The 60,784-nt window shown below is 38.8% G+C and overlaps 4 protein-coding genes across 16 annotated transcripts in view; 2 read left to right on the forward strand and 2 right to left on the reverse strand.

The window, feature by feature from the left end:
- Window positions 1-3,312, forward strand: part of LOC112169752 (polyadenylate-binding protein RBP47) — a 5,355-nt gene extending 2,043 nt beyond the window's left edge. Inside the window, exons 2-6 of one of the 2 annotated variants that reach the window (XM_024306805.2) lie at window positions 1-326; window positions 2,015-2,082; window positions 2,156-2,286; window positions 2,530-2,626; window positions 2,864-3,312. The exon at window positions 1-326 is cut by the window's left edge and continues 155 nt beyond it. In XM_024306805.2, the coding sequence (XP_024162573.1) occupies window positions 1-326; window positions 2,015-2,082; window positions 2,156-2,286; window positions 2,530-2,626; window positions 2,864-3,001 (760 nt within the window). In that variant the 3' untranslated portion in view covers window positions 3,002-3,312. Of the gene's footprint in view, window positions 327-1,996; window positions 2,083-2,155; window positions 2,287-2,529; window positions 2,627-2,863 lie in introns of both variants that reach the window. The other variant, XM_024306804.2, reaches the window with a different exon arrangement.
- A 6,954-nt stretch (window positions 3,313-10,266) lies between these two features.
- On the forward strand, window positions 10,267-11,938 carry LOC112172539 (probable membrane-associated kinase regulator 3). Its single transcript, XM_024309930.2, has one exon. It carries the CDS (start codon window positions 10,431-10,433, stop codon window positions 11,649-11,651), a length of 1,221 nt encoding a protein of 406 aa, XP_024165698.1. The 5' UTR covers window positions 10,267-10,430; the 3' UTR covers window positions 11,652-11,938.
- A 13,034-nt stretch (window positions 11,939-24,972) lies between these two features.
- LOC112173777 (zinc finger protein ZOP1) lies at window positions 24,973-30,578 on the reverse strand. 7 transcript variants are annotated; one of them, XR_002925712.2, is made up of 9 exons: window positions 30,425-30,578; window positions 29,653-29,853; window positions 29,166-29,262; window positions 27,844-27,939; window positions 27,340-27,743; window positions 25,719-25,847; window positions 25,569-25,631; window positions 25,412-25,482; window positions 24,973-25,190 (listed from the first exon to the last, which is right to left on the reverse strand). XR_002925712.2 is itself a non-coding variant. In XM_024311456.2 (6 exons), the coding sequence occupies exons 1-5, from the start codon at window positions 30,431-30,433 to the stop codon at window positions 27,379-27,381; spliced, it is 768 nt and encodes a 255-aa protein (XP_024167224.1). In that variant the 5' UTR covers window positions 30,434-30,578; the 3' UTR covers window positions 25,215-25,847; window positions 27,340-27,378. The 7 variants fall into 7 exon arrangements, 1 of the variants encoding a protein (XP_024167224.1); XR_002925711.2 differs by having other exon boundaries at window positions 25,569-25,645; XR_002925708.2 differs by having other exon boundaries at window positions 25,569-25,847.
- Window positions 30,579-33,545: 2,967 nt separating this feature from the next.
- Window positions 33,546-39,445, reverse strand: LOC112174504. 6 transcript variants are annotated; one of them, XR_005801018.1, is made up of 7 exons: window positions 39,279-39,444; window positions 38,944-39,034; window positions 38,547-38,631; window positions 36,566-37,712; window positions 36,321-36,474; window positions 34,398-35,875; window positions 33,548-33,919 (listed from the first exon to the last, which is right to left on the reverse strand). XR_005801018.1 is itself a non-coding variant. In XM_040507577.1 (5 exons), the coding sequence occupies exons 3-4, from the start codon at window positions 37,679-37,681 to the stop codon at window positions 36,322-36,324; spliced, it is 1,269 nt and encodes a 422-aa protein (XP_040363511.1). In that variant the 5' UTR covers window positions 37,682-37,712; window positions 38,547-38,631; window positions 39,279-39,444; the 3' UTR covers window positions 33,934-35,875; window position 36,321. The 6 variants fall into 6 exon arrangements, 1 of the variants encoding a protein (XP_040363511.1); XR_005801017.1 differs by lacking the exon at window positions 38,944-39,034 and having other exon boundaries at window positions 33,546-33,919; window positions 34,398-35,869; window positions 39,279-39,445; XR_005801016.1 differs by lacking the exon at window positions 38,944-39,034 and having other exon boundaries at window positions 33,549-33,919; window positions 34,521-35,875.
- Between the last annotated feature and the right edge of the window lie 21,339 nt (window positions 39,446-60,784).

The following is a 60,784-nucleotide window of genomic DNA, read 5'->3' on the forward strand; positions in this document are numbered from 1 at the left end:
GGCAACCTTTAGTGCGGGTGACAGACGAGCAGATACTAGTTCTGATCTATCTATCTTTGTAGGAGATTTAGCTACAGATGTGACTGACACTATGTTGCAAGAAACCTTTGCTAGTAGATATACATCTGTTAAGGGGGCAAAAGTTGTTCAAGATGCAAATACCGGTCGTTCAAAGGGTTATGGTTTTGTTAGGTTTGGGGATGAAAATGAGAGGACAAAGGCCATTGTGGAAATGAATGGTGCGTATTGTTCGAGCAGGCCCATGCGTATAGGTGTTGCAACGCCCAAAAAATCATCTGGATATCAACAACAGTACTCTTCACAAGGTATGATTGAATGCTGAGGTTTTTATTACGTGATATGAGTTGCGAGTTTAGTCCTTAAATTATTCACATCTGTAACAAGTTCCCCGTTTTTTTATCAACATGCTGGATTCATCTATGCACATTATCTTCTCTTTTCTTATGTTATGAACATGCTGTTGATGTAATTTTAAGTCTGGCTGCTTACAAAGCTGAAAGTGTAAAGTAACAAACTTGTATTATTTGGCCAACCCACATCTTGCACGTTTTCCTTTTCCTATTTTGTAATTTCCTTCCCTCCTGCTTTCTACATAAGTTGCGTGCTTTGCTTATCTTTTAACCTTTACATTTACTCAAGCTTAGGATATTCAGTATTGCTTGCTTTTCCATCATCAGGCCTTTCTACTTTCTTAGCTCTATCATTTATTAAAGAGCTTCTTGTACAATGGTAATTGGTAATAGTAAATCATCATCATGTCATAACTGACTTGGTGGCATTGCAGTTCGTTTGGCGCTCTAGTTTAACAGGCATGTTTGATTGTAATAGGCACCTTGCTGATGGCATCATCTTCTTTTCTTGGTTCTGTTTTTTTTCTTCATTCAGAGCTCTAGCTGTCAGTGAACTCATTCACAATGTTTTTCCTCTTTTATTTTTTTTCCCGAGTGCTGGAGAACGTCCCTTGGATTAAGTCCCGTTAAATTCTAAATACATCCTCAAAATAACACATCTATAATGAGTTGGCTATTCCTGGTAGTGATTTTTAAAACATATTGTTTCCTTTGCAATTAGACATAGCAAGAATGGGTTTAGTCATAAAACTGTTATCACTAATTGAAAATTTACTGGAATTGAATATTTTCATATATTGAAATATTAAACAAGTCAACTACTATAGAAAACTGTCCATAGTCACCAATTTACCATCTTCTGAGCTACATATTTGAACAGTATTGAAGCTTTAGTCATTAATTTGAAAAGGGTGTCAAGTTTGTGTGGGATTAGTCATTCTTTACATCCAATTTCTTTTCACCATCCTTGACTTTGATTATGCATATTAACCTATTCATATTCTTGTAACCTAGAACTTAATTCAGGCACCACAAGGATGTTAGTGTTATGTTCTTCAGTTTATTTTTTTAGTGCTTCCATAAAAGCAGCTGGTTTATGAGCTGGCATGGGCATGTTTAGAGTGGGGTGGTGTTATGGGAACAACAATCCCCATTGCCATGTTGAAAAAGTTGAAGTGTTGATTTACTAAGTTGCTCAACTTTTCAAATATTTGTAAATCTTTACTTTTCAAATATTTGTAAATCTATTTTTTTTCTTGGTTTAGGCAATCCCCTATGAGTTTAAATCAGTTTTTCCCCTACTGAAAGTTTAATATAGAATTTTGACATAAATTGTGGACATCTAGAATTGATTGATAAGACTCATAAGTGACAACTATGCTTCTCAGTGTGTCACTGTATTTTCCTTCATTTTAAAATGAGTAGTTCTACACCAAGCCACTTGGACTTTGGATCAACTTGTAAATGATGATGATGACGCAATTGAATTATGTTTTCGGTCCAGTCCAGGAACCTATGATATTTAACTGTGGACATTATTGTTAGAAAATGCAGTTTTCTGTTTCAATATGGATAGGATTTTAAGCTGCATTTTGTAGTAAATATACTTTTCCTCCTTTAATTAGCATTGGTATTGGCTGGAGGTGGTGGACATGCAAATGGTGCCATTGCCCAAGGTTCTCAGTCTGATGGCGAGCCCAATAACACAACTGTGAGTCCCACTCTTCTCTTTCTGCTTCTAATATCTTTAACTCGATATTGCTTCTTACTCTGACCCATTGTAGATATTTGTTGGAGGGCTTGATTCTGATGTCAATGAGGAAGACCTCAGGCAGCCATTTTCTCAATTTGGTGAAGTTGTCTCTGTGAAAATACCGGTTGGAAAAGCATGCGGTTTTGTTCAGTTCGCTAATAGGTAGTCTTGCCATGTTCTGTATATCCTTATTATAGAAATAAGGCTATAATTAGGAATCAGGAATTTTACTGGTTTGATTATTTTTTTCAATTTCAATGTTATAATAATTTATTGAACTTAAAACTCGGTAAAAAGTACAGTCAAAATTGGAATTATAATGAAAGTATCAAAGCCTGAAGAAGGGAGATATTCTATGTTCCCATGTAATGTAATGAACTATAACCACATTGTTTTGATTTATAGGAAGGATGCTGAGAATGCAATGAATATGCTGAATGCAACTGTTATTGGAAAGCAAACAGTTCGTCTGTCTTGGGGTCGCAGTCAAGGCAACAAGCAGGTAGTACTGGGTCGGCCATGTCATGTTAAATTTCCTTTGCCTAAGATTTAGAATTTTCACTCCCTTAAATTTCTTTTAATTATAACATTAGAGAGGAAAGTGTGAGACCAACCCTCTCCTCCCTATTGCAGTTCAATAAATACCGTTGCAATTCAAAATTGTCCTCTCTCTCTTAATCACAATTTTTTTTTCCTTGAATTTTTCTCTTTTGATTGTTAATATCATGTTATTTTGCAGTGGAGATCGGACTCAAGTAACCAGTGGAACAATGGAGGACATTATGGAGGGCAGGGGTATGGTGGGTACGCAAATGCTGCGCCACAGAATCCAGATCTGAGTATGCATGCTGCAGCTGCGATTAATGGGTCTTCTTAACAGGGACATTGCAGTTGCCAGCCACATGTAAACTGAACTTTTGTGAGTGGATTTTTAGATATAGTTGTCAGTGTCGTTAATTTCTGTAGGATTGATTTAGCTGCTTATTTAGCTAAATCTGTAATATGTGGAATTTTGTGGCCGGATTGAATCATCTTGAAGTCGATGTGTGAGATTAATACTTTATTCAGAGTACTGGGTCTGCCTGAATTTTTAAATGGACAGGAATTTTTTTGATCCCAGAAAATGTACACATGTTTGGGAAGTTACGCGGAACAGAATATGGAAACAAGCATTTCGAGTTTCTATTGGCTCTAGGCTCTTAGCCCAAAATCTGGCTATATAGATAAAGAGGCCCTACTATTGTTATTGCATGATGTTTTGATTTTTCATTTCTTAGTTATTCTTCTATCCATGCATGTAATTCTAGCAGCTTAAATGAGGCAGTCCTTGTGGAAAGGGCTCTTGTCCAATCCATTTTAGGATTGTTATGTGTGATCATACTTACCAGTTACCACAATATGGTAAGAGAATATTACCCCTATGTAATTCCTTGAGATTGTAATATCTCGAGTCCCACATCGGTACTGCAATGGAAGACTACAACTTCCGCTAGCACTTCTGGATGAGGCCTTGTTACAACAAGTGTGGTTTCTACTATACCGTCGTAATGTACCGTGTGGCATTCTCAGCTCTTAATGTTGGAGATGGTGGGGGTTCTCTGTGGCTCTATGGTTCACTGTCCTCTCAGTGGTCTTTCCCTGGTTGTCTCCGTTTGAAAATAGTTATTTGTCTTTATCTGTAGATAGAGTGCCGTGGTGGGATGTATCTCAGTATTTTGACGTCAAGATGTGATTTGAATTTGTGCAGCAGTTTTGTCAAACCTTCTTCAGACAGCCATGATCGGTCTATGTCTTGTCCTCTGTTGTTTGGCTCTCCATCCTTGAGGTATTTGATATCAATGGTTCTAGAATTCGGCCATCTACATGCGTTTTCTCGTTTTGTCTTTGAGTTTGCTATAGGTGGAATCACGTCCCCACGAGGGCCTTGTTTTTCGGAATCAATTTTGGCTGAGGCTCGTGTCTAACTAGAGTGCGTAAATGACACGTCTAACTTTGGCATTCTGACTGGAGTGCGTAACTTACTTGAGGTTCAAGGCAGTTGCGGAGTGGTTTTCAGTGTCCCGAGCGTAGCTATCATTTTGTTTGTGATAATTTATAGTCCTAGTTGTTGGTCGTAGGGTTTGTGCCAGCTTTTGGGGATGGAGATGTTTTGATGGCGGTGGTTTAAGCCTTCTAGGGGTGAGCTGCATGGTCTAGTAGCACTAGGGTTCTCCCTGGTGTGTCGGGCATGGTCGCTATTGACCTGGTAGAGCTATGCTGCAGGTATTTTGTGCTAAGCAGTCTAGTCTATGCTTTCCTTTGATATGCTATATTTTGGTTATTTCAGCTATGAGAATCCAAGGTTCCATACCTTCCAAGTGGCCTTTTGCTGTCGGTACTCAACTACAACATACGCTGGGTGATATGGTAATCGGAATCCTCTGCCAACTAGGCATATATTTTTGTGAATTTTTCTCGCGGTGGTAATTATACAATAGGAAAAAACCCGACAACGAGTCTAGGGCCCCAAGGGCGAGGTTTATTTAGAGAATCAGTGACTGAAAGTCTGTGAACTCCGAGTAGAACTGTTGATCAATTTAATTTTGTCAATATTCTAATTCTATTTTAATTGTGGTATATGACTAATATGTAATATTCTGTTCTTACTATCACATCTTTGAGGAATAATATCATTATGTTTAATTTCATTCGCTATATATGAATTTACTCTGTGTTTCATCCTTCTAAGTAAACTCGTGCGGCATGCCATCTGTTGGTGAATGGTTAGCTCACATTCTCCACATACCCATTCAGAGTTGTTTATTCTTTCTTGTTGTTTAAGCAAACTCCTACAAATTTTATACAAACAAGAAGCTAAAATAAGCCGGTTTTGAGTTCTAACGGTTTCATTTATATATAGGATCTAAACATTTGGCCAAAGGGGTTTGAGACTTTGAGTATCCGAGTATCAAACTCAAAAGTTCAATCATTGACGACTACATGTTGTTGTCACAACGATTTAATATTATAAATGGAGGTGCATGCAAATGGACATTTCCCTCTTGTAGCATTGACATTAACGTTTCTAGAGAAATAGCGGTAATAATATATCCAGCCAATATAGATATCCCATGTTTTCAATGGGTTTTGTTTCGTTTATAATTTTGCTTCCTTGGTCAAATTAGAGGACTTTTGGTATGTAAATGAACATGTGTTTGTTATATTTTGTTATATTTATTCGCGAATCATCATGATCAAATAGTAGACTTTATATCCTTGGAAGAGTATAGTAGAAAATCCAGTTGCATCATGCAAAGCCGGAAAAATGAGAGACGATTGGTGATAATGTATTAAAATGGTTGCGAGAAAAACATATAAGATAGATGTTTAGTTGCATAAAACATCAATCCAGAGTTTTTTTTTTTTTTTTTTGAAGTAATCAGTCCAGAGTTTAATTACAAGTGATGTTCGGTAAAAATAGAAAAGTGAATACTACTCGATCTCTCGGTCTCTCCTAGAGTTTGGTCTAGGATTTTGTTAGGGTTTACGATTTTTATTTCTTTGTTTGGTTACTTTTTTTTCTTTGGCATCTACTAAATTGAGGTTGTGCGTCACTTTGCTAATAGTTTGTTTATTGATGATGTGTGGTTAAATGAGACTACTGCTATCATTTAGGATGTTTTCTACGAATTGTAGCTTAGGGTTCATGCCTTATGTCCCCCTCCCAATGCAAATTACTACCAATATAATAAATGAAACCGGGCGTTGGACTGAGCCTCCTAGGCTGGGTTCCAAATCTCATTTCAAAAAAAAAAAAAAAATTGAGGTTGTGCGTATATGGTTAATTAGTTCTTACTTCTTACCAAGATTAAAAGAAAAATTATTAATTAAATTAATTAATATTCAAAAACTCAGATTGAACCAAATCTTTCCATTCAAAGATCTTACCATTTTTTATATGATCTAAATCTTAATATAATTATTATATAGCCGATATATAGTAGTTAGTAGCAAATTTAGACTTGACACCACAAATTCGAATACTACTTTGTGTAATTAGTCTTTCAAAAAGAATGTTAATTTCACTCTGTATGCTTTCCAAGCCCATCAGAAACCGTCTTAATCTAATGGAAGCACTACTGGGACTAATTTGGCTGATCCTAACAAGACAAGGAGTGGTTAGCTAAGGGACTAAATGACTGTTGCCCCAATATACATATATGTCATTGACAGCGATTTACAAAAATCAAACAAAGAGGCTGTGGCAATTTCTTTGATTAGCTATTGCCAATTTTTGCAGGAAGAAAAGAAAATGGACTCGTGCAATTTTCCAGCCAAAGAAAATAAATGTAACATGGATCTTGATGTCTAGAAGCTGTGATGTAATTAGCTAACCATCGTAGGTTATTTGATAATTTTCTATAGGAGGTTGTTAAAACATGCATGCGTCAACTGAAAATTCTTTAATTTTTTGGTTCCTGCAAAATTATTAATGCAAAAAAATTTGTCCTAACAAAACAAAGTGTGTTTTGGAAGCCTGCAACTAATTTTTGTTTATAACTTTTGTTAATGTTTATACACTAATTCAAGCAAAAAAAAATTATTAAAAAGAATGTTCTCAGCCGCCTGATGTACGTTTATATATTTATTTGGTTTTTTTTTTTTATACTAATTAATTTATAATTTCACCAAATGCAGGTCAAAATGCTCTAAATTCTTAATGCGAGTGTGATACCATCCCACAATGGAGTATACCAACTGGCACTAGAGAAATGTGTAGGGAAGTTTAAGAGATCTATGCTTTTGCGGCAATTAGACCTATTAAAGTATTAGTTTATCGGATAAAAAAATTTTCATAAGTGATGACTGTATTAAGATGACAATGTAGATAATAAACATGATGCTGTTCTAATAAATAGAAAAATAATTTATATTTGGTGTTCTATACCCGTATACATAGACGTATGCGAGATGCAACGAGAGACTGAGTGTCACACAGAAGAATGATCGAACATTATAACAAATTTCTTAGTGATTTTTGTCAAACGACTAACGTAATAAACCATTAATAAATTGTTTATTATTTTATATATTTAATTATTAATATTTAAATATATAACAGCAATTTCAATTCAAAATTACCCTTCGGATTATCCCAAGTGTTGAGAAGGGGACAGGTTGAAAATTGGAATATGATTAAACTAGATCCCGTTTTATTTCCCCTCTAATGTAAAAAAAAAAAAAAAAAAAACAACTTCGGTTCAAAGTGGGGAATGTCATGATTGTCCTACTAACACTGCAAATTTCAACGGTAATGATTTTTATTCAAATAAGATTATCCGCTCATCAAATCAAGTAAATAAGAAACATTCTATAGGTTGAGGCTCAATGTCTCCTCATTGTATTCGACAGTTTCATTAATCAAGTTTGAGGACAGCCGCACCAACTCTTTACTAAAAAAAAAATTAAAAAAAGAAGCATTCTACAGGTTGTTTTCCAAATCTTCGAGATTAAAGCTGAGAATGAAAAGTACATTTGTAAACTCAAAAGTTAATAAATCATTTATGGTTGTGGCAAACAGGCAGGAAAAGGAATGAGAATAATTCAATCCATTCCCCGACAAAGACCTTTAGGTCGCAAAGTCAAACTCTTTGTTACCACTTACCAGTAGGGAAATCATGTTGCTAAAAAGCTAGATCATCTGGTTTATATCCAAGCTGGGTGCACCCCAAATCCACAAACAAACAATGAAAGGTGCATTGAGTAGTAACCACAACAAAAACATAGAAACCTCCACAATGGGAAAATCAGGTTCCTTAATCTAAATATCCACCATTCTGAAACCTAAAACCTGATTTCCAACTGTTAAAATGTCATTTACAAAAGGGGAGTAAGCATTTAGATAACTGCATTTTGTCAACAACTAATAGGGGACGGAGGGAATTAGGATGTATTAAGAGTTTAGGACTTAAAATTAAAGCAACAGAATTGAACTTAAGTTACTATAACTTACCGATCTAGTAATGAGGTCTTAAGTTCAACTTTCGTCTTCTTAGTCGAACTTACATCATTATACGTACATGGGACTTGCTATATTCTCAGCGACCCTATCCTTCACTTGAGTTGGAGCTTACGGTCAAGTTCAGATGCATGGTAATGTGATCTTGACATGTCTAATTATCATAATTTCTTTATGGTAGATAAACCCTCTCTTTTTTTTTTTTTTTTTTTTTGGTTCTTGTCATAATGGAATAGAAAACTTACGCTAATTAAAGAGGGAAAAACAAACACGCACCCTCGCACCCTAGCTAGTTACTAAATTCTGACAACTGTATGTTACTGGTTACTGACATTTTCTTAAATTTGACAAGATAGTTCTGCTGCGTCTTTTCACATCTGTATCAGTGTATTGGGTCATTTCATGTTTTGGTCAGAGGGTTAGCTTAACTGCTTGAGGTGTTTGCTCATGTTGATAATGAATGGATCGATCAAGCTCCAGTAATCAACTTTCACCAAGTTGAATTCCCCAAATTTTGAGCTTTCATTTTGTTTTTAGCTAAAAATGAGCAGAAAAAAGACCTTCCCATAATAAATCTTGCTTGCTACTAAGTTTCGAGATAAACTATGGTACTGTGATGTTTATCATATATACATCAATTTTACATTTATTTGAACAAAAGTTATAATTATCTGAATTAAAATTACAACATTGATAACAAAGTTACCATATTCATTTACACTATTTACATATAATTAAACAAAAATTACAACATTGACAATAAATTTGTTCAAAAACTTGTAACAAGGTCGTAGGTGGTGTAATTAACTAAGATTACACAAAATAAGACTCAACATTACTACTCTGACAACAAATTTGTTGTCACATTTATAAATGTATGTATGAGATACAGGTATGTATTATAGAATTTTCCCTAAGTTCCAGCCCAACATTCTACTCCATCTGGATTGATCTGTTAATTCCAGTGCCCCAAGCAACGTTCATAGATAGACTATATGTGATCGAAGCTGAGAGCAATGGATGCACTCTATGTATTAGCTGACCTACATAGAACTCACTATCATCTCTGTATTAGAAAACTAGCATGACTTTTTAAATTGATTTGATGAAAAGAAAATGAAGAGGATCGGAACAAGAATAAGAGGGTAAACAAATAGCGAAAAATACAAGCTGCCAAGTAATTGGCCGACCTTGCTAGCTTGTACGTGCCTCCTATTTTAAAAAAAAAAATCTCAACTATATGCAGGATAATGAAAGTTGACAATTTAGTGTTCTCAACCTCTGGCTTGCTGGCACATAGATTTTAGATTTATTAGGTTACTTCACTTACTTGTTTTATACCGACAAATACATCAATATATAAACTTTCTTTTTGTATAAGGCATCAATAGACATACTTAATTTAATGATAGTTTTCTCCAAAATATTAGATGAGATCCTAATTATTGAGTACTCTCTTAAGCTAAAAACACATTGATACAAATAACTATAAAAATAAATGTAGGAACTAACAACTCAAGGCATACAAATCTGTCATACTGATATAGTCGTACGCATTTTAATGTAGAGCGGATTTGATCACGAACTAACATTGTTTGCAGTGAGTAATTTGATTTGATCACTGGATTTTGGATGTCAAAGTCGCGATATAACTGCTAAAACCGATGTCTTCACTGTTTTTAAAATTTATCTTTATTAATTGTTGATTTGAGGTAGGAACCGGCATGATTTTGTAGTCGGCTACCCAATCTTTAACATTTGAATATATTTTTATTCATGTAATATATCAATATCGCTTGCGGTGTGAAAATTTGAAAATCAAAGTGGTAGGTTTGAGCATTGGTTATCAAGTAACACCAATTGTATATACAGTACAAAATGGGAAAATTTTCAAATATACGTCATAATATTAGTTTACAATAACGTAATTAGTTGTATAAATAAGTTGATTAAGGAATATACTAACATGCTACCAAATGGCAACAAAGAAAAAGAAAACAGTGTACCAAACGAATGGTACAAGTACTGTAACAAACAAAGCAAAACCCGATCGGCACGGTGTAGAGTGTAGACTAAAGAAAATACAATAAATATCGTCACAGATAGCACGTAGAAATTCATATATAAAGACGGCGTCTATGACCATTCTTCATTTTTAGTCAAGCTTCTCCCACTAATCCTATCCTTCCTCCCTCTTTCCTCATTTCCCCTCTCAAATTTCTATATATCCCAATCCCTCACTATTCCGTAACCTTGATTTCTTAAGCCTCTCATCACCAAGACAAGCCTAGCTAGCTAGCTACTAGTTATGGAGATGAAAGTAGCACTTCCGGCGCCTCCGGTGGACTTCAACTTCGACAGCGCCTGCTCCTCCCCGTACTTGACCGCCCCGTCGAGCCCCACCCGGTTCGGCAACTACTACTTCAGCGCACCCACCAGCCCCAATCGGTCTTCCTCCTTCTACCGCCAGTTCAATGACTTCGACTACAATCTTAGCTCTACTAGTACTAAATACTCCCCTTCCTCTATCCCTTTCAAGTGGGAAGAAAAGCCCGGGATTCCGAAATCCCGGGCTACAATCAACGGCGACGATCTTGTGGATTTCGAGTTCAATTTCAGTGGCCAACTGGAGAAAGCTTCTTTGCCCGCAGATGAGCTCTTTGACGGCGGGAAGATCAAGCCTCTGAAGCCTCCTCCTCGGCTACACGTCAGCACTAATAGAAAGCAGGATCCGGGATCCTCCTCCGGTTTATCTCCACGGTCGCCGTCGCCGAGATCATCGAGAGTACTATGCCAAGGGAAGAGAATGGTCCAAGACGTGTTGTCTCCACGCCATCTTCACAGAAAGGTCGATTCCGATCCTTTCACGGCGGCCATGGAGGAGACTCGGAGAGATTGTTACAGAGATGAATATGACTACGCAGAAGAAGAGTTTCAGAGTCGACGTGGCAGGGAAAGAATGTCGAGAATGCCTTCGAGACACGTCAACGCTTCAATCCGAAAAGGAACCAGGTCTTTGTCTCCGTTGAGGATTCCGGACATCATGTTCGATGACGTTGCATCACCTGCTCCGACGGCGAGTACCTCTAACAGCTCAATCAAGCCAGCCACTCCTTCTTCTATTTCTTCGGCTTACTCTTCGATATTATCAGCGATTTCGTTCTCGAAAGTGAACAAGAAGTGGAAGCTGAAGGATCTCTTGTTGTTTCGGAGCGCATCGGAAGGTAGAGCCACGACGGGGAAGGATCCTCTAAGGAAGTATTCGCTTTTGTCGACAAAGAAAAGTATGTCGGAAGATGTGAAGAATTCGAGTTTCCGGTCGACGGACAGCGTTGGCTCGGTTAGCTCGAGGCGGAGAGGACCGGTTTCGCCGCACGAACTGCATTACACTGTGAACCGGGCGGTGACGGAGGAGATGAGGAGGAAGACCGTGTTGCCCTACAAACATGGGCTGTTGGGTTGCTTGGGGTTTAACCATGGGTTGCATGAAATTTCCAGGGGTGCTTTTGGGTCCTTGGCACGTAGCTGATGGGATTGCTTGATCGATCTCGGCCGTAAATAACTTTTTGTTCAGTTTTACTGTCGAATCTCTTTGATCGGATATAAATATATGCTTGAATTTTCAGTCATATACATATTGGTTTATTTATCTTGGATTTTTTTGAATGTTCATCCATGGTGGTGTCTCAATCACTAGAATGGACTCGGATTTATGAGACATGTATCAGAGATTAATTACAAGCAACGACTTGTGTTTGGTTGGAGACATGTAGAACAAAAGGTGATCATTACGGATACCAATTGATATTTTGGACTTGTCTCATGACTCTCATCATATTTATTTTAGGACAAACTTCAGTTTAGTACCCTGAGGTTTAGGGGTAACATCATATCAGTCTCTGTCCTTTTAATTTGATCAGCAACACCCATGTGCTTTCAATTTCAATCAGCCGTGCCCAATTTTTTTCTGAGACATCCAATTTGGACGTTAAATGCAGACGTGGCAGCGACAAACTTAGCTAGTGGGCCCAGAGAAAGGGGTAAATTCGACATTTCACTTAATTTTCACAATAAATAAAAAAATAAAAAAATCTTATTCTTCTCTTCCTCTGATCCTCCTCTCCCCGCAACTATCTCGAAAAGAGAAGGATTAAGCATACCAATTCTGACCCACTGGTGAATATAATTCCAACAGCAGCAGAAGCAAAATTCAATCCATGAAGCATATCTTCCACTCTTCCAGTCTGCCCAAGAAAATTGGGTACAAAAGGAAGCCCAAGCCGCAATGCTAATCCAAAATTCCACAAAAAAATTAAAAAAACCCTCATAAGCTTTACCCATTTTCATCAAAAAATTTCTAGCAAGAAAACACATTCAGAACCATTTAATTCCTTCAAGAAACTGACATACTATTATGTATACCAACACACAGAACCTGTTCAGCGAAAGTCCTTGAGTTTCAAATTCTGGACATTTGGGGTTTCAAGAACCCAGATGACAAAAAGACCATAGATTTGATTCTAATCAAGAAAAGGGTATTCTAAAGAAGCGAAATTACCAATATAATCGACTGGGATTCTGCCATTGCAGAACTGCCCAGTGGGCTCGTGCGTGTCGAAATCGCGGCCGTAGGGGAGGCTGTTGGCGCGTGCCAATGTCCCGAGGAAATTGTTGGTGCCATAGGATTCTCCGATGACGAAGAGGGCAGGGACGAGAGGAGTCTTGGGTGGGATTGAAGCCAGTGGTGGGGTTGGGGAGATTGAAGGAGGAGAGATGGGGGTGTCGGCGTCGATGGGTTCTTGAGAGTACGGCGGAGCACTGGTTGGTTGTGAAAGGGTGGTGGTGGTGAAAATGCAGAGAAAAGAGAGAAGAAGATTGATCATTGCCATGGGTTTAGTGTTTTGGACAGAGGAGGAAGAGGGAGGGTTTTGGCGGCTTGGGCCTCGTCATGCACTCCACCACATGCAAGTCAAACAGTGGCCGGAGTCACCGAAAAATGCAGAAAGATCAGAGATTGACAATCCCAAGCCAAACAGAGAACCAGAACCAGACGATGTCGTCTCTGGAGATCGACAATCCCAAGCTGATGTCGTCTATGGAGATCGATAATCCCAAGCCAAACACCTCCAATCAGTTTGGTCGTTCTTCGATCCATTCCCAGAAGACGAAGATGAAGATGATGATGCCGGAAGAGTATGATCCAGCCAGGCCGAATGACTACGCGGAGTACAGGAGGGAGAGAAAGAAGAAGGCGATGGAGGGTGAGGTGAGAAGAGAGCTCGATTGGAGAAGACATGAGGAGGAGAGGACAAAGAGGGAGGAGAGAAAAAGAGAGAGAGAAACCAGCGGATCTGAGAGAGGAGGATCAGAGGAAGAGAAGAATAAGATTATTTTTTTTTTTATGTGGAAATTAAGTGAAATGTCGAATTTACCCCTTTCTCTGGGCCCTCTAGCTGAGTTTGTCGCTGTCACGTCAACATTTAACGTCCAAATTGGATGTCTCAGAAAAAATCTGCACGGCTGATTGAAATTGAAAGCACAGGGGTGTTGCTGATCAAATTAAAAGGGCAGGGACTGATATGATGTTACCCCCAAGCCTCAGGGTACTAAACTGAAATTTGTCCTATATATAAAATACAGAAATGGCTCAATCACAAAAGATAAATGTATTTTAATTTCACTATTAGATGAGGTGCGCTGATTTTAAGTTCTGTGACCACCCTACATTAGTCGTCTTTTAGTTTTATCTAGAATGGTACGTTACCATTTTTATTGGTGAAGCTTTCCCTTAGGAATTTCTATTTCAAAAACAAATGTGCAAAGTACTCTTTAGTTCATATTTATCTGTTCCAATTTGGTTGTATAAGAAACAAGTCAAGCTCTAACTTTAGTACTTTTACCAATCTAGTAATAAGCTCAGAGCCGCTCGTGATTTATCCTATTGTCAAGCACTTCCAGTTACCAGTCCTTATCTCTTGAGGTAGATTACTCGTTATGATCAAGAAACCGTAGTTACTATGCTAAGCTTGAAAGAACTTTCAAGTCAAGCTAGCTAACCTAGCTTGATTAGCTAGCTTGAATACCACTAGATAAGCTTAGTCTAAATCAAGTAAAGTTTGAGCAAATTGATGCTTAACTTGATTAGACTATTTACATCCCTAAAACTCAAACTTCTTTAACGATATGTAATTCCTCTAACATCTTTGAGACATTTTATTATTATGACAACACCAATCATATAATTTAATAAAAACTTGTTTAAATAGACGGTAGAAAATAATAATTTGATGCATCCTTCACCTACATGCATGGTAACTTTGGCGAATGATAGCAGGCAGTGGCCAAATCTCTCAAAAACCTTATCAAATAAGAAATTCACCGACTAAAATCTTGAAGGCCGGATATATGCAGCACACATATGGGACCAAGAAAAAGACTTTTATGCCATAATCATTATAGCAGTGATGTTTTACACTGTAAAGTTGACAAAAATGGGATTGTTTGCCACCAATAATCAAGCGAAAGGTGAAGAATCATTTATATTCATTTAAATGGAAAATATTTGCAGCCATAAATTGCCCATCACACCACGAACACAAGCTGCAATGATGAAAATAGTGGGTTCTAGCTTATTCAAAATTATAGGTCCATTGCATGTGCTTTGTCTAAACAATGCAACAAAAGTAATTTGGCGCACAATTACAAATAGCAATGGTGTACTTAAAGTTTCAAACAATGAGAAAAATATAACATGAACATCATGACTAATCAACCACAATATTGTGCGAGAAATTTCAGTAATGAGAAACTTCCTTCATGTATGTCAATTATGGGGGGAGACCCACCTTACATCCTACAAATATGAATTATGGTGGAAAAGCGACGAGGCGAAAGATATGAACACTTGAAGCAATTATGGAAATTAGGCAAGATGCTTCATCACCATATACATTACACACTAATCTCCCTAAATACCAATTGAAAATAAGATGAAAAGATTGTCTCATTTATATATGATGATGATGATTATGATGATGATAAGATGTTAATGAAGCAACAATGAATATATATATATATATATATATATATATATATATATATCCTATCTAGAGTGAAACTCCGCTTTGAAATTAACGTGTGAAGTTCGAGTTTTCGGTTACTTTTTAGTCGCATATCCACATCTCGACCGTTCAGTTTTTAGGCACTACTGTATAGATCATCTCTGTAAATTTTCAGCCAAATTGATGATCGTTAAGGTATCTATCTCGCTTAAACCAATGGACGGACTGAATCTGTCAACCTAAACCGTACTAGCTTTAAAGCGGTTTTCAATGCCTTAACGATCATCAATTTGGATGAAAATTTGCAGAGATGATCTATAGAGTAATACCTAAAACCTGAACGGTCAAGATGTAGATATGCGACCGAAAAGTGACTGAAAACTCGAACTTCACACGTTAATTTCAAAGCGGAGCTCCACTCTGGATAGGATCTGTATATATATATATATATATATATATATATATTATATCTTCTCAATACTCAACATCCATATTATCCTCAAGTATATCACTTGACCACTAGCTATTCATGTGGGAATTGATTGTCTATGCGACCTATGAGTTGAGTACTTGAGTGAATTGAGGAATGGAGATTCACATATCAGGAAAATATATAACAAAAGAAAATACAACATATAAGTGAGTAGTTTACTAATAATACACTTCGACCTTTTCAATAAGTTGGACAATAGCAACCATAATCCAATCTAAAGCTTAATCGATTCCCATACTCAAATTAAAAATCTCTCTCGTAGGTCTTGTTACTGCTAGATTTCATTAATATGGGAAGTAACACAATGTTCTAACTCTGGAATACATGCTTGAAGGTAAGCTGAGTCATCTGCAAACGAGTAAACGGAGGTCAGAGGAAGCCGAATGCATGCCTAAAACCCTCTAACGCTCAAGTCAGTTTTTGAGGTCAGTTTATCATAATTTGATGTCAAGAAGTTGAACGTACCTCTTTGGTAAAACTTTGGTATCTATAGATAGTTTCAAGTTGGGCTTTTCAAATAGGGAAGTCCTAGGATAAAGACATGTCTTCTTCTTCTAGAAGATTACAATCTGGGAGAATATTTCTGACAGTCTGTCCTTTATTAAGTTCGGGATCCTGATTGGATTAGTATGTCATAATGTGTTCAATATAACTTGATTTGGCCTTGATGGTCCGGGTTACTAATTGTCTAGAAGATTAACGTTGTTTAGTATATATCAAGAGTTTTAGTAATGACCTCCGGCAGTTTTCTAAAAATCTCTTTGAGCGGCTGCCTAGGCGCTTGACAGCAGAAAGCCACCTCAATTAGTTTGAGTGGTAACTAAGTGGACCGAGTTTTAAAATGTGTCAAAATATTTATTTTATTTTGTCAAAATATTTGAAAATGACTCTTTATATGTGCTTATATGCTTAACTATTTACTATGTTTAATCGATTTAACTACTAAATATAGTTTTTGTTTTAAGTTGTAATGTAATAGAATTGAATTACAATCAACATCTGTCTAGGCACAGCCTAAGTCCCTCCCCACCGCCCGCCTAGTAATTTCTAGAGAATTGTCCCTCAGTGGGGAGTATACCGAAGTGTATTTTTGTGAGGGTCCTTGATTCTGTAAGAGCATCATTGGATATGTGTGGGCTACCGACTCGCTAGATGCGGTAGTAACAGGTTTCAACCAGCAACCCTCGTAAAACAGAATCCCACCATATGTAGTAAGAAGACCAGTGTCAATGGAACCGAACATTAGAAAGCAAGCTAAAATGCTAAATCAAGCAAGTGAAAGCGCTCTGACCATCAACAACAAGATGACAACGAAGACCCAAAAAATCCAATGATATTTAGACCGGAGGCAACGCTCTGGTTCAGCAACATTATTATATTTTAGCAGAAACTCTCTCCATTACTTCATGACCAAAAATTTGTTGTCACTCACTTTTAGATTTAATAGAAAGAGTTGTGATTAAATACATGTTGTTTATGTATTATTGATCGATATTAAGTTCAAGGATAGATGACAAGGTAATACTACGTACCCGATCAAGGTTTTGATTCAATACTCAACAACCATAAATGCCTATGTGGCTAGGGGTTTCGGTTCTCTCTTACTAAGGATTTTTTTTTTTTTTGAAAGAAGGTAAGTACGGCCGCCCTTAACCCTTGATCATGAGGGGGACATGAAACCTGAACCCCACATTACAATAAGCATAGAGATAACATCTCGAGATAATAACGAGAGTCTCAATAAAAACTATGTATTCAAACATGCACCAATTAGCGAAAAGTGCACAACTGGCTACTCTATTCGCTTTACAAATGTGATGACATACCGAAAAGTAAATGCTTACTCGAAGTCATAATTTACCAATAAGATCAGCTTTCCTACTATGTTGCCATCGGAAAACGCATCCAGTGACATTAATCAGCTCCATCCTGCCACTAGGAAGTTGTGACCATTTGGCAAAGTAAGGAATTCGCCACCATCCTAGGGCAGACAAAGCACATAAGGTGTGCAATCCAGGACAGAGCCCACGTCGCCCTACCGTGATAGGGCAGGGACTTATTATCGGCATAAAACCACGTCTAATTAACATAACAAAACAATCTAAATAGAAGTTATAAAACATATTACTTAAATAAAATAGATAAACAGCCCACCAAATTAGGCCCAGCAGCCTAAGGCAGGCCCCAGAAACCAAGCAAGAGCGCGCGGGTCGGGTTTGGCCCGCCTGTGTTACCGGACCAGCACCTCAGCTTCCAATGAATCACGTCGCTGCACCGAATTGTAGAGAAGAGTGCACAACTGGCTACTCTATTCGCTTTACAAAGGTGGTGACATACCAAAAAATAAATGCTTATTCAAAGTCATAATTTACCAATAAGATCATTATTCCCACTACGTTGCCACGGAAAAATGCATCCATTGACACTTAACTTCATCCTGCCACTATGAGGTTGCGACCATTTGACAAAATAAGGAACTCGCCACCGTCCTAGGGCAGACAAGGCACACAAGATGTACAATCCAGGACAGAGCCCATGTCACTATCCACGATAGGGCAGGGGCTTATTATCGGCATAAAGCCACGTCTAATTAACATAACAAAACAATCTAAATAGAAGTTATAAAACTTATTACTTCAATAAAATAGATAAATAGCCCACCAAATTAGGTCCAACAGCCTAAGGCAGGCCCAAAAGCCCAAAAACTAAGCAAGAGCGAGCGGGTTGGGTTTTGGCCGGCCTGTGTTGCCGGACCAGCACCTCAGCTTCCAACAGATGATGTCGCCTCACCGAACTGTAGCCATCAACTGATTTCGCTGGCCAGATCGCCATGGATCTCAATTCCAAATAGAAATCTGATCCAAAACCAATAAAGGATCGATCACCGTTGCCTCCATCAGCCTATTTCAACCCCAAAACAGGGGAAACCACAATGTTAATCCACCTCCTCCACGCACCAGAAACCATTCGCAGCACCGCCCTTGCTCGAAACCTCGGCCGCACAGATCAGAAACTATCAAGGAGGAGCCCCTCTTCTTGTCGTTCCCTCTCTGAAAGCGACCCAGGAGTTTCCAAACCCCAGCTCTGACTCCAGAACTACTGTCCATCATCGGTCGACTCACAGAACCAGTTCGTCTGTTCGACAACGACGTCCCATGGATGCGCCGCCGGACGAGGCATTGAAAAATTTTCTAGGGTTTTCGCATTGCTCCAACTTGCTTGGAGCTCTTTCGTATATGTGGATTCCTATCTCTTTAACTAAGTTTAGAAGTAACAAATATTTGATATATTTAATATATTTTTTGATAATACACAATTATATCCAACTTCAAATTGACAATTTACTGTATATTGGTAACACCAAACAATAACACTCCTCTTTTATTTGGTTGTACTTTTGTCCCTTTAAGAGTAACATGATGCATCCCCGAGGTGATATCTATCTAACATATCCATAGTTGGTGGTTGTTGCTTTGAGCATACGTACTTTCGAAAAGAAAAGAGCAGGTGAGGAAAGATCGTCCAATTCAAAAACTCCAGCTGATACTTCTTTCATTGACTAGCTGACTGATCAATTATCTCAGTTCTCAAAGCATGAGAAAAGATGGGAAAAGACCTAATTCTTGTAGGGCAAAAAGAGAGACATTCTTTTACGTTGTTTAATTACTAATATATAGTTTGCGTATTCAATCTTCTTCTTCTTGTTTCAAAAGTTATTGCATCTGGCGACTGGCGCACTGATTGTTTGGGACTGAATTTGTTGAAGTTTTGTTCGCAGAAATTAACATATTCAGTTGCAAAGACTGTGCTTTCTACTGTGCTTTAGTGGAAAAAGCATGTCGAATTATAAATTAAGGATGAATTATTGGAAAAGTTATATGAGTCAAAAGTGAGAGTGAAGAAGGAACAATAACCTCCTGTATGCTCCTTTCTCACAGTCGATGCGCATGCGCAGGAGGACCAGATAATAAAACCCCACACACATACTTTTAGTTTTATACAATACTATAAATAGTTTCACTCATCGGAATAGCTGTTGTTTATTTTTAATTGTAATATTATCAGTTCTGTATTGTCATTTTTATAAATAAAAAAATAACAATTAATAATAATAATAATAACAACAACAACAGTAGATGTACAAAATAATGCTGAGTAGTGATTGAGTACGAAATTGATTCAAGGTTTATCAATTATGTACGTGGAAAACCTACATAAGATTTGGTTATGTACTTACATGAGCATTTGTCAAGTATAATTAGCTATAATGGGTCACGCTCATATTACCGCCAGCGGTATCAACAACCATCAACGGTGTGACATACGGAAACACCGCCAGGCAGGCTAACACCTACCCCTATCTCACCCCCAGATCACCGCTGACGCGCCGTCACGCGCTGCGCCAAGATAGTCTTGTTGAAGCATAAGAAGCTGTGAACTGAACCATATCAGTCCCACATCGAAAACAAGGAAGAGATCAGTCTCTTCCCCACCTATAAAAGGTCTACTCTTCTTTCCTCATTAATTACGCATTTACTACTTACCTATTGTTATTCTGTCAACATAAATACATTGACTAGCTTAGGCATCGGAGAAGATAAGACCGCCCAGTGCGGTCTCCCTCTGACGCCCTCTGTATTTCATTTGACAGATAGTGGAGGTCATCAAAGCATCCGAGTAGCGGTTCGCCCATCGGACCAGCGTTAATCGAGATTTAGCTACCGCTGAATCTTAGACATTAACATTGGCGCCGTATGTGGGAATCCTTAAGCAAAAGGCCATCCCACCACAACAATCACCATGATTAACGGTAGCGGGGGAAACGCCAAGGAGCGAGCAGACCAGTCCATCAACCCCTATCCCACCAACCCAGCTGCTAATGTTAAACCGCGCTTTATTCAACACTCCAATCAATCCTAGTATGGAGCTACAGGCCACCCCCTAAATCCAACAAACCTAGGTTTCGGTGGAGGCTCATCCGACCAACTAGCAGTCGATGCCCACCAGGCCAAGACCTCACTGCTATGTATGAACTGGCACTGGCGGATCTCCACAAGGCAAATAGGGAGCGCGAACAAGAGCGTAAGGAGAAGGCCGAGGTCTAGAAGCAGGTGGCTACGCTGATGTCAAAGTTCGATGAACTAAGAGGGCGCTGGAGGCAAACGCTAACCCAGCACAGAGCTAGCAATCACAAAGCACGAGGCATACACCCGCACACCAACTCAATGCATGACTACCACGTGTCCAGAACTGTCAGATGAAGCGTCCATACGAAGTAACTGTAAAAAAAAAAAAGCAGGCATACCAATCGCCAAGAGAGACAGTCTCCGCTAAGCGCAACACCGCTAGAGGAACTTCTCCCTTTCATCTTGCAAGCGAACAATCTCCGCTAAGCTCAACACCACTAGCGGGGCTTCTCCCGTTCATCTTGCAAGCGAGACAATCTTCGCTAAGCGCAACACCGCTAGCCCAACTTCTCCCCTTCATCTTGCAAGCGAGACAGTCTCCGCTAAGCGCAACACCACTAGCGGGACTTCTCCCCTTCATCTTGCAAGCGAGACAGTCTTCGCTAAGCGCAACACCTCTAGCGGGACTTCTCCCTTTCATCTTGCAAGCGAGACAGTCTCCGCTAAGCACAACACTGCTAGCGGGACTTCTCCCCTTCATCTTGCACGTGAGAGTCCCCGCAACACATCACACCATTGAACATCAGCGGAGGGACTTCCGCCAACGGCGATTCCCGAGGCAACGCCTCATAATGACAACGATCACCACGCGGAGTTGCAGTCAAGCCCTGTTCCGCCGGAACAAGTAAGGGGACACGTCAACAGAGTCTTCGACGACCCTGATCAGGCACGTTGACCCTTGACACTCAGGTATCAAAGATTAGGCTCGCTACCCAACACCCGGCGCTCAACGCACATCCCCATCATCAAATAATACACCGGCCAAACAGAGGCCTATCTTAGCCGGGGAGTGGGGGACTCCCTGGGGGCCTAGCAGGGGCCCACCCGAAAGGGTATAAAGCGTTTGCTCATAACAAATCCATGGTTGACAACGCACTGACGCTAATTATGCTTTCGCAAGTCTAGCAGAAGTAACACTTCAAACCATTAGGCAACTCCCCAACCAAGATTTCCCTCCTTGACTGGGGACTTGGAGGACTTGTACTTACATGAGCATTTGCCAAGCATAATTAGCTATAATGGGCCACACTCATATTACTGTCAGCGGTACCAACAACCATCAACGACGTGACCTACGGAAACACCGCCAGGCTGGCTAACACTTGAGCCCCGGCTCACCTCTGACACGTCGTCACGCGCCGCGCCAAGATAGCCTGGTTGAAGCATCAGAAACTGTGAACTGAACCATATCAGTCCCACATCGAAAACAAGGAAGAGATCAGTCTCTTCCCCACCTATAAAAGGTTCACTCATCTCTCCTCATTAATTACGCATTTACTACTTATCTACTGTTATTCTGTCAATATAAATACATTGACTAACTTAGGCATCGAAGAAGAGAAGACTGCCCAGCGCGGTCTCCCTCTGACGCCCTCTATATTTCATTTGACAGATAGCGGAGGTTATCAAAGCATTCGAGTAGCGGTCAGCCCGTCGGACCAGCGTTAACCGAGATTTAGCTACCGCTGAATTTTAGACATTAACAGGTTATAAGGTGCAAAACTTTTACCATACTTCCGAGTGCAAGATGCTTAATAAGATTAAGGGATGTACCGAATAACAATTGTGAAGAAGTTGATACCAACATAATTATCGATATAAGGTTGACAAGTGAAAAATTTGTAGCTTCCATAAGTATAAGCTTCCTAAATTTGTAACAAATTTCAAGAACAGCTTCTGTAGTTTTTTGCATTGTTCTTTTATCAAAATCTCCAACAATTCAATTAATCTCAATGAGACAATGATATAAAATATGAAGCAAATCCAAAATGCACGCGCGTGAGTTGGGGTTGAATTTTAGTCAGCGTGCGTAATGTTCAAATTAATAGAATGTTAACATGAACAAGCTGTTAGGTATATTTGAATGAGTTATGCATGTGAAGAAATTCTACGATACATGCTTTGGACATATGATACTCGATAAACTCAAGAAAAACACCAAACAAAAATTGTGAAGAAGTTGATACTAACATTAATTGCTATAAAATGACTCATGAGAAAAGGTAAGTGTAGCTTCATGTATTTTAAGAAACTTCAAGAAAGATTTGCAAACAATTTCTTCAATTGTTCTTAATTTCATCAATACTGTAATTTTGTCATCAATGATTTCAATTGATCTCAATGAGACATGATACATAACAAGCTAGTTAACAACAACTAAAACTACTAAGCACCTGTAAGTTCGGATTGATGATCGATCATGATCAGTCGACATAATATATGAAAATGACACAACCCTTTTAACATGAACAAGTAAGACCGATGTATATTAACAAGTTAGGCTAGTGTGATATCAATAGCTCGATCATCGACCAAGACATTTCACCAACAACTGAGAGATATGAATCATGAAAAACTTGTCCAACAACTATAGATTCTCTATCATTCCCTTCCGTTTTGTTTCTTTAGGGCGAAACACACACGGTCATAAGCTTCTCAACATGACTCCAGCTGATCTTGACATCCAACGCTCTAGTTTTGACAGACTTGACAGAACTAGAAACCCCATATGTTGAAAGAAAGGCCAACACTCAACGTGTAGAGAAATTCTTATGTGGGGGTTTCCCCACCACGTGGCTTTAAGGCCAACCAATCCGAAAAAAAGAAAATTTTCTCTCTTTTTCGAAACTGTCACTACTCTCTAAAGTGTAATACCCAAAACACCACCTCTGCCGGACAGTGATTGGTCCGCCCCACCACGTGGCCGTGCAGTTGCACCACGTAAGATTCTCTCGTGTAATGAGAATTTGCATGGACTCTCTCCCCCCTCCCCCTCCCCGAACCAATCATCGTTACTGCACCAGCTCCATGTTGTTGACTACGAGTCGCCCAAAAATTTCAGACGACCTGTTTAGTCTTCTCCTCTGTTCTTTGGCCGAATTCGATGACTCAGTCAAATAGTCAATGCAGGACCAGAGCAAAAAGTCCTAGTCTATGACTCTATGCCATGCTACTAAATAATGAAGAAGAAAACCCACGTGCAAAACTGCATTATGGTGGTTGCAACTCAACTTGCTGCTTATAATAAATGGTGGTTGTCTGGGAAAAGAGTCCAAAACCCATTTTCATTCAACTATTCAAGGTGGAGCTAGTCTATCCCTCTGCCATGTGAGTGAAAAATTGGAAATTTTAGCCCCTCAATCATTCGTTTTCTTTCAAAACTTCCGACCATATGAACTTGTTTGTAAGTTTTAATTCCCATAACGTTAGGGTGGCTGGCTATCGATCTTTTTGTCGATGATATTTAAGGGTCTGATAAATCATCGAGCACTATAAAGAAGCTCCCGTAGTTGGTTCCGGTAAATTATGAAGAGTTTCGTTAACCAAACAGTAAATATGATGAATAGGGTGACTAACGACGTAGGGAAGTCTTGAAGAGAAAAGAAGACGAAAATTCATGTGTGGAGTCTAGTAAACAAACTGGAGTCCATTCAGAATTTCTCTCCAAAAGCATGTGGTAATGTGGTTTACCACTCTATATTTATTGATGTTGGATGGACGAAGGAATTGGTTGTTGGGCTAGAAAACGATTTTTATGTTCAACAAAACGAGTTTTACGTTCACATTCCCTCTACGTTCATTCAGTGCTGGATGATGGGCACTGATGAACGAATAGCCATGTAAACTGGACCACCTTACAAATTTATGCCGAGGACAAACAGAAGACGGACATAGTCTCTCTTTCACACGTCGGTCAAATGCAATACCGACCTATTTTCCAGCGCCCGCTCAACGTCTACCCATCGTTCAGCATCCGCTCTAGGTCTACAAATTCAAGCTCAAGTGGCGTTAAGGCGAGGTGACAGATTATTGAAACCTTAGCACGAATCCAACAATTGACACACAGTGAAGCCTCTTTTACGATTCTTGGACACCTGATGCTGGTAACAGCTACTCGCAGTGTTCTTGGACGCTAAATTATCAACACAACCTACATTATATCACAAATAATGAGAAGTTGGGGAACACCGGGCACATGCTACATTTGTAGCCCAAGGAATTTGCTTTATTAGTTGGGTAAATGGTCACCTCAAAATTCAACAAGAGGTGACGACCGATGAGATCGCTAGTCCACTGAAAAACGTCAACAATTTACAGCATGAGAAAAAATTTACCAGTCAAATTTGCACAAAAAAGAAAAAGAAAAAAAAAATTTGATGAGATACCAGCGTAATGTTCTTTTGCAGAACGGTTTGGTAGATTATGTTAACAAAAACTATTAATTTGAACTTCATATTCAAAGTTCAAACAAGAATCTACTTGATTATTTATTCAAATTGATGGTTTGACATCGATAAATATCATGTTAATATGGTTCCCAGAGGCACCTGAAAAGACAGTGAAATCAATCATTTAGAAAAGATGAAGAGTTACATTTAAAAGTGTAAATCCCCACGATTTGACATCATACATGTTCATCAACTTTACAGACATGGTGCTGGGAACCCCCAGGCATCCACATATCATGCTCAAGTTGCAATATTATTAAGCTTAACAGACGTTTGCTGAATGGAAAATGTCATACAACCAATGCTTAAGAACTACACACCTGCAAGCTGCTCATGTCAGCTAGTCAATTCTTTGCAATGATGACCTTGAACAGCAGAGTGCTCTTTGTTTCTGAACCATAAACTAAATTTGAATCCCCCATACTAGAATGGGAAAAAGCAGTGAAAGTAAAACAAAAGCTAGAGCTATGAGATTACTTTCAGCCTATTGTTCAGCACTTGCAGATCGAAGAAGGCCCAGTCCCATCATTTTGAAAGAACCTAATAACCAACATCTTTCATGACAAAACCTACTAATCAATATCGCCACAACATTATACAAATAACACGTTGGGTACTGTTACTCACCAAATTTGCAATGCTACTGAGCAACCATTAGCTATTGGAATATAATTGCAGACATCATATTAGAATCCAAATATTTGGACCAGCAGCTGCATGAATTACATACTTGCATTCCAAATTCTTCACAAAGTTCTGCAAAATAGTTCCGAGCACATGCATTAGTATATAAAAGATACATCAGTTGAAGTCCATAAACTAGTATGGGTTAGCAATGAGAACAGTAGAAAAATAAGTAAATAACTAATTATGTAAGATGTCATTTTCGCTTTAATACTGGGGTCTGGGAAATTGAATCCACATGTGTAATTACTACTCCAGGCTCCAAAATAAATAAATAACAAAAAAGCAACTATCAATCCCTCAATCCTGTAAAACATGTTTATTTTATTAAAAAAAAAATCCTGTAAAATATGTATATATCTGATTCTTGAGATTGTGACGAAACAACTCCAAATATCAATCAGTAAGCAACGACAGACAATAGTGAGGTCATTTACTCATATAACCTTTTCCCATCTCAACCATGTCTATTGTGATTCCTGAGCCCAGACGTTTGCGGAACTCATTGCATCCTAAATCCACTTGTCCTAGGTGGAAATTATGATGGCACTTGAAATGTTCATTACACTTTACATTCCCTGGCTACAATACCTATAAGTTTCAAAAAGGACTTCTCAGCATTATCAACTTTTTTGCAGATCCATTGCTTCCTCAGAACAAGCAATATAAGTGCTAGGTGATTATTGAAGCTTTTGTACTCGGTGCTAACCACTAAGAACATCGGTTGCTTCACTATATAGTTTCTCATACGAACCAATGGCGATGCAAGGTATTTAACACGTGTTAGGCTAGTAAGCCTTTTGGGACTTCAAAAATTTGGGTTTTTCCCAGTTGGGTAATGAACATATTCTTTTAGGTATCATTAACCAGAGGCATATACCTCTGGAATACAGCAATCACCTTTTTGACACTCACTAGATTACCTAACCGCCTCAAGTTTTTCGGGCCTTCCTCTCAGGCCTAACAGCTAAAAACCAACAGCTGTACTCAAAGCTGCCAGCTAATTACATCAGTTGTTTCATTATAATAGTTTTCTCACATGACACCTATGGGGTTCCAATGGAAAAGCATATGCAAGGTATTTTATACTCGCTTAGGTGATGTAACCATGAAAGCCATTTGGGACTTTAAAACATTAATGGGTCTTGAAGAATTGAGTTTTAAAAACTAGTGCAGATGCCTTACCCCTGAGACATATGCCTCAGAAATACAGCAATCCTCTTTTCGGCAGATCACTAAATACATAGATGCCTCAGATTTTAAGGTCTCACCTTGCTCTAAGGTGCATAGCTGCACACATTATAGATGGTGTATGCAACCATTCATTAAGCTGGAAAACATCAACATGCCCCCAATTCCCACAACCTCAATCATGAAAATCAAACCATGCAGGGAACCAGATAGAGTATGATAAGGGGAAAGAAAGGAGATGGGAGCAAAAAAACATTGGCTAAAAAAAAGGTAGAGCTCAAACCAGCACCCAGCAGAAAACTTGTATGCTGGAATCTAGACTAATGAAACAATAATAAAAGAAAATTTTAAAAAAATAAAAAATCAAACTTACCCTTGATGTTGCAGATACAAACTTGATGGAGAAGCTAAATCATTGTGGCCTGTAAAGGCCAAGCAATGGTTTCTCTCTGTCTTGAACTCTCTTCCTAGCGGCCTCCCTTGCTTTAAGTGCAGCTGCTTCTTCTGCAGTCATAGCCTTTGGCTTCTGTTCTTGCCTCTTTCTTTTGCCAACGACAACTTTAGAGGGAGCACCTTTAACAGATCTCATAGGATTTAAAGAAGCTGGAATCACTGGCCCAGGTGGAGGCCCATTTTTGGCTTTATCAGCACCTTTATTTTCTGAAGCTGATCCCGTCTGTGAAGTTGGCGTTTGCTTCCTCAACATTGTTGATTTACGTCCAGAATTTGACAAAAACTGAGGGGTTGCATATGCCTCTTCCTGTGTCACCCATTTGCCTGTTGTGTTTCTTAATGTTAACAAATCAACTACAACATATATTCTGGAAGGACTATTAAGTCAAAAAAAAAAAAAAATACAAGTGAAATGACTCAATACCTATAGAATCAGAATAGTAGAAACCGGAGTTCGCATCATAGCAAAAGCCATTACTTTGATGGTAGTAATAACCAGAAGAGCTGTCATACTGCCATTCTGTCATCGAACAGATTTGAATCAGTTTTAACATTTCTAGGCTTGAAATAAGATATATTCATGAATTCCCCACGCCAAGGCATTACTAGGCTTGAATAAGATATATTCATGAATTCCCCACGCCAAGGCATGCTTCTCAAGATAGCAATGGGGGGCCATAAAAAAATAATAATATAAAAATCTTGAAACAACCGAAGGATACTAGAAACAAGTATCATCGACTTTATTATGTCTTAGGTTGGAACAAATTATTGCTATTATTATAACTGTTATCAATTAGTAATAATTTGTTCCAGCCTTACTTTTAGGAAAATCTGCTTTACACAGTTGTTGCGAACCAACTACCAGACCGAACAAGAACAAACCTCAAAGCATGCTTCACCTTGTCCTCTCTAGACTAATTTTTCACTCACAAGCAATGTCATCTCCTGATAATCCAAATTTAGAACAGATATATGGCCAGCCTACCAAAGGAGTTAATTGAAAAGGGTAAAGGGAAGAATCTAGTCCACAACTAGGATAGCAGAAGAACTAAGGAATACTATGCCATTCAAAAACTTACTTAAGTTAGACCCATAAAATGTCTAATAAGGGTAAGCTTATTGTTTATCAACGTAATATAATTTTTTAATCAGCTTACATTCAGATACATTTCTTTCCCTTCCCTACACCAGAGCTTTTAAACTTTATTGTTGCACTTGTAAGGGAAACAAAATTAAAATTAAAATTCAAAAGAAAAAGAAAGGTATCTTTTTCCTAGATTCTACTCTTGTTTTGTTCTTTCTTTCTCTTTTTTCCTTTTAAAGTGCTTTTTTGGTAAAATGCTTTACGGGATGATCATATCATGCTTAAGAACAATTCAGCATAGAACTCCTACATCAGCTGCAAGAATCTAATTCAGCATAGAATTCCTCAAGCTTAGCTTCTTAAGGAATGAGGAATAAAGCTTCTGTATTGTAAAATTGTCATAGTAATAGTCTAGACATGGTTCTTAGTGAGTAAGTCAAGTAACTGAGTTGTAGGAAATTAGCTCAGCTATTCTAAGATCCCCATGGGCCACATTTTAGACCATAAACCTTATGGCTGAGGTGAACAAATAAGCTTTCTACAGGAGATTGTAAAAGATCAACTTATGGATGGGGTGTGATCACACTAGGCCTTATCTCAGAGAATGGTGTTATTCTAAAATTGCAACATCTGTGGAATTACAAACATACTGTACTTACTCTCTTCACCATCATCCCCAACATCTAGTGCAAGAGCATGATTATCTCTAGCCTCCTGAAAGTTCGTCATATCCTTTTGATAGCTGCGCTTAGCTTTCTGCAAACATTTAGGTCAAAGAAAAATTCAGGCTTAAAGAAAGGAAGAAAAAAAAAGAGGTCAATGTCTCATAGAATAGAAGATTTTTTCTTTTGACAAGGCTAAATCTACAATATTTCACTTTTAGACTTTCAAATGTATTCAGTGATGACAGGGGAAACATATTGACTGGTGATAAGGGTAATATTTGCGGAAGTTAATTTCATTTGAAAATAAATGAGGTTTTAAGTTTTAAAAAGTAACAACTCTGGTGACAAATATATGAGAAGCCTAAATGTACTACTAAAAGGGTGATGCACTACAATCATAGAATTGCCAACTCTCCCATCACCGGAATAGACGCACATATATAGATTTATCATAACTTTGTAGTGATTTTCTAATACTCACTGCTTCAATTTGCAAGAGGGCACGTTCTGCTTCCTTTTCTTCCTTCTCCTTAGCAGCTCTGTCTTTTCGCATATCAGCAAGCTTCTTAGCAACAGCATCCTTGTGACGCGTACCAAGCTCATGATTTCTAATGCTAGAAGGATTGTTTGATATGTAGATTTTGCAGAAGTCACACCATTTGTTTCCCTGGCTAACCCAATACTGCAAACAGAAAAAAAAGAAAAATAATAACAATGTAAGATAGCAAAAGACGCAATTGAGTGTCAGCAGATGGAAACCCCTCGAAAATCACAATAAAATTCTATACAAAAATTTTAAAGAATTCTACGAAAAAATTCATTCGATAACAAAATCACGAACTACAGAACCACCACGCTTGCGCAATTCAAACAAAATTTCAAGGCTTTTGAGTATAAGTAATTACATTACTGCTTAGTTATAACATTGAAACAGAGAACCCCAATAAACAAGCTTAAATTGCATTCTGAGAAACACAGAGTACTTACTATAGAGCATATAATCAACCTCAATTCAACAAAACCTCTAACTCTAACAATGGCAAGGTCGGTCATATCTTATTCTGCGATTGAATTTCGCTTGTTATTCATGAATTTTGTTAGTGATTGCCCGTATTGATAGTCCCATACAAACAATCAAATTAATCCAACGAAATTAAAATTCAAAAGAATCAGTGAAATCAAGAAAAGCCATTGGTTTTGCAAACGAGTATCAAAATATAGGAAATAAAAAATGGAGTGAAGGGGGAGGATACCTCAGTCATGGTGGCGAATTAGGGTGTTGAAGCTGATGGGATAAAACCCTAAAATCAGACCGTTGATCGGATACTGGAAATTGACCAAAATCAAAACCTCTCTCTCGCTACAGAATTCGGATTTGCGGGTTGTTAACTTGTAACTCGACGACTTTAGAGCCAGGTCTTCTTATGGCTAAGCCCACTCTTTCAATTATTGGGCCTGGGTGTTTTTTTCCTTCTTTTTGTGGCACCATATTTTTTTTGCAGGCCATTGGGAATAATGATTCGTATTTGTCCCTAGGGAGTCTAGGATCTAGTTGTGTTTGATCTTACTTTGAATGGCCTTTTATTTATAAGAACTAAGGTTGATTGAGTCATTGAGGTGTTTTGTCATATATACGTTCATAATTACATGCATATGTTCTACAGTACCTAGCTAGCTTTTGATAGAACTCGTCAATGTCACATGCATAAGTTCATGAAAGAAAGACTGAAAAATATGTATGGAATGTAAGAAACAGAATAGGTGGGACAAAATTACTTGATAGAGAGAGACTAACACCCGGAGATTTTTTTTTGTTCAAAGGTAAAATAGGATTGTGAATTGTTCAAAAAAATGAAGGAGGTCCATCTACTGATTTTGGAGGTATGAATAAAATCTCCAAAAAAAAAAAAAAGAGTTTTATTGATTTTATTGTACGAAGGGCATTTTGAGAAAATTAGAGAGATGTAGATAGAAATAACCATATTTGTAAAAGTAAGTTAGAGGTGTATTAAATGGGGAGGTCCAAATACCAATTTTAAAGGTATAAATAGAAGCTCCCAAATATTAATACGCGTGTCATTCAAAAAAATAAAAAAGGCGTGATAAAAAAGCAGGTTGGGTGGGTTACGGGTGGATTTTAACGAGTTGTGGTCGTAACGGGTTCAATAACTTGTTAAGATAACGAGTTGAACCTAATAGATTCGCTGGTTACCCTGTTTAAACCCATTATGACCAATCCATAATCTATTAAAGCCCGTTAAAACCCAGTAACGAAAATGAATAATTACATATAAGTGCATATTTGAATGTTTTTTTATCCATAAGGCCACCAACTAGTTTTTTCCCTCATAAGGCCACTAGATTAAAAATGGTGTTATATTTTGGATATTAAAAACCAATATATTTACATAAATGCCACTAGAGTACAAAATCAACAGTCATTCTCTTTCCTCTCCGGCGAGGTCTCCGGTCAACTCTGACGGGTCTCCTGCGAACTCCGGCCGACCTTCAGTCAACTCCGGCAACCACAAGAGCTACTGTCACCAACAACAAAAGCTACTCTGGTGAGATTTCCGGCAATTTCCGGCGAGGTCACAAAAGCTACTGTCACCAATAACAAAAACTACTGTCACCAGCAATAAAGGCTACTCTGGTGAGATTTTCGGCGACTTTCGGCGAGGTCACAAAAACTACTGTCACCAGCAACAAAAGCTACGCTCCTCACCACTACTAAAAGATACGCCCCCAAAACCAAAAACTATCATTCCCACTAACAAAAGCTACTATCCCCACCATCAAAAGCTATTCTCACCCGCAACAAAAACTACTCTAGTGAGATTTCCGGCGAGATAAGAAAAATTATTGTCACCAACACTAAAAACTACTGTCACCAACAACAAAAACTATTTTCACCAACAATAAAAGCCACACCAGTGAAATTTCCCCCGAGGAAAAAAAAAATACTGTTACCAACACTAAAAACTACTGTCACCAACAACAAAAACTACTCTCACCACCAACAAAAGCTACCACTAAGTAGCACAAAAGCTATCCCTTAAAGTTGAGACTAATAAAGCTACTCCCAACGACTATGAAAGCTATTGCCAAGCAATACAAAAGCTACTCCAAAATATCAAAACAACTGTAAATTGAAAATCTCAAATACTTGAATCAAATTTTTCCGATTTCAACTTCAACCAAACACAACTCAAGAACTTAATAAAACTACAATCCTTCTTAACAGAAACTTTAGCAATTCTCAAGTATAATGTAATCCAATTAGAAAATCACAATGGATCTACAACGATACATAGGCAACAAGCGATAATCATTTGATCGAATATAGATCAAACTGAAACAATTTCAATCAAAGGAACTAATCTAACGATTTATTAACACGAGATCAAGGATAATAATGTGAGAATTCACCGAATCAAAGTACAAGCAGAGTAAGAGAATGAAATGGATCACGATTAAAAGTTGAAAAGGTCAGAGACGAAACTACTCGCCGAGATCGGAGGTTCCAGGAGTCGAACATCATCGTTTGGATCCATGACCTCAGCTTGCTGAGGCTGCGCTACGCTTTGGACTCGTTGGCGTTCGATTGTGCTCGCCTTGGAGGACGGAACCGTGGAGGGAGGGAGTTGGAGGGAGTCGTCGAGGAGCCTGAGACGAAGATGTGGTCGATGGAATTGAGAGGAAGAGGAGAGAGTCGGAGATCCAGTTCAAGCCGCCAGAAGAGGTTAGACTTGCCTTTGAAGCTGGAGACGAAGTTGTCGTTGTCGATCTGTGGGAGAAGCAATGGAATCTGTCGGCTGCGACAGTGATCTGCAAGAGACCGAAGTTGGCGAAGTCGAAAGAATCTGGGAGATCCAATTGATTATGTGAAATTTGGAGTTGCTGATTTGGAGTCTTGGATTTGGGCTAGGGCTCCTATATTAGGAACTTGAGGAACGGCTTGGACCAGTGGGTGATTCGTGCACGACAGCCATGGCTGAGATGGAGGGAGAGAATCGAAGTTGGAGGCGGTCATTGCTGAGACGGAGGGAGAGAATCAGAGTTGGATTTTAGAGAGAGAGGGTTTTGATTTTAGAGAGACTGTTTGTTTTGTTTATAGAGGGGAAAAATTGTCAAGAAAAAATAAATGGAAGATGAAAATGACCTTATATGTACAAGAAAAATTAAGTGGCCTTATGGCTAATTAAAGTTTTTTTTTTTTTATGCGAAAAGACTAAATTAAGTAAGTCGGAAGCCCCTTAGGCAACCACAGTTTACAAAGTCAAATAGCATAGCTCTAGAAGCCGCAGCTGGCTAATTAAAGTTTTAAAATGTCACTTATGTATAATTTTCTATAACGAAAATTGGTCATAGAGACCCCCTTAATAGCCCAACCGAATTGTTTTTTTTTTTTTTTGAAGAAAAATAACCATTAAACCCATTAAGAGCCGCTAACAAAAAATTTTATTTATTTATTTATTTTTTGGGATTTTTTTCAACTCTTTCCCAACCCGTTACCCGATGAAACTCTTTGTCGTTGTTGTTTTGAAAATCAACAAGTTCAAAGCAAGTCATTCATTACATGACAGTTAATACATTTAAGGCTCTAAACTATGAGAAGTCTTCTTTCGGTTCCTAAACGAATCAGTGGCCTAATCCTTTCTTCTTCTACCCGATCCATGTACACTTTCTGCCATAGCTGCTCCTCTTTCTTCCATGGATGCATCAATTGTCTCATCATTCATACTTGTCTGAACACAGTGAAGAAAACAATAATTTATAGAGCTGTTGAGAAGCAGACTAAAATTAATTAATATGGAATCAGAAACACATGCCTAATACCAGGACACATGCAGATAGAGAGCTGGTTCATATGACGTTCAAATTTGGATCAAGTACTACAGTACAGAATTTGACAGTCTAGCTAACAGAAGGTTCATGCAACTCAACAGAGTTTCTATAATGAACCACAGGATATCTTCGGCTACTACAGTCAAGTTGGAATACAGTTATCATCATGTACAATACATTCACACAATAAAGCACTGATACGGATACGAGTATGCAGATACGATATGATGAAATACGAGGAAACGAGAAATCTTAAATGTTTTAGGATACGGGAAAGATACGCCGAATAAATTTTTTTAAAAAAATTTTAGATTGAGAGCTGGAGGAGTTGCACTAGAGGAGTTACTAGGACTAGAAGTAAGTAACTACGTGTCGAACCTTCCATAACCACCTGTCGACATGAGCTCAAGAAGCTACCACATGAACCCTCATTTACAGATTATAAAACCTCAGTTTCCCAACACAGAAGCCACATTGCCAAAAAAGATTGCTGTAAAGTACCGAGATAGTAATAGATGGAGGGTCGTCATCAACAACAGGGTCTGGTTCAGGTGAGGAATTCAAAAGATACTCAACCCAGGATCATATTCAATCAAATATACCACACCCACCGACGAAATTGAATTCAGAAGAGGAGGAGGAGAATACCTCTGTTCGGGTGGGCGAAGTAGAAGGGGAAGACTTGTGGGTTTGTGTTTATCCTCTTTTATTTTATTTTCTTTTTCTATTTTTAGGGTTAGAAAGTCAATTATACCCCCGTGTACCCAATTTATTTACAAATAAGTTATCCAAATCAGATGCGATGCATATCCATACCGTATCCAACGGGTATTGCACCCGCATCGGTACGGATTACGATCTCAATTTCGCAAATCCGTGCATTTACTAATATTGAAGTATAAGTGATTCTCTGATTACTTTAAAATATGTACTTTTGGATTGAAGTAGTTCATAACACCAAATCATTTCATTCATTAAGAGGCTTAATAGAGCAGACCAAGAAATGTTAGTCTTTGTTTAAAAAAAAAAAAAAAATAAGGTTGCACTTCTTGATCTTATATGAACATCTTTAACAGCAGAATCTGGTTTTGCAAAATATCTGTTCTTTTAAATACAAAACAACCAACCATGACCTTAGATTCCTATTTCAATGGATTTTCTTTTTTTTAACAGATCAGATGGAAAATGAATACAAGATAACAAGTAGCAACAATTTAAATAGGCTAAAGAGAAACATACTGAAAATTTTATAAATCCCTAAAAATAAAAAGATATCTCTTAATACTCTAGTGCTTAAGCCAAGCTATGACAAAATTGGTCTACTTACAAAAGCATAAGCCAATGTGGGAGGTCATCAAGGTCTGGTGAGAGTCCAACAAGTATCAATCTAACCAGGTCATAAAAACATGGCACCTGCCTAGCTATCAGGCAAACCCAAGCATTGCCAGCCGAGGTACCATCCTCAACTCAGCATAGTGATTTGAACTCGGCATATATTTAGATTTTTTACATATTTTATAAAAACAACAATTGTTTCTTTATAGTTTCTAACAACCAAAGGGAAAATCTTAATTAACAAAAAATCAAGAAGCAAAGAACTTGGGGAAAGATAGTGAAGAATCTGCGGCAAGTTGCAATAGCTCCAGAAACCATAAGTAGGGAAAGAGTACAACTTCATAGTTACAGTACTTACCATAATGCTTGGAGCAAACAGGAGCTGCTAGCAGTAGATAGCTACTAGAAAGGTGTTAGGAAAGTCAATGTGGAAAGGCTTCAGTAGATTCGAAATAAGAAAGTACTCATCAGATTGCTAAGGCGGCTGTGAATAAGCCATTAATCGACCAAGATGTCTGCAGCTGCATAGTTTATTAAAGTTAAGGAACAGTCAAGTTAAGAAACCAAATGTCAAAAACTTAACAGCCACATCAACTCACCAAGTAAACAAATGTCAAAACAATTGCCCTCTTATCAAAAATATACCAATTTATTGTTGATTGAAGATAGTGAACCATTTATCCCAAACTAATAATTTCACGTTGGCTATAGTCTCTCAGCTCTAACTTCTAACCATGCTTCAGGCCGAAAATTACAGGCTGTTTTTGTAAGACTTCCGGCATATAAAATATCCAATGTGATTTCAATTTCAGGTCAGTACAACATAGGACCAAACAGATTGTCAGGCTTCGAGGTCTATTGATTAAAAGATGTATGAAAAAAAAAAAACAAACAATCAAATCTCAATCAAATAGAAAACCAGAGATACCCCAAAATCTCTGATAACAAAATAACCCATGTTGTTACCTTATAATCTTCCACTCAATATCTGAGAAAGATTGAACATGTGATGCCTATATCCATTCTCCAAGGCCTTGTAAAAAGCTTCATATATATCTTCAATAAACTTGGAAAATTCTTGATATAATGCATCAAGAACTTGACTTGATATAAGCTCCGGCTGTTTAAAAATAAAATAAATATATATATATATAGTACGTGCATAGAAACTTTATACGTTTAGAAGATAAATACTAATTAAGGAAACTAACCATATATGTAAGAGAAGGATTGTTTAATAGCTTATTGTTATGCGCTTGGGCTCTCTCAGAATAGTGCTTGACACTATTATGAGCAAACAAAACCACTGATGCCTCCCATAAGACCCAGTTGCCCGCTCGATCAGTTCTCAAATAATTTCCTTGGCGGCAACCAAATTGGTAAACTTGGGATAAGGCATTAGTTGTGGCACTTATGAGATTTCCCCAGTTAGAATATTTTTTCGCCATCTCAGCATCAAATGTGCTATCATTCATCAAATTGGAAGGATACCGGTGGCACTTGTCCGTGCATAATTTATGAATGTTTGCCAAGAACCGAAGTTTCTCTTCATCGTCCCAAGATGCCGGATAATGAAGAATAACTCTGACATGGTTAGAGTCAAAGGGACAAAAAAGAGGTGGCGTAGTAGCACAAGAAGACAGTGAACAAGCCACAGAGAGAAAGGACTTCCACCGAGTGACACAATGTTGAATTGTAGGATCCACCAACTTAGGCTCAATGGATGTGAGAATATCATCAAGAACTTGGATATCAGTACTGTATCCTTTTTTATCAGCGCCGAAGTTGAAGAAGTAAACATTAAGATCCGCTGCTATACCAATGCCTCTCAAGAGATTTCCATGTGATCGACGTGAGTGTGATTCCACCGATAAATATCTCATTGCTTTCTCAGTCTTCTTCAGGACCTCCCACATATCCACATCTGAAACTTGTCCTTTGGCATGTTCTTCAATCCATACGCTAATGTCTCTGATAACCTTGGGGAAAATCAACATGTAAAGAACTTTCGAATCATGTTTCACCGTTACACATTCCTGTGGGTGCATGACAAATCTTGCGTCATATCTTTTTTGAATCTTCCAATGTTCAATAGCATCACCACAATTGTCAAATATCTGTCCCGTGGCAAAGCACTCTATCCCTCTGATTGGTTCGTATTTAATGTACCGAAGGTTTTCAACACTGCCATCGGGGTATGAAGGATTGGAAGAAAAATGGTACTTATGTTGCCCTGATACAGCCAAAAATTCCGGATTTTGATACGAGGTATGATCTCTTAACAGGCCTTCGAGTTCAGCAGAAGGGTTTCGAATTTGATTTGCCATTTGAGTGTACAAGTCTTTTTCTTTTGAGTGGCTGCACAAGAAAAAGATAAATTACAGTTCTATCTACGGAACAGAACCATACCACGCGTATAGACATCACCACAGATGAGCAGAATAAGCATGTCAATGCCAAATCCCTCTAAGAAAGAGCACCGCAGCATACAAAAATTACATAAACATATATGGACTGAGAAGACGTGTACTCCTAGGAGACTTGTACCTGTTATATAGATATGATAAGCCACGAAGAGATATGCTTTCAACACACCAATTATCTTTTCTATTGACTATTTATTTTTTACTTTTACATTCTGTATATATTTTTGATAAAAAGAATTATATATATAATAATAATTAATATATTTTTTATTCGCCGTATTCTCGTGCCCATATCCTATAGCTTATGAAAATTTTGGTTTCCTCCTACCGAACCGAACCGTACCCGTACCCATTTTCATGCTTCTTAGATTGTAAGGAAAAAGGACAGCTAGTATAAAAGCATAGCAACGAACCAATATAAATATCAGTTGAAAATGAAAGGCAGATCTATTAATTTTAATCTTTGGGCACTTAAGTTAAATGGCAGCCCCGATGCTGATTTGCGATTCCCCAATGTAGTGCAGCATTCTCAATGACAAAGTGAAAATTTAGTTTGATTATAAGCTAATGCATTTCATGGAATAGTGCACATCATTATGTAAGGATAGATGCATGGAACCAAAAAAAAAATGGTTGCAATTACATCGACAAAGCCGAATAATTTTGTAACACACATCAGCATACAGCTAACGAAATCCTCCCAGCAACATGATATTGACTAGTTGACAAAATCATTAGCATACTACAACTAAGGTATATATCATACCTGTGGTTCACACTACAGCGTATACACTAGCACCATCACGCGATCATCATACTCTTTGCTACTCGTGGGAGGAAACAAAAAGTACCTGCCACCATATAGCTCCATGAGAAATACTAAAAAGTGATAGCAAATCATGTAAGAAGGCTAAGGAGTTATGTCAGTTAAACTAATTCACTCTATATATACACCATATCCATGTATTCACTGCCCTCCTATCTCAAAAGCAAATGCCAAATTCGAAAACACTTTAGGATCCATGCATGTATCCCAAATATATCATGCTTCAAACCCAAAAATCACCAGGCACACAAAATTGTCCAGAAAACTCAAAAGGGTTTGAAGCTTACTGAACATTGCTCAGCTCTAAGTCCTAACTCCTAACCATGCTTAACATTACCTTATACCCAATGTGATTTCAATTTCAGCTGAATACAAAGTTCCAAACTTATAGCAAAGTTTCAATTTCAGCTCAATACAAAATTCCAAACCTGTAGCAAAGTTTCAATTCAAGCTCATTAAAGAAAAAGCTTCTGGTCAAAACCTAAGATCTACTACTCAATTGAAAACCCTAAAATCACTTCAAATCCAAACCACCCCACAAATTGAACTTTCCAAACACCACAGAAACCTCTAACTCAACCCTCAATCCAAAAACTACATACCCTTCACTATTAAACGAAACCCAGTCCCTCGATTTCACACAAACAATAATTGAAGAAGAGATTAGAGTACCTGAAGTGGTCGAGTTGAGAGAGAATTGACTTCAAGATTTCGGCGGTGGCGCCGGAGAAGTCGGCTGGTGAAGGCACCGGAGAGTTGCAGCAGTGTGAGTGAGTCGAGGGAGGTCGGGACTGGGTGAGCAGTGTGAGTGAGAGACCGTTTTTTTTTTATTTTTTCTTCCAAGAATTACATATGCCCATATGTAAATTCTTACTCACCCTTTTTTTTTTTTTCCTCTTTTTTCTTTTTCTCTTTTTCTCTTTTTCTTTAAGTGATTCTTTCACTCACCCACCGTCCCACCCTTCGACAAATATCAAGAGTTGAGATTACAAGAATGAATTTTAAATGTTTTAATCTCAATCCTTTAAATTAAATCTAAAAATTGAGGACAATAAAATTTTTGGTAATATTATGACCGTACGATCATCACTGCACTGTCTAATATGATAATATGTTGATTTTTTGTCTTCTAATTAAAAATTATTATCTTATGCAAAGACATTGATGCAAGTTCAATTTTTTTTTTCCACACTCCTAGAATGGTTCCAAAGTCCGTTGCAAAACTTGCATTTCTAAAATCTTGTATCAACGATCATCACTGCACTATCTAATCTGATACTCTGTTGATTTTTTTATCTTCTAAATAAAAATTATTATCTTATGCAAAGACATCGATGTAAGTTCGATTTTTGTTTTCCACACTCCTAGAAGGGTTTTAAGGAGTTCCAAAGTCTGTTGCAAAACTTGCATTTCTAAAATCTTGGAGAGCTCATAGTAGGGCTGGGTTCGGATTGGTTCGGTCGGATAAAGCTGAAAACCGAGTCTGAAACTGACACTGGCGGATCGGTCCGGATCGGTGTTTTGAGTAGGTTGAAACCGATGAGAAACCGACCCGAACACAATAGGTCCGGTGTTTCGGTTTCTCGAGCCAAGAAAACTGTTTTTCCAGAACTATGCAAACTGCAGAATTGCAGATTCACTAGAGCTACAAACTGCAGAAATGCAGATTCACTGGAGCTGTAAACTGTAGAATTGCAGATTCAAAGACTGCAAACTGCAAACTAAAGCAGTAAAGCAGTAAAGTACAAATGCAGAAATGCAGAAACTAAACAAAACTGTAAACATAAAAATGTAGAAATGCATAATTGAAAGCAAAATTGTAAAGTATAAATGTAGAAATGCAGAAGCTAACCAAAACTGCAAACTACAAATGCAGAAATGCAGAAACTAAACATAAAACTGTCGAAACTAAACAAGTAGAAATGCATAAATGCAAACATGTACCAAATATCGGTCCGGATCGGTTTTGCAAACACTAAAACAGAGACCGAACTGAATGACGCTTTAATCGGTTCGGTTTAGCCCGGCCCGAGGAAGTTAGCTTTGAAAACCGACCCGAATGGTCGGTTTCGGTCTAGATCGAGCCGGTTTCTCGGACTCTCAGTTGAAAACACCCACCCCTAGCTCATAGGATTGGAGAACAAGACATTGGCTCCATCATCATTGGTTGTATTGACTTTCATGCATTTTGACGCAGTCAAAAGTAATGGGATTTACAAGCTATAAACCCTAGCATAGATAGAATTGGAATCTACCAAAGAGATGAGAAAACTCTCAAGTTTTAATGAAGTTTTGAGGGCCGAAACGACCACAGAAGCCCAAAAAAGCTCATACCTTTGGCAAAGCGACAAGTTTGACTCCTGTCACCGTTCTCTTCTGGAAGATGTATTGACAGGACCCGCCCCGGATTTCACCCTGAAATCCGAAGTGACCCTGCGGGGCCCACCTTAGAAGAAATTCTACCAAAAATTTGGCGGAACTTCCCCTAGAATGGGCTACCCAAACCTGTAGAAAACATTTACACTTCTCAATCAATTCATCTTTATGCTCCTGGAGCCACCATGCTCCCCAAATCAACATCAGTCTCCAATTCACAAAATGCACATCTCAACTCGAATACCACAAATCCCATAGGTAATCAGAGCAATTCTAACAGAAAGATATAAGAGGAAAACCTAATTCAAAGGCAGATGCGGAAGCCATGCTGTGGACTATGCCTCAACTCCGTGTACGCCCGACCTCAACCAATTCGCCTGCAAACTGGGCATTTGAAACTGAAGGGCCCAGAAGAAAGTACATAAAATATGCTAGCGTGAGTGGACAAAAATAAACAATTTTTAAACCAATGGATTTTATACTTTCCCACATTTATTTCTTTAAAAATTTCTTATGCATGTAGTGATTAATGAAAATAAAACAAGAGGAGTTCCGGTCGTAAAAACCGACTAGCCCCGCTAGTCTCAAACGATTAAAAGAAAAGGTTGAAACTCTGATACTCAAGGAAATAAAACCAGCCCCGCTGGCTAAAATAAATCGGACTAGCCCCGCTAGTCGAAAATAGTACAATGAGTAGGGGAAGACGATAGCCATACAAGTGAGCCTCCCAGGCTCGGGTGATAGCCTCCCAGGCTAAAATACTCTCATTACTCCCGTAATATACCCTTACGCCACTAAGTGTAGTGATAGGATATCGGGCTACAGAATTACTATCACAGAGACAGTAACCTGCGCCACAGAGGCGGAGGGCTACGGTGATCCTATCACCGCCCCACAAAGGCGGAAAATCAATGCTAGCAATGATAAGTCACCCAAAGTATGGCAAAAGAAACCCGAAAACCAAGTAAATCCATAAGTACATAAAGCTTCCCCATCTCTTGCAAATGAATTTCCAATGACGTGTCCCACACGCCAAGAGTATCCCAAATCAAAAATAAAAATAAATAAAAAGATTTACTCCTTCGAAATCTCATTTCGAAAATCTTATAAAAATCTCATATCACCGAATATAAATATAATATAAATAGTATAAATCGGGAAATCACATCGGAAATAAATAAATAAAAGAAAATAAGCATAATCCAATGACGTGACCCCGCACGCCATAAAACCTTCAAATAAACAAATATCCAAAACCATTCCTGAAATTAACCATATGCTCGGGAAATTAATACGATAAACAAATTATAACCTCGGAACCAATTAAATAAATGCATGCATCATTCCTTGAAAAAATAAAAGTCCACTCACAGTACTATGCCGACGATCACGCATTCGTGTTCCGTCATCGAGCAATAACTCGGTATGTCGTCCTGTACACAATTATATTCCGTGAATAATTCTTCAATAATTTAATACAATTCCTAAAATCAATTCCTCATAATTTCACCTCCCAATTCTCCTCGGATTTAGCCCAAATTATACCATTAATACCAATTCGTTAATTTAAAGGTTCAAAGGCAGAACCGAGAGATATCCGACGGTCGGATTCTCGTAATTCGATAATCAAAACCCTAAACTTCAAAATTCATAAATAATTCCAAGTTTCTCCAAAAATTACCAAACTACACATACAAGCTCTACACAATTTATAGGATTTAATGGGCTAAAAACCGGAATTAAAACACTGCCTTACGCGCCTTCACGAGCCACCTACAGTGGCGGCGCGTGGGGCTCACGCGCCGGTGGCCACCACCTCCAATGGTCACCAAATTTCAGCAGCGCCACCTACTCATCAGACCCAACATTTTTCTTAACCACAACACAATCCAATTTTACCTTTAAGAGCTCCAATTCGGCCGGTGAAAAATTTCCAGAAAAATCCCAAACCCTAGGATCGGGCTTTCCTTGATTCTCCTTCCACGCTGCAAATCGCGGCTCAAGGCTAGGGGGGAAATGATCCTTGGCAAAAACCCCACCTTCGACGCCGGTTTGGTGGCCGGAGACGGCCGGAAATGGCTGAATCGCCAGAAAAGCTCAAACTGCCCCCGTGAGGTTCCTTGCTTCGATCCGGTGTTTTCCAGCCAAATCGCCGAAACACAAGGGCACTAGCGTCAAGAGGAGGAAGAGGCGATCACGTGGTGGCCGGTTGCCCACAGGTTAATGGCCGGACGGCGGCGAATCGAAGGGGAGAAGAAATCACCCGAAGAGGAAAGGGGAGAGATCGGGGGAGAGGAGAGAGAAAGGTGGGTTTCCGGATTTGGAAACCTACCACAGTAAATTTTCATTATTTATACCAATTTCTACCATGAACAGTAACTTTACCTTTTTCTCTGATAACTTTCGCATACGAACTCCGATTTTTACGTACCACATATGCACGCGCTCGGTTTAACGCCCTCTACAACTTTCATGAAGAAAACTTTATCAAATTTTGACCCGAACAAAAGTCAACAATATAGGGCCACTAAAGTTACTGAAAAAGAGTAAAGGTAAAACAAATTGTCGTTCACTGTCCAATAACTAGTAAACCGGTGAATTTAGGTTCGGGACGTTATATGTATAATAATTAGCATTTTGACACCAAACGCCAAGTCTGTAGTGTTCCTGTTTTACCTTTTTCACGATCAAGCTGTTCTTTAATCGTAGTTGTCATCCATTCTACATCACATTCACCAACTTTGAAGATTTAAGACAGGGATGAACCATGATTTGAATTACCCTAGGCTAAATTTATATGGTGAACGTTCCTATATAAAAAGGTTAGGCAACGATTCTTTTTTTCCCGCTATATAACTTGGAGAAATTCTAGGATGCGATTGCCATGTGACATGGCATGGTGCGCCAACCAATCAAATCCTTTATTCAAAGTTCTAAACCTATAGAAATGGCACAACAAAATGACCAATACTCCTAAATCCTAGCTCAATTGATATGGAACTTATTGAACTTACCAATAACACTAAAACAAAACCAATGCCTTAATAAAAAGTAAAAACCAAGAGGAAGCCGCTGCCAGCTTCGAGAATAGCTGACATGGGATGTAGCGGCAGTTTGCAATAGAATTAGCATGCACCAATTTAGTTGACAACGTTACGGAACCGTTGTCTTTCAAAATGAAAACTTATCATCTAATAGAACGATGTCTATCAAACAAATATACAAACGGTTACTTTCAATTTTTTTTTTTTTGTAGGGTAAATGGTATCTTTCATTAAATACACACAAATGGATAATACAAGTGTGACTCCTATATTTAATATTAAAAAGGAGAAAAAAAAACTCTCAAAAGTTGGGTTAACTTTTGTTTTTCTTTTTCAATATGAATACAAGTGTTATAACACGGGTGGTTAATTAAGAGAGAGGTGAGTGAGTAGATTCACCTTGAGGGTGAAATGCACACGAATTATCCCATAAAAATCTCGTTCACCTAGAAGGTGAACACCAGAATTATCCCATAAAATTATTGATGGGTGATATCCTTCATTGTCACTGGTGCATACAGTGATAAAACTATTTAGGTATCCCATTATATATGGGAAGAAGATTGTGTTGCGACTAAAGACTTGACTGGTGCGTAAAAGCAATCCACTAGTATGGATGGGCTGATCAAATGCGCCATCCAAGTAAATATTACATCAGCCAGGCAGGTAATGAAGGGGTTGGGCCACGATAATCAGCAATCCTTGCTGTGTGTTAGGGGCTGCACTTGTAATGACGCAAGCAACCTTGTCTAAGGTCATTAGTCAAGCCTTTGGTTGGTTTGCTTGTGTGCTAGGGATGTTTTGGTAATTTACAAATTATGTAATTTATTTTATTTTAGCATTAGTCTCCTCGGCCTTTTTCATGTTTCCTCCTGTCATGTTCATGTAAGGCCGATATGCTCTTTGGGGAGGAGTTCCTAGTCGGCATAGTTTGGACTAGTGAACTAGTATAGGTAAGCACATGTACTTTTGCCTCCCTTGCCGTCTTACCATCAATAAAAGAGGAATTATTCAATTATCTGTGCCTCGTGAGATTGGCCTTTGATCTTTCCTTTTGATTATTCATTGTTCTTCGCAATTGCCCAACGTTTATATAATTGTGTTCTTGCTTGTTGCTAGCCCTATTTTAATATCGTGTGGCTTTCATTGTTCCTTGCAAGGTACTCACTTGGTTGACTTGCTTGCTAGCAAGTGTCGCACGGTCCGCTTTGCGCATTGCAAAGTTCGGCCCGTGACAGTTGGTATCAGAGCCAACTCGGCTCAAGAAGCTCACTACGATGACAGGCAAGATGACAAACCAACAAAGATTCGATTGGTATGACAAGCAACTCGGAGAACTTGCGGGGGTGCCCGATAGGTTGATTGATATCACTAAGGTGTTGGACCGCGTCGACCTAGATGAGTTGGCGGCGTGGATGATAGAGGTGGAGAGCCTAAAGGATCGAGTTGTGGCCCTTGAAAAATGTAAAGCTCGAGGAAGTGGAAGGGAGAGAAATGAGGAAGAAACTCCCGTTCTGAACGAGCAAATGGGGGCAATGAGTGATGCCCTTGACACACTCCAGGTGACGGTGGACAATATGGCAGAAGATGTTCGAGCCACCATTGATGCATTCAGGAACGAGCTGGTGGAGATGAGTACCAAGCTCAACCTGACCATCCGTGCGATGGGAAACCAACCTGTGACGGACTACAGGAAGGTAAAGATACCAGAACCTTAAGCATTTGGAGGGGCGCGAGATGCCAAGGAGCTTGAGAATTACTTATTCGATATGGAGCAATACTTCCGAGCAGTGAAGCTAGACTCGGAAGAGGTGAAGGTGAACATGGCAACAATGTATTTGTCGGGAGATGCAAAACTATGGTGGAGAACCAAGTATAATGACATCCAAAAGGGAGTATGCACCATTGACACTTGGGAAGACCTTAAGAAGGAGCTTAAAGCTCAGTTCTTCCCCGAGAATGTTGAATACATTGCCAGACGGCAACTAAGGGAGCTCAAGCACACCAACAACATCCGAGACTTTGTGAACAATTTCTCTGTGCTCATGCTTGACATCCCGGATATGTCAGAGAAGGATCGGCTGTTCTATTTCCTTGAAGGCTTAAAGCCATGGGCGAGGACAGAACTTCAGCGGCAGAGGGTCCAAGATTTGGCCTTCGCACAAGCTGCTGCTGAAAGGTTGACGGACTACACATTCGAAGAGAACTCTTCTAAGAAGACTCAGCCGTTTTCAAATGCGAATGTCAACAGAAATGTAAGGCCCGAACCGAGTAGAAGTGGGGGAGTGGGGTCCAAATTTTCCAATTCAGGAGGAGGGGACAGGAGAACAGTGAACGCGAGGGACACGGCAACATCCAAGCCTGTTGCCTTGACAGGGGTCTTCACCCCTCGACCTTTTAATCCCTCGGGCTATGCTCCAAAGCCTCTAGCATGCTTCTTATGCAGAGGACCTCATAGAGTGAATGAATGCCCTCATGAGACTGCTCTCTCTGCTCTACAAGCTCATATTCAATTAAAGGAAATAGAGGATCAGCAAGAGCCTGAGGAGGAACCTGGTCACATGGGAGCTTTGAGATTTTTGGGTGCGGTGGAGAAACAACCACGATCACCTAAGAAGTCCCAAGCTAAAGGCTTGATGTTCGTAGATGGTAGTATTAATGGGAAAGGAGCCAAGAGCGTGATGGTTGACACAGGGGCCACTCACAACTTTGTGTCAGAAGCTGAAGCTCGGAGGTTGGGGTTGAAGTTGGAGAAGGATGTGGGCGGTATGAAAGCTGTAAACTCAAAGGCCTCACCCACAACGGGCCTATCTCGAGGGGTATCACTCAAATTGGGTCACTGGCAAGGGAAGACCAACCTCGTAGTTGTTCAGATGGACGACTTTGACGTCATATTAGGAATGGAGTTCTTGTTGGCGAACAAAGCCATTCCCATTCCTAGTGCCCAACACTTGCTCATTATGGGAGAAAGGCCGTGTGTGGTTCCCGTAAGAATCGAACAACCAAGTGAACCCCACCTTTTGTCCGCCCTCCAGTTCAAGAAAGGCGTGAAGCGTGATGAGCCTACCTATGTAGCAGTTCCCCTGATAAGGGATGAGATTAAAGGAGAAGTGATTCCGAAGGAGATCGAGGGGGTACTGGAGAGCTATGTAGATGTGATGCCTCCCGAACTTCCCAAGGAATTACCTCCGAGAAGGAGTGTGGACCATGAGATTGAATTGCTTCCGGGGGCTAAACCACCTACAAAGGCGCCTTACAGAATGGCTCCCCCAGAACTGGCGGAACTTCGAAAGCAACTTGAGGACTTGCTCAAGGCAGGATTCATTAGGCCATCTAAAGCCCCCTTTGGTGCGCTCGTGTTGTTTCAAAGGAAGCACGATGGCAGTTGGAGATTGTGTGTGGACTATCGAGCTCTTAACAAAGTCACTGTGCTCAACAAGTACCCTATCCCCCTGATTGCAGATCTGTTTGATCAACTCAGTGGTGCCAAGTATTTCACAAAGCTAGATCTTCGCTCAGGGTACTATCAAATTCGCATTGCAGAAGGCGATGAACACAAGACCGCGTGCGTCACCCATTATGGCTCCTTCGAGTTCTTGGTGATGCCATTCGGGTTGACCAACGCGCCAGCCACATTCTGCACCTTGATGAACCAAGTCTTCCATGAGTACTTGGATAAGTTTGTGGTAGTCTATCTGGATGACATTGTGGTATACAGCTCCACCCAAGAAGAACACTTAGGGCACCTGAAGCTAGTGTTCCAACGGTTGCGGGACAATCAGCTGTATGTCAAGCGTGAGAAGTGCTCCTTCGCGCAAGTGACCATTAAGTTTCTACTTTCTAGGTCACGTTATTGAAAGGGGTCGAATCAGGATGGATATGGAGAAAGTAGAAGCCATAAAGGAGTGGCAAAACCCCAAGAATGTGAAAGAGCTACGTTCTTTTCTTGGGTTGGCTAATTACTACCGACGTTTCGTTGAGAACTACTCAAAGAAGACAACCCCCTTAACTGAGCTCTTGAAGAAGGGAGTGACATGGGACTGGAGTAGTGATTGTGATAAGGCCTTTCGAGATTTGAAGAAGGCCGTGATGGAAGATCCGGTCCTTGCCTTACCTGACCTGAATCAGCCGTTTGAAGTTCAGACAGATGCTTCTGACTTCACTTTAGGAGGTGTTCTGCTGCAACGGGGGCATCCTGTTGAGTATGAAAGTCATAAACTCTCGGAAGCTGAGAGGAAGTACACGGCTCAAGAGAAAAAGTTGCTAGCCGTGATTCACTGTTTGAGGACGTGGCAACATTATTTGTTGGGGTCAAAGTTCATTGTGAAGACAGACAATTCTGCCGTCAGCCACTTCCTGACCCAGCCAAAGTTAACTCCAAAGCAGGCTCAGTGGCAGGAGTTTCTTGCAGAGTTCGACTTCCAGTTCGAACACAAGGCTGGGCACACAAACCAAGTTGCTGATGCTCTAAGTTGCAAGGCCGACCTTGCCACCCTCAAGGTGTTGGCCGCTTTGTCGAGCAGTATCATTGCCACAGACATCAAGCAACGTATCAACGAGAGTTTGGGGAAGGATCCCATGGCGCAACCCCTCATAAAAATGGTGAAAGAAGGGAAGAGCCGTCGATTTTGGATGGAGGATGACATATTGATGGCCAAAGGAGGACGAGTGTTTGTTCCACGAGCTGACGGACTATGAAGAATGCTCATGAGGGAGTGTCACGACACCCTGTGGGCCGGTCACCCAGGATGGCAGAGAACCCACGCACTTCTCAAGCAGGGTTACTATTGGCCCCAGATGCGGAACGATGTCACGGAATACACCAGGACTTGCTTAACATGCCAGCAAGACAAGATTGAGTGTCAAAAGACTCCAGGACTATTGGAACCACTATCCATTCCGACTCGCCCTTAGGAGAGTGTCTCCCTTGACTTTATTACTAACCTCCCGAAGGTGGGAGACTTATCAGGCATCCTGGTGGTGGTTGACAGGTTTTCAAAGTATGCCACCTTTGTGCCAACTCCAAAGTATTGTTCGGCGGAAGACACAGCAAGCCTCTTCTTCAGACATATGGTGAAGTATTAGGGTGTGCCTCAGAACATTGTCAGTGATCGGGACACTAGGTTCATGGGAACATTTTGGACCGAGCTATTCAAGCTGCTCGAGTCTGAGCTCAACATATCTTCAAGTTATCATCCACAAACCGATGGGCAAACAGAAAGGTTCAATGGAATGTTGGAGGAATACTTGCGCCATTTCGTTCATGCCAATCAGCAGAATTGAGCACAATTGCTAGATGTTGCACAATTCTGTTTCAACTCGAAGAAGAGCTCATCCACCAACAAGAGTGCTTTTGAAATTGTCACTGGCCAACAGCCTCTCTTGCCTCATACTGTGCAAGAAGTCTACAAAGGGGCGAATCCGCGTGCTTTCAACTTCACAAAAGAGTGGAAGACCAATGCCGAGATTGCTCAAGCCTACCTAGAGAAAGCGGCGGGGAGAATGAAGAAGTAGGCAGATGAAGGCCGCAAGCCCAGGGAGTTTAAAGCAGGAGACATGGTCCTTGTCAAGCTGCTCCCGGAACAGCTCAGGTTCCTGCGCTCCAGAGACAAGCGGCTATTCCGAAAGTATGAAGGACCGCTCCCCATCATTTCTAAAGTGGGGAAATGCTCCTACAAAGTCGATATTCCCGCCTAGATGAGAGTCCACCCCGTCTTCCAAGTCAGCAACCTCAAGCCACACCAGCCAGACCATGAAGATCAAGCACGCAACCAGCCTGCTCGAGAGCACGTCGACATCAGACCACCCAAGCCGAAAGAAGTAGAGGAGATCCTAGCAGAGAGAGTGACCAGAGTGTCAAGGCGCCCATGCTAGCAGTTCCTGGTCAAGTGGAAGGGTCTTGGAGATGAAGAAACCAGTTGGGAGAATGTCGAAGACCTGAAGAAGAAGTTCCAGCAGAAGATTGAAGATTTCAAGGCCAAAGCCGTCGTCGAGAGCGCCGACAGCTTAAGTGGGGGAGGATGTTAGGGGCCGCACTTGTAATGCCGCAAGCAACCTTGTCCAAGGTCATTAGTCAAGCCTTTGGTTGGTTTGCTTGTGTGCTAGGGATGTTTTGGTAATTTATAAATTATGTAATTTATTTTATTTTAGCATTAGTCTCCTCGGCCTTTTTCATGTTTCCTCCTGTCATGTTCATGTAAGGCCGATATGCTCTTTGGGGAGGAGTTCCTAGTCGGCATAGTTTGGACTAGTGAACTAGTATAGGTAAGCACATGTACTTTTGCCTCCCTTGCCGTCTTACCATCAATAAAAGAGGAATTATTCAATCATCTGTGTCTCGTGAGATTGCCCTTTGATCTTTCCTTTCGATTATTCATTGTTCTTCGTAGTTGCCCAACGTTTATATAATTGTGTTCTTACTTGTTGCTAGCACTATTTTAATAGCGTGTGGCTTTCATTGTTCCTTGCAAGGTACTCACTTGGCTGACTTGCTCTCTAGCAAGTGCCGCACGGTCCGCTTTGCGCATTGCAAAGTTCGGCCCGTGACACTGTGCAATGAAGACCTTGGAAGTCACCAATATCTGTGCTATGTTAACTTCCCTGACTTCCCACACACTGGCTATTCATGGCCTTCCTGATTAACTAAACCAAAACCATCAGAATCCCAACTGATCTACCCTCGGTAATTCACTAATTCAGAACAATATAATAGCCGATCTGGGAGACAAGGGAAAGAATTAGTTTGGTGAAAGGACAGTAAAAGAAAAGTGCAAATATCCCGTTGCACGTATCAAGTATATCTGCATTGAGCATCTCCAATGGGTTGGTTAAAAAACTTGTGTCAAATTTGAATTTGAAGAATGAGGTGTCATGGTCATTTTTGACAAATTTTTAGTTCAATGGATTAGTTATATTTAAATATTATTTTATTATTTTTCAAAAAAATTTATAACAAAAAGAAAACTATTTTTTCTCCTCCTTTTTTTTATCTCTTATGTTCTTCGCTCTTCTTCTTCTTTGCGTTTCTGTTTTCTTCTTTGATGGGCAACAAGCCAACAACAAAAGATGAACACCAGGAGTTCCATTACTTGAATATCCAAAAGATACACACTCCAATTACAAGCTCCTAGTTCATATACCCATATTTCTCAGTGCTATTTCGGTACTTTTGGATTTCATGGAGGTCAGTTCCGGGAGCGATGAGGCTTCTTGACTCCGGCGGTTGTCGGAGCTGACTTCCGAGCAGCTTTGGTGGGGAGTTTCTTCCCCAAAGCTTTGCCGCCGGTGGATTTGCAACCGGTCCTTCGTACAAGCCACTAATCACAGAGAATCAGAGAAAGAGAAGACAATTTTGGGCTATAATTAGGGCTTTGATAGATTGGGGAAATAGTTGTTTCTTGCTGTTCTTGGAAAACCCAAGACATTAGGAAGTGGGTGTTGTTGAAATCTCTATCTTCTTCTCCTTCTTGATTTTGCTTTAGTCTAGAACTCTGGATATTGGGTACGAAGAAGAGAAGGAATGAGAGAGATCAGAGATGAGAGGAAAGAGGAGAGAAGAGAGAATAAAAAAATAAAAGACAGTTCTCTTTGGGCTGTCAAATTTGACAGAGCCTACAATATGTCTTTTACCACGTTGGAATTGACACAAGCCACATCAGAATTAACACATGAGTTAGAGTAAACAAATATGTCAAAACTAGTTGTTGGAGTCTCTAGGTGGCAAAAGACTAATCTATTGGAGATGGTCTTAAGTTAGAAGGCTTTTACGTCTCAAGTTAGAAGTGCCACTGTATACAAGTTATTTTGATATCGCAATCGTTTAGCTATATACGTACAAATATAGATATAGATGCTTTTATCTAATTCTACCATCACTAAAGATGTCCAAATAAAATTGAGACGTCAAAGTATTGTTGATTTGATTTCTCTTGTCAACTAAAAAGAATGACAAACAATTCTGGCAATGAGAATCATAAGGAACTGCTAGCTGTTCTCTTCTATTCATTTCAAAAGGTATTATTTCTTGGCTTCTTGCGAATCATCTCATCTGTAGAAATGCGTGTTGTCATATTTTAAAGAAAACGCTTGCATTGTAATGGTGAAAACTTTGCCAAATCGCATCAACCTAGTTTTTCATCTTTAAATTCATACTAACAGAAGAAAATTTTCTCAAAAGAAAAGTATCCAATGAGCAAAAACATTCACCAAAGTAGCATATAACAACCCCATCAAGGGTTGACATATTTAACATTTTCTTTGGCCACACTAGATTCAGTGTTCAGTGCTTCATCACATTAAGCTTCATTTATTCATCAGCAGTCCCAGAAAATACCATTCCTATAAACACTACTAGAAAAAGTCACATAGTTGACTGCTGAAACCGTCAAAAAAAGATTACTTAACAGCTCAAGGCATGCAACAAAACCAGTGTCACAAAAATGGGTACAGATTATTCATGCTCGATAGTTTAAAACTGTCAAAAAACTCTTTCCTTGACATTTTTGAGTCATCAACTAAATTATTTTCCTCGACGTCTTTGAGCCATTAGACATATATCAAAAGGTTTCAAGGCTTTTCATTGACGTTTTATAGCCATCAATAAAAGATTAAAAATAAATAAATAAAGGAGTTCCTGCTACATGCAACCATCATATGTAAAGCTACTTCATTTGACATATCAAAACAATAATCTGTGTACATGGTAAGAAAAACTACATCAACGTCGAAGTCATATATTGTCATGTCAGTAAAGAATACCAAAATTGATAATATACACTAATTATCCCAACCACACCAAAAAGAGAAGAGAAGGCTACCTGCGGTTACACCAAAATTAGAGTCAAATCAAAGGAAGACGGTGATTAAGGGAGTAGGATAAGGGCAAATTAGGTTCATAGGGACTAACCATTTGATAATAACTGAAAGAAAATTCCACATATTTATCAATATAAACAAGCTGTAATAACCAAAAAAACAAAAAAATTAGAATGTTTCTTTAAACTTCATAAAGAAAATTATGAAACCCCCATAATATACAAATCAGAGCTGCTATAAACGTCAAGGCTTCAATGGACAGATCAAGACCCAAACTCACTTAGATTTACAAAACCACACAATTGAGTGTTACCTTGCACGTGAGAGTTTTCTTGTATTGCCCCCATGTATATCATTTATTGCCATTCCCATCTGTCCTTGATCCAGAATTGGTAGCCTTCATAGAAAGTAAACGTATATGGAAAACTGACAAGCTTAGAGTTGATGATTTCAGTGAGGGGAAAAGAACATAATAAGAAAACGAAACAGAACAAAATGCGGAGTCAAGCTATTTACCTCTGCCCTCTATGTACATTATATTTTTTCCCTTCATATCACACATGTTCAGCTAGTGCTGCATTACTAATACACCAATAGGTAACCAAAAACAAATAGGACTAGGTGAAATCTGCATTTTATCAACTGTAGGATTGAACACTGTTGCATAACCTACCAAGCAATGAAATGGATGCAAATGGATACTATTCTATACAAATATAGAGACAAAAAAATACATTTTAAGTTTCTTGAGAGTACTGTAATTGGCATAACATATCAGATTTTTCAAGAGAACAATACCAATGTCTCATCAGCAATTTGCAAATTACACTACTGGAACCTATGAAGCTTGTGATCTTATATCCCAGGAAACATAAGAACAGAAAGAAAAACGCTATTATTTATATAATGTTTCTCTACCATACATTCAGATTTTTCAAGAGAACAATACCAATGTCTCATCAGCAATTTGCAAATTACACTACTGGAACCTATGAAGCTTGTGATCTTATATCCCAGGAAACATAAGAACAGAAAGAAAAACGCTATTATTTATATAATGTTTCTCTACCATACATTCTGCAACGGCAAAAGGAAAACAAAAAATATATATATATATACTTGCGCATTTCTGAAGGAATACGTCCGTCATGTGGCGCCTATGCAGAGTCTAATTGTAGACAACATCGAATTAAGTAAAGTATTTCCTACCTATATACCAAATCCACACTTGCACTTAATGGCAGAACATACAAATCAGTGGAGTTCTATGCAGTAGACCGATCATTCAGGATTCCCACAATAAAGCATAGCCCACACAATTTTATCCAAGAAATTCAACATGCAACCAACAAAGACAAAACCCATCAAACTAAACTTTGATTCCCAGCCAACTGGATATAACCAAAAAATAAAAAATATACATGCATATATTTTTTTTACCAAGCCATCACAATTCCAAAAAAATAAAAAAATAAAAAAAATCGAGGACTATCTTACAGGACGCCATATAATTCATAGCTATTTTCTAAACCAAAACCAGAAAGGCCTGTTGGGAGTGAAATAAGATAAGACTGGATACTTACTCAATAAGTGATTACAGTAGAATTTTAATCTACATTAATCCATAAGCCATAAGAGAAGTCCTTCAAATGATACATGTTGACCAAATACCCCGTTCAAATGAAATGCTACAAATTAATCGTCAAAGCATAAAAAACTTGTGAGCACAGGTAAATCAATACAAAGTTTGATACCCAGGCTAGGGAACTTAGTGATGGTATTAATCTCAAGGAGTTCCAACTAAATTGAACCAATTTTGTTCACCATACATATAAGAAATATTCAGGAAACAAATCTGAATATCTTAGAATTTCTAAAGCATAGATAGAGTTGATATATATATATTTTTTTTTGGAGCGAAGATATAACATAAAATTAAACAAAACAATAAGGGATATGCCTGTAGTGCTACGAGTACTTTTCATGGATTCAGTTCACCAACTGATGTGGCAATGAAACTTCTCTGCCATATAGTTCCATAAAGAATCTAAAGTTACCGTTTGAAAATCGGAAAAACAGGAGATCATACAACCAAAGAAAACATTATACCCAGAAATCATAATAACTTGGAAGATAATCGGAAGAAAATATTTTCAATCCATGATCAGGGCATAGGCATGAGTCTTTGACAGCAAGGGACTCACTTGGAAAGCATAGCACGATATACAACTTCATCCATCTATTTGTTTTATTTCAGGTCTCAGAATTTCCAGATAAATTAATGGTTGTTTATAAATACTAAATCAGTAACGAAATTACTAAATCAGAAGAAAATAGTGCAGCTTCATTTTCACTTACTCAATTATTAGAAAAGAAAAGAAAAAAGTAATGTGAGCACTGCTATGGCTAAAGAGTACAATTTTACACACACACACAGAGCCAAAAAAACACCATAAAGCTGCCAAAGCAATTACAATGCTACATAATAATAATTAACAAGTTTACAAACCTTTAGAGCTGCTGCTACGATTTCCTAGAGCAACTGACCTGATGGAGTTTCTACAAAGTTTTGGAAGCATAGTGATATGAAAGTAACGAGGACTTTGGGCTAAATGTGTAAATAAAAGAATGACGGACAGGAATCTGATGAATCAACAGAAAGGAAGAGCATGGAGAGCAAAATTCACATTATTTCATGGGCACAAGGTTTTAGGATTCACTTGTACAAGCAATACCCAATGTACACTCTCTCACAAACATTTATCTTGCCCCTCTAACCGATTCACTGGGAAAATTGCAAGAACATATATGCTTGTTATTCTTTATGGGTTTGTCATCAAAGGGGGGCAGTCTGATAAGCAGGTGAAAGTGGGAAAATGATGGATGGACAAAATTGCAGATCTCTACACAATATAGGCAATGAAAAGGAAAACAAAAGTGAAGTACCAACGAAAATGAGTTTGCAACCCAATTAGAGTTTACGAAACAAGAAATAATCTCCAAATACAAAGCATCTCATAGCCACAAGATCCTAGCATCATATACACTTTCTTTAACCTTTACCTTTCACCCTTTTCCAAAAAAAAAAAAACCTTTGCCTTTCAAGAATTTATCAGTCGCATCATGAACTATACATAGCCAGAAGAAAACAAAATACGGGGATTCCTGATTTAGAAATATCAAGATAGTCTGCTCAATTCACATTTCTATAAAGGATGAGGTGCAACCCACCTTGAGCTAGAGAGACACGCTACATGTCTTACAAATCCTCACCCTTCATTCACACATACAACATGTTCTACCGTCGCCTCTCAAAATGCTCAAACCCCACATAATAACAGTAACACACTAAAAAAACTTTCATCCATGTTTCTCCATAGCTCTACAGATTAACATCAAGAGCATATCAATCTACATGTCTTACAAATCCTCACCCTTCATTCACACATACAACATGTTCTACTGTCGCCTCTCAAAATGCTCAAACCCCACATAATAACAGTAACACTAAAAAAACTTTCATCCATGTTTCTCCATAGCTCTACAGATTAACATCAAGAGCATATCAATCTACATGTCTTACAAATCCTCACCCTTCATTCACACATACAACATGTTCTACTGTCGCCTCTCAAAATGCTCAAACCCCACATAATAACAGTAACACTAAAAAAACTTTCATCCATGTTTCTCCATAGCTCTACAGATTAACATCAAGAGCATATCAATCACAAGAGAAATTGGTTCTTAATCAATATCAGAGAGCATAAGTACAGAGTACACCTTTAAACTTTTCTCAATTCTAACTTGTCTTACAATCTAATTCCAGCATACATTTCTTTTTCGATAGGTTAACCAATTCAATAATGCTGAAAGATTCACCAAAGCTAACCAGAGGGATATAGAGAGTACACTGTTCACTTAGGCAAACAGCTTGTATAATGGAAATCTCCCAAAGACAATTAACAAGTACAACTCTGAATATGAAACTACTAGAGAATGATAGAATGAGGTAGATTATATTACTTAAACTGAAAGAAGACATTAAGGATGTTGCAAGGTACGGTACAAAGCCTGAACAAGCAGCCAAAAACTTAATATTGATGAGGGAAGAAATTACAAACAGCCTTAGAATCCGACGGCACAATTAAGCACCTGGGTAGTGAACTCAGCAAGAGGACAGAATCCATTTGACAGCAAATGGGCGGAGAAGTGGATTGTTTGATCAGTGGTAGTAGTACTAGCATTGAGTATAAACTTGGACCAAGAAATTTCACACTGAGGAAGATCAGATGTAGGATGTCTGCCATGACTATCCCACAGCACAGCCAACCTGCGGTTGTCATTATTACCGATTTGGAACAAGTATGGGCAAAATCTTCGGGGACGACACAATTCTGGGTTTGGCTTGTAGACGGTGGGAAGGATGGTTCCATTAGTCTTGAGGCCCTCAACTGGTTCAGGAAGCCATTGACGCCGTTCAAGATCAAATACATAAATTCCAGGAACCTCATCCTCATCCTCATCCATGTCATAATAATCATCCTCTTTCTCTTCTTCCTCATCCTCATGAGGGGGTTGTTTGCCCATACTGGGTTTAGGACTCCGATTGCCAAAAGTAAACAAGTAGCGGTCATTGCAAAGCAGTATTCCGGTAGACCATTCACCCCAGAAGTTGTCGTCAAGAAAATCCTCATCCCACTTGCCCGATTCCAAATCGAAAGAAAGCATGACATTGGCATGATGCACACCACCTCCCATAGTATAGATGATGAGTTTTTCCTCAGTAACACCAAGAAGACGTGTCTGGTATGGTGCACCGTCTTCCCAGCGTAGAGGAGGTGCCGGCAACCGCTCCCAGTGCCAACGACCAGGGCGCATCACATATTGACTATATCCCACCGAATAAATAGAACCATCATAGCCAACAGCTGCTCCCCCAAATTGATGGTCTTGGTAACCACCCTCTAACACCCAATCTGATTTGTTTGCCAAATTCAAGTGGCGAAATCCCATACCTACTGTTTCGTCTTGAACATTACCATATTTTCGTGTATCCACATCTCCACCAATCAAGAATAAGCGAGATTGTAAAACAAGGAGGTTGTTGGAGAAAAACCCCAAGGACAGGGGAGATATAGGCTTATGCAAATCGAAATCTGAACCTGGAATAGAGAGTTGTCTGATTCTATCACATTCAGATCGACACTCAGTCATTATGCCCTCGCTGTCAGATGCTTCCCCTGCCGGCAGTTCACCCTCGATCACGTACCAGAAAATCTTTCCCTGGCCGAGTACCCTAACGTAAATCGGCTTGTCCTCTGGCATCTCAAACGGTATCTCAACGCCGACAATTTCAGACATATTACAATAAAGTGAAGAGACTTGTGTTTTCTTCTGTTGCGGTGAAAGAATCCGCTGCTAACCAGCTGCTTCCATTCCAACTGACCTAGCCCAATCTCCAAAAACCCAAACAGTCCTCAGCCCAATACAAATGTTGTCCAGCTAGTACTGCTTACATCAATTAGAGTCCTTTGGACACCTGTCAGTCTCTTCAGGATAAAGTGCAAATTATATTTATCTTAGGATAATATGAAGCTTATTATTATTATAGATGAAATTCTCCCTTTCGTACAATATTAATGATTGAAGACTAAGAAGCAGGCTTGAACCAAAATTTTCCCTTCTAATATAATCCCCATATCGACATGTCAAGGCCTCTCCCTTAATACAAATCATAAATTTGTTAATCATAATATGTGTCATTAAGATAGGTTTCATCGTCATATTACACAAACCGTGCTATAACTTAGGACTGTCAATTCTGACACGACCCGATAACACGACTCGAAACCCGCACGAAATAAAGCGGGTTGAACCCGCACGATTAAAAAGCGGGTCGGTGGTGGGTCAACCCGCCATGACCCATTTAATAAATGGGTCGACCACGGGTCAACCCGCAAACACGAAGTAAACCCGTATAATCCGATTGTGCTATGTTTCTTCTTGAAATTTTAGACGTTTGGAGTATTTGATCATATGATTAGACAATTTGAAATATTTCGCTTTTTAATTATTGGATTTAATTATTTATAAATTATATATAATTATTTATATTTTTCGTCTTGTGGAGTTTTTAGTGAATTTAATCAATTTATATATTTTTTTAGTTAAATGGGTCCCATTGTTAATGTTTAAATGAGTCATTTTATGTAACAAAACACGACCTATTTATTAAATGGGTTAAGCGCGTTGGAAACAGGTGACCCGTTTAATGAATAGGTTGGGGTTGGATTTAAATTTTGGACACGATTATTAAATGGGTTGGGTTTGGGTTTATATCTTGCGACACGACAAATATCTTGACCCGACACGACCCATTGACGTTACTTGCTTCCACTCGAGTAAATGCTAAATTGCTGACAATTCTTTAAAATTTACTTTAAACATGTCTTTTTTTTTTTTTTTGTGAAACATGAAAGGTGCAACGAGCCAACAATTCTCAAGTTATAAGAGTAATTTTTGAAAGGTCGTTATAAAAATTTTGAACCGTTAGTAAATAAAAATGTGGATAAAAAATAATAGTTAGTTTGTTAGATTCGTAGATAACTAATATATATTACAAAGTTGCAAACATCTACAAAATGCAACCGCATTAGAGTTGGTTAAGTCACTCTAAGTGTATTGAGCCCACCAAGATTCGAACTCTTATGACTACGATTTGACTTTTTAAATGGAGTTATAGTCCAATTAAAAGCCAATCGGTCAGAATTGGAGTCTTAATACGGAAGTTTCCAAAGGACTCTCTAAATTATTGCGATATCATCAGAAGATTTGCCAAATCAGATATTTCTTGATATTTTTCGAAATTTCGAAAATATCTATCGTAACTCACTTGGTATGCGGAGGAAATTTCGGCACCCAAAAAAAACAAAATTATCGCATAAATTTCGACGAAAATTTTGATTTTTTAGTCCTTGGTCAATTTTATGTACATTTATACTTTTTCCCTTCGTACTACACATGTTCAGCTAGTGCTGCATTACTAATACACCAATAGGTAATCAAAAACAAAGAGGACTAGGTGAAATATGCTTCTCTTAGTTCAAGCTTGTTCTCATTTCTTTGCTTTGTTACACTTTTAGGGTTTTGTGCTACTCTTATTTTGTACTGGGTGGGGCTTGTCTCACCTTTTAGGGAGGTTATGGTCTGGTCCCCCTTCTATGTTTGTATGTTTGTTTGGTTGAATAAATGTCTAGTAAGGGACGAGCGATGGGCTCCTGGTTGTAGTGGGATGCAAAGGGATACTATTCTATACAAATATAAAGACAAAACAATACATTTTAAGTTTCTTGAGAATACTGTAATTGGCATAACATATCAGACTTTTCAAGAGAACAATACCAATGTCTCATCAGCAATTTGTTAATTACACTACTGGAACTTATGAAGCTTGTGATCTTATATCCAAGGAAACAAAAGAACATACAGAAAAACGCTATTATTTATATAAGGTTTTCATCACCAGTAGGGTCAAAACTCTCTTGCACCAGACATAATAATACAAAACTTTCAAAGGTGATTAAAGAAGTATCTAGACTTATAAAAATTGATCAACTTCATACCTCCGTCCCCATCTCCGTTAAAACTAATAGTATATACAACATTTCGATCACTCAATTTTTAGTTAGAAATGATAATATTATCCTCTAATTCTTTCTCTTTCTCTTTTTCTGTTCTTATTCTTCTGCAATCTATGAGCTTTTAGTAATTGGAATTCGAAAATTTTGCAGAATTGGAATCCGAAATTGAATATAGAGATGCACAGATGCAAAATCAAACCCAAAAATTGAAGTGATTTGTAGTCAGAAGGGCCATCAACCATCTATAACCCAATCTTTTTCTTCTATAGAATTAAAATCTTCTATTCAATTTCAATTCCAC

This window comes from Rosa chinensis, chromosome 6 (genome assembly GCF_002994745.2).
Source record: "Rosa chinensis cultivar Old Blush chromosome 6, RchiOBHm-V2, whole genome shotgun sequence".
NCBI classification, from domain to species: domain Eukaryota; kingdom Viridiplantae; phylum Streptophyta; class Magnoliopsida; order Rosales; family Rosaceae; genus Rosa; species Rosa chinensis.

Bases quoted from the DNA above. Each gene is read 5' to 3' on its own strand.
- LOC112174504 (XM_040507577.1), bottom strand. From the start codon at position 37,681: ATGGCAAATCAAATTCGAAACCCTTCTGCTGAACTCGAAGGCCTGTTA. The intron at 36,475-36,565 runs GTTAGTTTCCTT...ATTTTTAAACAG, and splicing joins ATCCTTCTCTTACATATATG to CCGGAGCTTATATCAAGTCA.
- LOC112173777 (XM_024311456.2), bottom strand. The intron at 29,263-29,652 runs GTGAGTATTAGA...AAATGTTTGCAG, and splicing joins CCCTCTTGCAAATTGAAGCA to AAAGCTAAGCGCAGCTATCA. The intron at 27,744-27,843 runs GTATTGAGTCAT...GAAACACAACAG, and splicing joins CTACTATTCTGATTCTATAG to GCAAATGGGTGACACAGGAA.
- LOC112172539 (XM_024309930.2), top strand. From the start codon at position 10,431: ATGGAGATGAAAGTAGCACTTCCGGCGCCTCCGGTGGACTTCAACTTC.